Below are 70,938 nucleotides of genomic sequence, written 5' to 3'. Positions count from 1 at the left end.
ATGATAAGCCTATGTCCACTCTCACATGCTGACAATCTATTAGTTGGATTTCACAAGTGAATCAATTAAAGGTTACAACAACCGAGTATTCTCAACTTGATTAAGTGTGATCAAATCTTTTGATCTCACACTCCAACAACAACCTCTAAGAGATTACAAGTTAAGCTCACAAAGACGAGAAGGTGAAGCTCGCTTGACCTTTGGAATTTTAAGACTTTGATTCTTATTCCCTTAGCATCACGATCTCCTTTGATACTCTTTATTGTCCAAACTGACTGTTGGATATAAACTTTGAGGATCATTCATCCAATCCACCTATTGAACTTTGAATGATTTAGGACAATCCGATTGCTTTTAGGATGCTAAGAATAAAGTCGCCCTTGATTTTATTGTCTATACAAAAGAGATAAGGTTTCCATAAATTGATCACTCTGTTTGGAAAGTGTGTCTCGTCTCCAATGATTGTTGCATGGATTATGAATCTCCAAGAAGGAAAGATTATGTGGATGTTTTTTTTTTTTTTGGTAAATGTAAGATATATTGAGCTTTAAATCAACTATACAAAAGATCCGACTCCAAAACTTCACTCATAGTGACAACACGTTAGAACGAGTGGAAGGGAGCCGAAGTAAAAGAAAGCTAGCCGCAACATTGTAGCAAACCTAACAAGGCAACAGCCAAAAGGACAGGCTGAACAAACAACAAAAGATCCATCCCTAGGCAAGAAGAACGAAGCAAGGAACGGCAATATATATACAAAGAAATTTAGGCCAATTCCTAGCCTTTGCGCTTTATATATTCTAGGTTATTTCAAAGATTAGAGATCCTCTCATATTGGTTGATGATGTGTATAATCTAGACAATCCATGCATAATATATATCATTGTCCGACGTAACACAATCAAGGTCATAAAGAACTAGAATCTCTAATAAGTCTTTGAATGTGACTTGAATATATTTGCTCAAAGAATAACTCCTGGAAAGCTTTTCATCAGAATCAATAATCATATAAGGCAGGTTTTTTCAATCTTCAAAATCAATTAGGAAGTCATAGAGAACTAGAATCTCTAATAAGTCTTTGAATGTGACTTGAATATATTTGCTCAAAGAATAACTCAAGGAAAGCTTTTCATTAGAATCAATAATCATATAAGGAAGGTTTTTCAATCTTCAAAATCAATTAGGAAATTTCCTTAACATCCCGTCTAACCTAGCTGACCTATTCATGCCTGAAATTCTAAACTAGGCAAACCACGACTAATTACAGTGTCTAAAATTCTAAAGGAGCAAATTAAGAGGAACAACAAAGAAAATCAAGCACAGACTGATATATCCATAAGAGTTTGATGTATCTTCTTGAGACAAATGAGGATTGCGAAGAGTTATGTTAGCATTACCTGTCGCAGAAAGAGTGGCGCCGAAGCTACGGTATCGTATCACCACCGTGCTTAAACATGATGCTATTTTCCGCCGATTTTGTTAATTTTACATTGCTCGCGGCCAGTGCAAAGAGATGGGCCTGGGCTTGGTCCAACTTCAGAGATGGGCCTTCTTACCAGAGCGTTTCTTTATGATGATCCAAGCCATTTTTCCCTTTTGAGGTGCACTACTTTAGCTCAGCTAGGTGAATGGACCGCGTGATACGCGGATGAGAACTTCCAAGACTTTTACTTTGGTCATCTTGGCCTTTTCCAATTTCCACATGAATAAGTAGCACATATGCGAAATGGAAACCAAGGTAACTTAGTTTCATACACGAGAATGGGACGTATGATTCCACATAGGGTGCGCGTTAGTCTGTGTCTTGGTTTTACCTGATCTTCGTTAATTATTAGCTTAACTTACCATTGGCTTTCCCTTGCAATGTTTGCTAGGAGTTTTCGCCTTGGGTCTATTTTGTAATTAGTTTATTGTTAATATGATCATTATTTCCCTAGGCCAAAGGAAAAAATTGCGTTACTGATAAACTAAAAAAGAAGGGAAAACCGCAATCTTGTCTTTCCAAATGAGAAAGCATCTTTTGCATCTCACATTTCAATACTGTAAAAAATGATAATACTAGGACTACAAAAGAACTTCCAAATAAAATAGATAAGTTGATCGATAAAATGGTAGTACATCAGATGATCTATCGTAGGGACTCTTGCCTTTGGGACTATGACAATCGGACAGACAAATCTGTTTCTAGGAATGAAATGCTTTTAGGTTCCACGAAAGCGCTGACACAGCATCCGAGCAAATGGGGGAAAGAAATGGTTGGTCATGATTTAATCCTAGTAAAATGGGATACGTAACTGTTGAGAACACTCCACCATACAACAGCAAAAAGCCAATATGGCCACTTCAAGTCCTCGCTCGAGCCATTGGTGAATGAGGAGGCACTGATAATTGAGGGGACATTCTATGATGAGAAGACATCAAGCTCTCATCACATATCTCGGACGTAAGACCCAGCATAAGACTCGTGTTTTGCCGATGTTTCTTCTTCGACAATGTCTCGTCATCACCTATGTCATTGCCCTTAGTCACAAACTCTCTAATAATTATAAGCGCCTCTTACACTGTGATCATCCATATCAGCAAAGCAAACCCCGAAAATCCCGGGCTTCTGGCAATGGAAAGAGGACCCATGTGATGCATTGACCTTCGCATCCGGTATAATCACCCTCCACAGCTTCATTTCGGCGTGGAGCCCTCAATTCTTTCATGAAGCGATGCAAATCCATCCACACGAAAAGACCAGCCTTGTCTTCCACGTCTTGCTCGAATCCTTTGACAAAGAGACTCTGCCTCTTGGCCAGTCTCCTCCTCTCTTCTTGGAAATTCTCTACAAAGCTCTCATCAGAGAGCATGGAAGTAAGTAAATGCTGTGTCTGCAAAGAGACCAATCCGAAACTAGACATTTCCCTCGTGCAATTGGCTGCTTGATCATAGTAGGGACAGATCATGCAGACGCGAAAGCCAGGAAACCTTATGTGCTTGGACAAACTGTAGAGAATGTGGACGAGATCAAGATTGCACTCTCTTGAATTATTTCCAAGGTGGCGGGGAAGTCGAAAACCCTGGCCAAGTATATTTTGTCGTGGAGGTTCTTCTCGGAAGTGAAGCTCAATAGACTGGTGAGTGTTTCTCTGCTGAAAGTGATTCCCAGCAGGTTTGATGGGTTCGTTAAGATCACTCCTTTACGTTGATGTTGGCTTCTATGGCCTTGGTGTAATGCTGATTTTTATTTGTGGCAGGGTTACTTGGAAGTTGTTGGAGCTGTCACAGTTAATCGGAATTATCTGTATGCCGGTAAGCCATCTTATGTCCCTGTCAAGTCATTTGAACTAAGAGTAATCAATATCCTGAATCTGGAAATATCGGTCATTTTGACTTATGAACTTTAGGTCAAAGTGATTCTAGATGCCAACAATACTTAGTAGTAACATAAGGCAGAGAAATATAATTGAGATACCGCATCTTTATGAGCTTATTATAGCAGCATTGAGGGAACCAGACCAAAAATAAAGCTCATGTACACGTCTCTCCTTTTGTAAGCATGTTTATGCATATACTTGTCCTATGATTTTATTCTCATGTAAGCGTATCTCGTTCTCAAATTCTTTTCTCTCAGATTTATAAGGACATAAGATGGCTCACCGGCGCACAGATAACTCCGGTTAAATATGACAGCTCCAACAACTTCCAAGTAACCCTACCACAAATAAAAATCAGCATTACGTCAAGGTCATAGAAGCCAACATCAACGTAAAAGGAGTGATCTTAACGGACCCATCAAAACTGCTGGGAATCAGTTTGAGCACAGAAACACTCGTCCACTTCCAAAAAGAACCTCCACAACAAAATATACTTGGCCAGGGTTTTCGACTTCCCCGCCATCTGGAAAATGTAAAAGACCGGATGCAGTCCCGATCTCGTCCACATTATCTACAGTTTGTCCAAGGACGTGGGGTTTCAGTTTATTCATTGAGGCTATATATGATAAAAATAATTCATAAAATAATACAGAAAGCACATGAAGAGACGGGAGCATGTATCCCTACGCTGGATAATACAAGCAAGGAACAAGGAAAGCGTCTCCAGGAAAATATCATTGGAAATTGGCGTTGGCAACGTCCTTGAACTTGCCAGCCCCATCTGAAGTGCAAATGGACGCCTTAGGATTGTTCTTCATACACTCTTCCAGATCGAAGGAAAGCTGCAAACGATAAAAAGCAAACACAAGGCGAAGATGGGTATCATTCGCAAAGTTGGGAAGCCATGTGCGTGCACGCTTGCAAATGGGCAGCGCATGCTTGTGTCTGACTACATATTCCTATATATCGTCACTACAAGCGGATTATTGAACGAAGAGCTTTCGCAACTACCAGACCTAATTCTCGGCAAGACCCATCTGGATGGTCCCATCAGGATTCTGAGTTGGGTGAAAGGGGTTCTTCTCATATGCTTTCCATCCGTCAAAGCACGGAGAATCCCATCGATATGTGTATGGGAAGATTGTTGTTTTTCTTCTTCCAGGATAAGAGGTGAACTCGCTCTTTAGTCAGTCCTCAGACGATACTGAGATTTTGGCCCCTATTTATAGGCAGCAAATGATTTACGCTGGCGGGCCAATGTGAGTGAAAGCAGAATGGAAAGTCCGCTATTCAATTCAAAGGAGTTGTTGGGAGATCAAGCGTAATTGCTGGGAGATCAAGCGTAATTGCTTGCGTGTCTCCGCTAAGTCATTGACTTCTAGGGCCGCACGCAAGTGATCTATATAATATAATATAATATAGGGCAGATAGGGAGAAAAAAGAGGCTGGTCTTAGTGCGCCAAGCTTCCACGTTGATTTTATGCCCATGCCTACTCCGGGCGTTCTTTGGTCGGCGTCGCACACTTTACACATTTGGGGGTTGGGAGGGCCCCCGGGGGGGCGTGGGAGGGTGTTATCTTATCATTACACATCACTTGACTATTTCACGCCTCTCTTCCAGGCAATTCTAGATATACTTTCTAGATATACTTATACGTGAGGATGGATGTTAAAAAAAGAAAATTTATGTCATATCATTTGACTTATATCATGTTTAATTAGGCCTTTTAAAATACATATGATTTCATTCTACCTAATGACTTGAGTTTTGAGTCCAACATTTCCAATAATTATATATAACTTCCACGTATGTATCATGAAAGCTTCGCCACAAAGAAAAGGAGATGCAGACTTTCAAAGTGATAGAAGTTAGCCGGTGGCCGTTGGAGAAAATATTGAGTGGGCAGCGTCTCCGCTCGGGCTGATGGGTTTATGGGTGTTGGAACCAAAAATTATGGCTACTTTTTGAAGTTTGGAAGGAGGCACAAATGAAGACCGGAGAGAGAAATAATAGAAATGCAAATACTCTTGGCTTCGGTGTTACTTCAAATGTACAGTCCACAACCTTTTAAAGAAGTGTACATAGCTTAACTAACATTAAATTAAAAAAAGAAAGTACACAAAGCCGAAGAAAAAACGCACAACAATAATTGAGAAAAAGACATGGTTTTTGTCCCTTCTGACAAAGAAGAAACCTTACGTTCTAGATATACTTAACGTGATGATGGATGTTAAAAAAAAAGAAAAATTATGTCATATCATTTGACTTATATCATGTTTAATTAGGCCTTTTAATATACATATGATTTCATTCTACCTAATGACTTGAGTTTTGAGTCCAACATTTCCAATAATTATATATAACTTCCACGTATGTATCATGAAAGCTTCGCCGCAAAGGAAAGGAGATGCATACTTTCAAAGTGATAGAAGTTAGCCGGTGGCCGTTGGAGAAAATATTGAGTGGGCAGCGTCTCCGCTCGGGCTGATGGGTTTATGGGTGTTGGAACCAAAAAAATTATGGCTACTTTTTGAAGTTTGGAAGGAGGCACAAATGAAGACCGGAGAGAGAAATAATAGAAATGCAAATACTCTTGGCTTCGGTGTTACTTCAAATGTACAGTCCACAACCTTTTAAAGAAGTGTACATAGCTTAACTAACATTAAATGAAAAAAAATAAGAAAGTACACAAAGCCGAAGAAAAAACGCACAACAATAATTGAGAAAAAGACATGGTTTTTGTCCCTTCTGACAAAGAAGAAACCTTACGTTCTAGATATACTTAACGTGATGATGGATGTTAAAAAAAGAAAAATTATGTCATATCATTTGACTTATATCATGTTTAATTAGGCCTTTTAATATACATATGATTTCATTCTACCTAATGACTTGAGTTTTGAGTCCAACATTTCCAATAATTATATATAACTTCCACGTATGTATCATGAAAGCTTCGCCGCAAAGGAAAGGAGATGCATACTTTCAAAGTGATAGAAGTTAGCCGGTGGCCGTTGGAGAAAATATTGAGTGGGCAGCGTCTCCGCTCGGGCTGATGGGTTTATGGGTGTTGGAACCAAAAAATTATGGCTACTTTTTGAAGTTTGGAAGGAGGCACAAATGAAGACCGGAGAGAGAAATAATAGAAATGCAAATACTCTTGGCTTCGGTGTTACTTCAAATGTACAGTCCACAACCTTTTAAAGAAGTGTACATAGCTTAACTAACATTAAATGAAAAAAAATAAGAAAGTCCACAAAGCCGAAGAAAAAACGCACAACAATAATTGAGACAAGGACATGGTCTTTGTCCCTTCTGACAAAGAAGAAACCTTACGTTCTAGATATACTTATACGTGAGGATGGATGTTAAAAAAAGAAAAATTATGTCATATCATTTGACTTATATCATGTTTAATTAGGCCTTTTAATATACATATGATTTCATTCTACCTAATGACTTGAGTTTTGAGTCCAACATTTCCAATAATTATATATAACTTCCACGTATGTATCATGAAAGCTTTGCCGCAAAGAAAAGGAGATGCAGACTTTCAAAGTGATAGAAGTTAGCCGGTGGCCTTTGGAGAAAATATTGAGTGGGCAGCGTCTCCACTGGCTGATGGGTTTATGGGTGTTGGAACCAAAAATTATGGCTACTTTTTGAAGTTTGGAAGGAGGCACAAATGAAGACCGGAGAGAGAAATAATAGAAATGCAAATGCTCTAGGATTCAGTGTTACTTCAAATGTAAAGTCCACAACCTTTTAAAGAGGTTGGAAGTGTACATAGCTTAACTAACATTAAATGAAAAAAAACAACAAAGTCCACAAAGTCGAAGAAAAAACGCACAACAATAATTGAGACAAAGACATGGTCTTTGTCCCTTCTAACAAAGGCACCGTTTGGAATCAGCTTTGGAAGGGCCTTTGGCCATCAAAAGCCCCTTGGGCCAAAATAAAGCGTTTGGGAAAAAACCTTGCAAGTCTCTTAATGGCAAAGCTGGCATTTTGTAAGTTGAAAGCCCAAGGCGGGTCTTAGGCTGCATTGGGCTTTCGGCATTTTTGGAAGGCTCGATGCCCTGTTCATCGTCTTCTTCGTCAAGTTCTCAGATGGTCGCCGGCGAGGTTGTGATGGGTCGGCGATGGGCTGGAGAGAGGCTGGCGTGGTCATGGCACCCTGACGACCATCGGCCGACCATTCGCGCGACCCAAATCTGGGTCGCGTCGCCACCTAGGTCGCGGCGAGGTCGGTTCTTCGTGACCTCACCGGGACCCCGATTTGGGTCGCGGAGGTTGCCGGAGGTCGCCCGGGTCGCGACGAGGTCTATCGCCGTGACCTCCGGCGACCCACAACCTCACCATGACCCAGACTTAGGTTGCGGAGGTTGCCGGAGGTCGCGGTGACCCAGGCGACCCATGACCTTGCCGTGACCCAGATTTGGGTCGCGGAGGTTGCTTAGGTTGCGGCGCACATCCTCTGCGACCTCACCGTGACCCAAATTTGGGTTGCGAGAGGTTGCTTGGGTCGCCGGCGACCTTCACATCGCGGTGGGTCTCGCGACGGCGTGGCTAGGGTTGTGACCCTAGCCGAACGCTGCCCTTCGCCGTGCCGCCTCCCCTCGTCGGACCATCTACCTTCGCCGGCAACTATTAGCTCTTCGCCGGCGGTAATCGGCGAAGCCCTTGGCCGGGCGGTAACCGGCGAAGCCTTTGGCCGGCCAACTCTTTTTTTTTTTTTTTTTTTTCTTTGGAGTCTTTTGCAAATTTAATTTACCCAAACACTATTTTGTACAAAGATACTTCACAATAGACTTTCACAAAAAGATTTACCAAACACAATTTGCATTTTGGAAAACACCTTTCACATCTTTGCATTTTCCCAAAGATTTTTTCCAAAAGTCTTTCCAAACGCACCAAAAGAAAAAAACCTTACGTTCTTTGACTGAAGAAAGACAAATAAGACCTCCTTTTCAATATGAAAGCAATTACTCATTGACTTATGGTGGAGGGGCTACTCAAACATAGCCCACCATAAATCGTGCAGGATTCATTCGTCTTCGCCTTCTTCGACACCCACCATAGATCAAGCATCTTGAAGAATACTAACAACAAATCCAACGTGCTCAAATCTTCAACAATCAATTTAATATTATTCTAACAATGGGTGGCTCTTGGCTGTCTTTGCAAATAAGCATCTTTTTGGTCTCATAAAGAGTCATTGCGCGGGCCAAAACTGGAGGCCTAGGGATGGGCGACGAAAAGGAAGAATCTTCAGAATTTGGGTTTTCTTGTCAAATTAAACACACAAAATCTTTCATGGAAATCAATTGGATGACTCATTGAACTTTCTTTAGCCAATCTTTTAGCTAGTTAGGGCGCGCATAACAAAATTTTTATTTCTCGATTTCTCTATTTTTCTGTTCCCCTAATGATTTGGAACATAAGTCCGTTTGGTAACGCAATTTGATTTCTCTATTTTTGAAACAGATTTCTATTCCAGAAATAGAGAAATCGAAGAAATCAGAAGCTGAAATTTTTAACTTCTTAATTTCTGAAATAGAAATCACAAGCTGAAATCAAATAATATAAAGGAATCTTGCGCTTTCTTGCTAACTTAATTCATTCGTAAATCACAACTTCACAAATTATTGCTAATTTTCTTTTTCTTATTTTGCTAGTGTTTTTTTTTTTTTTTTTTTTTGATAACTTCCTCTTTAGTATGAAAGGCAATCAAATGGGTCCCTAATTTTAAAAACGACCAAAGTTTTAAATGCTTACTTAAAAACAATGGGGCTCTTTCCTCCTAGAAAGGGCACGCGCATGGCAGTTGAAGAAAAAGTTCTTAAGCAATAGATGAATAAAAAACGTGCCTAGAAATTTAACCTTGTTTCTTTACGGATTCAAAATTCTTGCAAAATCAAATTAATTAGATTGTTACAAAATCTTAAATTTTAATTCAAAAGCAAGAGATTAAAGAGAATCTCTCTCTTTGCTATGCAAGGGCCATTAAAGGTTCATTGAGCAATGATAAAGAAATTAGGGATGAGCAAGCTGGACTAATTCAATTCGAGAATCAAAATAAACCGACCTTCCCCCGATTTGTTTCTAATCATAAACGTTATTTCAAGGTAGAATTCTCATATATTCCTCTACACCATCAATTTTATTTTGTTGATAATCTTGTATAATACTAGTCTTTGATAAAATGACAGGACTATATATGCGCCATTGATGGCATCCATATTTCTGAAACCAACTTCCTCTCATGAACCCTTATTCTGCTTTCGCAAAACCAACCTCGTCATTTTCACCTATCCGTTCCATCCGCCAACTTATCCACCAAACCCCAAAGCAAGTAAAGGAGTACGTTCAGGTCCTCCAAATTCGACCAAAGCATCCTATTCACCTGCCATGAAAATGAGTATTTTGTTACTCTCCGATCCCTCCAAATTTCCCATACAATGGGCTCAACAGGATACACCTATGTCCATTATGGAGCTGTTCGTCTTGCTCTAACCTTCCACGGTCGAAAAGGTTTGCCAGTTGTGGCAAGAATAGCTTTGCTAGACACCAGGTTTCTACAATACCAGCATGCTTGCATTGGTACTGTTCAAACTACTTTGAATGCAGGAACCGTCTTTGTCACACTTTATCCCAACTTCAACATTGCTCTTTCGGATCCTCGCTTGCTTTCTTTTATGAAAGTTCAAGTCCAACTACCGGAGCCCTCAAACCGCCGACTCGTAGCTGCAACACTACATTACTAGATGGTTTATCGAGTGCAGAACCATGCACTTGACCTTAATTTCAACAATGGTAATGAAGACGCCTTGTTCATTTCTATGCAGAATGACCAAGCATCCTGTATCCATGTTCCTAGACAGATTCCAAAGGATACGTTGGCCAAACTCCTTCCGAAACTTGGATTACCAACTATGAAAAGCTACACCAAGACAACAAGCCTTTCCAATCTACGGACTCGGAGTTCGTAAGGAAAAAAGATGGAACTGTTTCCATCAAATTTGGCAAGGAAAAGGAAGAAAGCCCTTCTATCTTCCAAACCCTCTTTATGATTGAACCATGTGTTCCTCAATCTATTGCTGAGCCAGATCCAAAAAAGCATGTCAGGCACTTTGATGGTAATGGACATCCTGTTCATTACTACAAAGACAAATATGGTCATTGCTTTTGGGACCCTTTTTGTCAATGTTCCTATTGTACAAATTCCCCCGATGAGGTAGATCCTTTTACAAGACCCCTACCTCGACGAAAAAGGCCGAAAGACTTGATTTTCCAAAGGTACTTGGACGGAGATTCATCCGTTGACACTCTTGGTGAATGTGACAAATACCAATTCATGGTTTCCTATGCACCACCTCCGCCACCAGAGTCTAGTACTACATCTCAAGCCTCACCACAACTACCAAAAACACCACCATCTCCCCCCCAGAAAAAGCAAGTTCTCTCTCCATTTTATAAGCCAATCCTTAAGTGGGCCAAGAAACATTCCTACCCGCTTGAAGTTCCAGCAAAAGTACCACCCACTTCTTCAATAGCTATGTTCCAAGAAACCGACTTTCCTCCTCTTGTCAAGGAAGAATAAAAACTTTCGTTCCTCGCTACGGAAGAGTTTATTGATCCTCATGGCGGGCTACCGCCATGTTCCTAAAGTTCCTAATCCCTACCGATGTGGATGAACATGGGAGACAGAAAAAAACCTCTCGCCGCCGAAGAAGCGTTCTAAATCGGCAATCGAGACTCTCGTTAGCACAAAACAATGCCTTCAAGGCTATTGATTCCAAGATCGGAAATGTGCAACAAGATCTCCAAAAATATGATGAGAGTACCAAGAAGATACTTTTACGAATTCCCGGAAAAGGCTTCATGCCTTGGAATTAGGACAACATCTTAGGTACCACTACCTTGAAAGCCCAAAACCAGAAATAGAGAAGCTCAAGAAGCAAATTCAACTTCTTGAGGAAGGAAGGTTCGACCTTTGATCCACCGACACCTCCCCGTTCGAACCGGTACATACCTCCCGCGCCACAAGTATCTGTTTTGCCAATATTCCGAAGATACCTCCTAAGAGAACCAGATATGGCGGAATTACAAAATCGTCTCAAAGCCCCGCGGAAGGAAAAGGGAAACAAAAGACGCCACCAACAAGAATCAAGATCAATTGTTATAAGGGAAAAGCCGGGCCGATGATGCTATCCAATCCATTAGAATCCTTTTTAAAGGATTTGGGTAAGCAAGAAACTGAGCCTAATACCCAACAGCATGAGCCTGATACTGTTATCCCAGAAAAACAGATTATGCTAGCTGAGCAAATTTCTTCTACTACATCAGACTCATCATCCCTTTCCTCTTTCCCATCCTTCTCAGATCATACCACTGATTCTCCCCCTATTGTTCCACCAACCTCACATATATTTATGGCGACACTCCTCCAGGACTATGACTATGAAATGGAATCAAATTATGCTTTGATCCAGAATTTGACGACAAGTAATTCCACCGAAATGATTCCACCGGACATGTGTCTATGGCATCAAAACAATTCTTCTCCATTGATGATATTCCTTATCCAAAATGGCCGGAAAGACTTGAAGAATTTCATACTTGGCTGAGTACACAATCCATTACCAACCATGATATGAATGATGTCATTTACAACTTCGTTACAAGATTCACGGAGCCTTAAATTCGGTGGCAATCACTTTCGAACAAGACCAAATTACGTTCCTAATGTCACCCAATTTCAGCCATGCCCTGACTTATTTATATCATGTCTTTGTGGGGACCCCTGGAGATCTCAAGGAGCTGAAAAGAAGAGAATTTTTCGAAAGAAGATGCTGCTCCCTTCGAAAAGCATATTGATAAGCATTATCGACTAATGCTTCACTCTTTTACCAAATTGGAGCAGATCCAAATTTAAAGCATGTCTTCCTTACTTCTATCCCCAAGGAGCTATCACAAATGGTTGAAAGATCTTTCTTCGGAAAGCAAAGAAGAATACAAGATATTCCTCCGGGAGAAATTCAGCAAGAAGTCCATCTATGTCTTGAAGAATTATGCTTAAAACGTCGAATGGTCCGAACATACATCACAGATGACAAGCGTCTTGAAAGAGCTTGTTCCTCTCGAAGCTAAAGATCAAATGCTCCAAACAAGATTGTGATGGTACTTGTACGTATTCCCGAAAGAAAAGCACTACAAGAAATATTCGATCAAGAAATCCAAACATGGCTCCAAGCATTTTCGGAAAAAGAAGAAATGGAGATATCTACGCAAAAGGAAGGATCGCACAGCCATACGAAGTCAAGTCGTTGCTACATCGCAACAAAAAGGACATTTTGCCAAAAATTGTCCTCGGGCGAAAAAAGGTCGATTCATCTAATAGAGAATGAAACAGGTTTATCACTTGAAAACGATGATATTGAATCCTTATTCTCTGATGATGAACCAACCGAACAAACTCTTTGTGCCATCCCTTTTACCAAACTTGCTAGTGACTCGAGCTCGACTCGGAATCAAGATATTTTTCACATATCTCCCACATCTTCGTAACCAAATCCCGACATATTTTCAAGTCATACTCACTGTCCCCATTTCCCTGTTAAAATCCTCACCTCGAAGTTTGCCAAACCTATCAACGTCATTGCTCTTATCGACACAGAGCAAGTTGTTCCATTCTAGACACAAAAGTTCTGCCCGAAGAATTCGGACTCCTTACATCGATACTTCACTGTCAGAGATACTTTCTCCACAAATGTCGAACCACACCGATCCACTGTCCGCTTTTTTCCTCGGTGTTCCATAACCACAAGAATTTTTGGATCAAGCCTTCCCAATAAAGATTTGATAATTGGGTGGGATATCATGACTCAAATCTCTCGGCTTCGAATTATTCCCGGAAAAGGTCTCGATTTAAAGACCAATTCTCTCGAGTTTGTCAATATTCAAAGACTCTTTTCCATTGAGATGAGTTTGCTAGATCCAATCATGCAAAAGTTGCTTGAATCTTGTTCGTAATCTCATTCGAATTTGCCCGAAATGTTCTCATCCCTTATGGCAAAACCCCGAAGTTCTTTTGTTCGTCTTCCTTTCAAAAAAAATGAAGACATAAATCCAACCAAGGCTAGCCACATGGGAATGAAACCGAGAACATTTGGTTTTGGCTCAAAGAGAATGCTCGGAACTTTTGCAGCAAGGTCTTATTGAAGCTTCGATTCACAATGGGCTTGTGAAGCCTTTTATGTCAATAAGCGAGCCGAGCAAAACAGAGGAAAAATGAGATTAGTGATTAACTATCAACCTCTCAACATTTTTCTCCAAGATGACAAATTCCCTTTACCATCCAGAGATTCTCTCTTTCTTGGTTTGACCAAAGCCCACATTTATTCCAAGTTCGATCTCAAAGCAGGATTTTGGCAATTGGGCATTCACCCAAGACAAATCCAAAACGGATTCTCAGTATCCCAAACCAGCACTTCCAAGTGGAAAGTTCTTCCTTTTGGTTTAAAGGTAGCACCATCCCTTTTCCAAAAGGCTATGTATTTTCCAACCAATACTATCAAGTGCAGCTGTGTATATCGACGATATTCTCGCTCTACGGCCGGATGAATGGTCACCTTTGTCAACTCCTTGAACAAGCGAAATCGTGAGAAAGCATGGCATTATGCTCTCTCAAAGAAAGATGAACATTGCCCAAACAAAAATTGAATTTCTTGGTATACACTTCAACAAAGGTACATACTACCCGTGGCCACATATTGCTCAAGAATTATTGAAGTTTCCTCAAGACAACTTCACGACGAAACAAGTCCAAAGAATTTCTTGGGATAATTAATTATCTCGAGATTTCGTCCCAATATTGCAAAGCTTCGATCCCTTTGCAAATCATGCTAAAAAAGCACTCCCCACCTTGGGGAAAGACTTAGACCAAAGCAGTCGCTGAGCTTAAGGAGATTATGCAGAATCTCCCGCCACTACAAATACCATCAACAGGTAAAAGAATTCTTCAAACTGACGCCAGTGATGAATACTGGGCAGCCGTTCTATTCGAAGAAATTGATGGTAAGAGACTCCTCTGTGCCCATAAAAGTGGAAAATTTTCCCAAGCTGAAATGCATTACCATTCCACTTTCAAAGAAATTTTAGCAAGAAAAAAATGGAATCAAAAAATTTGAGTTTCATCTCATCGGCCACCACTTCCCGGTGGAATTAGACATGGCATCTTTCCCTCGGATGACCAAGTTTAAACAAAAGCGATTCCAAACTCTCAACCGCTTAGATGGGCGTAATGGTTTTCAAAATACTCCTTTGAGACAAAGCATATTCCCGGAAAGAAAATGTACTTGCTGACTTCCTATCAAGGCCAAAAGCACCAGCCGAGATCAACATGTATATCAAAAGGCCTCTTTTCATATGCTCAACCATGGAGTAAAATACAAAATCGAGAACATCGAGATCTACAAAGCTGGAAATATCCCCGAGATTATTCAGCGAGATTCAAAATGATAGCCTTGCTGAAAACATGGAGAACCTTATGTGGCAAAGCCACACGGACCTATTCGATTCAATGGAGGTTCGATTCTTTATCCTTTCGGGTTAAATATGAATTATCCATTCATTCATCCTCTTATCTGGAAGGAAGATGATTTCCCTGAACAACTCAAAACGTTATTATGGTACTTAACTAATAAGTATCTGATAGCTTTTGAAATCCCAACCAGAAAATTCATTGCTAACCTCACAAGGATATTCTTGCTCGGGAGAAACATTCAAAGGAATGTGATAGAAATCTTTTAGAATTTCTAAATTGGTTCTATCCTCCTACATGCTGGAAACAAGACTTAGAAAGAGAACTGAGATCGATAACGCCAAACCCCGAAGTCCACACCATCCTGTTTTTTCGACGTCCTTGGAATTTTTGTAGAAATAATGGTACTATTCTCGATGCACCACTAGAATTAGGAACCACATCCTATAAACCTAACCTGAACAATCGAGAAGCTAGGATTTATAGATCTTATCCTACATCTGTTCGACTACGTGAAAATGAATATCGAGAACTCCAGAGAATCTTGTGCCAGAAAACAAGACCATTCCCGAAGAAATTTGGAATAATGCACCCACTACGTGGGATCATTATGACCTAGCACCGTAAGCTAAGGAAGCACTCGACAATACGGACAAGCCACATCGTCCCAAGAGCTCGAGATGACAAGCGAAGATGACATTGTCCAGCCCACCTGGACCCCTATGCACGCTTTGGAGGACCTCTCCGTCCCGGGATCCCTATGAACAATTCCAAAGCATGGACACATCTTTCTATGCAGAGCCATCCAATTGGCCCCACCAAGAATTCCCGACTGGGAAGATGAAAATACAAACCGGGTCAAGAAGAAGCATCACACAGGGCTCATGAACAAGCATCCTCATCTCGTAGATTGGACCAAATCCTCTCACTAGAGGACCTTGAAGCTCTTGAATGTAAGTACGAGGCACATCTCCTCGAAGACAAAGACGGATGATTCAGTGTGCAGCTACAATGCTCGTGACGGACGAGACCGTTGAGTCCGTACATTTTCACTGTAGCAAACCACTGTTCACTTTTACTGTAGCACTAGGCTAGGGAATGTACTGTTCACAGTACAGTCACTGTTCATAGTGTGCGAATAATTCCCTTTCGGTGCCCTTGTTTGTTCCCGGACCCGTGAGCTAGGTCCCTATGTGTCCTTGTGACCTCTTAATTGCCTATATAAGGCAAGGAGGGTGTAATGTTTTGGGCGAGTCCCCCGAAGTTGTGGTACTTGTTTGAATTTACGCAGGATAAGCTTGCAAACGATACATTGACCGAGGAGGGAAACCAAATAAATACGCTTAGGAAAACCATTGCCAATAAAATGACAAGGGATAATAATATGTCAGAAATTCCATGAAATTGTATTTTCAACTTTTATAATGTATTAGTATTATTTCGATTATTATTTTGTATCTGAGGATTTCCTATATTGTTTTAGTATTATTTCGACTATTATTTTGTATTTGAGGATTTCCTATGTTGTTATTTAATCAATTTTTATTCCTAGAAATAAAAAATTTATTCTGTTATCAAACAGATTTCTATTTCAGAAATAGAAATTTTGAGTCATTATCAAATGAGTTTCTTTGCTCAGAAACTTGTCCAGATAATAGAAATTGAGAAATCAATTTCTGGCCAGAAATTAATTTCTAAAATAGAAATTTTGTCATGTGCATCCTTAGCCTCCCTTCGAGACATATTTCTATGTCCCGGCACCAACATGGTTTCATTTTCCTCTTTGTTTTTCAGAGTTTGAGGATTAACTCTTGTTTAAGGTCGAACGTTTGCTATGTTTGGACATGCCAAAGAAAGGATAGATTCAGAACATAAAGACAGTAAGTATAGAAATTTGCCCTAAAAATGTAAGATACTGTCGACACCGGCCAAAGTTTCAGCTTATACTTGAAAAAGCAAATCGGCCAAATCGGGTCATAATAAGATACTTAAAAACACATTAAGCTCACTCGATGAAATGCCCACATCAATATTGAAGGACATTATCTCCCGTTTGTTCCGAAGTTCGCACCATTTCCCATCCTATATTATCATATCTCCCAATTATCTAGCTAGTAGGCATACAACCAAATGATTTACGGAAATGCAGATGCGAAACTAACTTTAATTGTGAGGATAGAAATAGTGGGAAAAGTGTTAAAAAAGTTATAGACCTATTGCATTTGTGTTAATTTGGTCATAAACATTTTATTAATGTCAATTTAAATTTTAAACCTTTTGACTTGGTGCCAATTCAATCTTATTGACATCTAAATTTTGGCGACCGAATCATTGATTTTTTGCATAAAAATTAGGAATTAATTTTAACCCCTAAAAAAATACATCAAAACAAATAAAATGAAAAAATGAAAAAAAAAAAAGGAGAAAAATGATTTGATTGATTATGCATGAAAGTTTGAAATTTTGACGAGCATTTAAATTTTGATAAATGCAGAAATAGTTGAAAAATCAGGTGAATAAAGGGTAAGGATTTCGAAAAAATTGAAGGAATCAAGCAAAATCGAGCTGAATTACGAAATCACGCTCCGATTTGCAAGTTTGATTTAATGCAATAGAAGATGAAAATTCGAAAGTTGCTATAAAAATGGCCGTTTGTAAATCACTATAAAAAGAGTCACAATCTTCGTGAGCAGGGATTTCGAAAAAAATGAGAGCAAAAGAACGTGAGATGTGCTTTTTCCTTCGTTTTTTTTTTTAGTACAAAAGTAAAAAAAAAAAAAAAATAGAGAAGGAAAAGTGAAGAGATGTCCGTGCACCGCCTTCGTCAGCCACCTCCGCACCTCCGCCGCTATCACTCCGCCACCGCTGCTCTGCCGGCATCCTGCCAGTCGCCGGAGATCCCCCTCGCCTGTGAGCCCGCACCGGCCGCCCGACACCACTGCTGCTCGCGTCCTCAGGAGCACTGAAGCCGCCGACCCACTCTATTCGCGATTTGCCCAGACCAGCGCCGCGCCTCTATGCCGATTGTCCACCGCACAATTGCTGATTTTCCCTCTGCCCAAGCTTCACCCTCCGCTAGACGCTTGATGCCTGCTGCTGCCAACGTCCGCACCCGAGCATCCCCGTCCGCCTGCCCGCAGCGACGCTCACGCCCGCGACCTGCCTCGACACCTGCAGGACCTCCACCGCAATAACCTGCAACCTGCAACACCCACGAGCCCCCTCTCTGCTCGACCCGAACGCCCGCCGTCACTGCTGCCAGTCACCGCTGCTAGATCCCCCTCGCCTGAACGACCACCAACAGATCGCTCGAGCACCGCCACTGCTGCTGCGCCTCCCTCCGCCAGCAGCTCGAGCTGATCGCTGCGCCTCCGCGCCCCTGCAGCAGCCCGCAACGCCACTGTTCGTTGCCATCGCTGCTCCTGCCGCCTCACTTGCGCCTGCGCCAGCGACGTCCGCAGCTCTGTCGCCGCGCCTCAGCTCGCGCCGCCACCGCCTGCGACCTGCTCACCCATCGCCTCTGCTGGTCCGCCCGCGCCTACTCCCCTCGCGTTGCCGTCCTCCTGAGTCCCCTTTGGTGGTTTAGGCCATGTTTGTTAACGTTCTTTATTTCTGTTTATAAACAAAAATCCTATTTTTTTGTTTCAGGAAATAAAAAAAGAATAAAAATGCGTTTGTTTGCGTTTTTTTTTTCAAATTTATTTTTTTGTTCCTAGGAACACATTTGGAACAGAAACGATAAACAAGAAAAACATGTTTCTTGTTTATGGAACAATTTTTAAGAATAAATTTCTCTCTCCTCTCTTTTTCTTTTTCTTTTTTTCTTTTTTCTTTGGTCGGTTGTCGGCTCTCGGTGAGGCCAAGCGTCGGCTGCCCCCGGGCGAGGCTCGGCCTCGCCTTGGCCGGGCGAGCTCGGGGTCGCCCGATTCGACGAGCCCGAGCCTCGTCGGTGGCTGGACGAGGCCGCCGGCCCTCATCGGCCGGTCGCCGGCCATGGTCGAGGCCGATAACCGGCCAAAAGAACAAAAAAAAGAAAAAAGAAAAAAAGAAAGAAAAATATTAAAAAATTAAAAGAAACAAAAAAAGAACACAAATTTACCAAACGTATTTCGTTTATTTTTTATTTCTAGAACAAGTTTACCAAACACCTTCTTCTCTTAAAAATTGTTTCTGGAGCAAATAGTTTTTTCTATTTCTCGTTCCCTAGAATAATTTTTGAACATAGATATTACCAAACGTGCCCTTAGTTTTATCTTTATTTTTCATTTATTTTACTTTATTTTATTTATTTTTAGCTTAGTTATTTAAATCGGAACAATGGATGTCAATTTTCATTTCATGAATTTTGTAGGCATTATTTGCAGGATTTTGTTCAGAATTTTTATAATTATTAATTTGATTCGTAAAACGTCGGATATTTTTTTAATTATATTAATTTTCAGGCTTTTTGGTGGTATTTTGGTTGTTAAATCATTGTAATTATTAATTTGATACATAAAATTTCGGATTAGATTTTTAATTATTTTGAAATTTTTGTCGTGATAATTAAGGTTAGAATAATCGTTAATTTGACCTCGTGAGACATCATGTTATCTTTCGGTTATTTTAATCCTTTATTTGTTGACTATATTGATTGTTTAGATTTAATGTTTATTTTATAATTACTCATCATAAAAAAAACTAAAAAAAAAAAAATCTTGCATGAGCATATAGATTTAGTAAATCGGTAGGTTTAGTAAATAATTTTTTTTAGGATTATATTTTTAGGATTGCATTTTTAGATAATTATTTTTAAATAAGTTAGGGTTGGACCTAAATAATTCTTTTTAAATAGGGTTTTAGATAATATTCGCACATCTTAATTATCTCATTTTTCCAGAAAATAGTTTTCTAAGATAGGATGGAGTTTAAGTCAAATTAATTCCTAAAATAAATTAGAAAATTATTTTCTTTAGATATTTTAATTAGGGTTTTTATTAATTTTGAATTTCAATAAAGAAAATACAAAAAATATGAGATGCATATTAAGTAGTTTGCATAATTGGATCAATTGATTATAATTTATTTACTAGTAAAATTAGGCCATGAGGTGCATATTAACTAGTTTGCATAATATGATCATTTAATTAGAATTTGTTTGTTAGTAAAATTAGGTCATGTAGTTAGAAAAACATTTTATAAAAAAAATCTAAGAAAACCCAAAAAAATTGTTAGCTTCATGTGATGCAATTTATTTAATTTGTTGAATTTTTAATAATTGTTGAGCACTCGTGTGATCACATTTTTGCATGATAGAGATTTAGGTTAAAATGAATCCAAACTGCCCGCAAAAACATTTAAAAAAAAAAAATGGTTCTGAAAGGCATTAGAGAAATCTAGTATAACCAAGTCCCCGTATCCATAGTCTCTGGTTCGTAGGAGTAAAATAATATTCCCATTATTTTACTTAGGTGTCTAATCAACCTACCATAAACCGATTAGTGGCAACTCCTAGTTAATAATATTTTGTATGTTAAATATTTGAACTTTAAGTCGCGAATTAATATGGGCTTGGAAGAGCCCGAGCTAAGTTTAAAGACTTAGTAGTCCATTAACCTAGTTTTAGGTGGTGCACCCGAAAATTAGGTCGCAACAAATCATTTCAGCTAATTTTAACTGGATATTACTAACGTGAATGCTAATTAGCTTACATGGCACCGTTGGCACTAATGTAAAATTTGTTTTTTTAATAATATTTTAATTTTTAATTTTTTTTTCTATTTTTCTATTTTTTCCTCTCATTTCTTCTTCCTTTTGCCAGTTACGTGGCCCCATGAGGCCACGCGGCCCTCTCACTAGATCTGGCTTGTCGAGGCCGGGCCTTGCCTTGCCAAGCCTGGTCACATGGAGAAGGAAGAAATTCTGAGACTTTACTTTGGCCATCTTTACCTTTTCAATTTTCATATAAGTAGCAGATATGCAAAATGGAAATTAAAATAATTGCTATCACATGTAAAAAAAATTAACAAAAAAAATTCCTAAACTTATTATACATATGCCAATTCAACCACAAACCTTTTAATTGACCAATTTTGTTCCAAACTCTTTTAACAATCTATCAATATCATCATTTCAGCTAATTTTTGGTTAGCAATCACTAATGCGAACGCTAATCGTCTAGGTGGCACACTCATCGTTGATTAGACTAGTCAAACAGATAGGCTCGGGTCAAAAATAGTTTTACTTAAATTGATCCATTTAACCTGTTTTAACCCATTTTCACGGAATAAAAATCTAGTGACTTTATATTTAATTTGATCTGTATTACTAAAACACTTCCATGTTTAACTCGATCTAAAAAAACTTATATCCAAACTAATGCGGGAGCATGGGATGAGTGAGCATAAGATTGAGTGAGGATGAGAGAGAATCATAAAGATGAATTGAATGTAAATAAGTTGTAAACCCATTTAACACTTATATTATATTTAGTTTTACCGTTCTAAACCCATGTATAACCTATTTACTGTATATAATAAAATGACAACTTAGCTCATCAAATGGGTTAAGAAATGGGCCTATGACCCATTTTGACTATGTAGAAATTTTTTTGGTTTTGTTTTTTACTTTTTTTATTTTTTTTTCTTTCCCTTCTTCCTTTGTTGATCATTGTGCCTTGGGGACGGCTTGCAACTGGCCACAAGTTAGGGTTGGCTAGGTTGATAATTGATGGGTGAAAAAGGAAAAAATAAAAAGAATGAAAAAATTCAAAAGTTTCAAAATATATAGAAAAGAAAGTGCAAACAATTGTTCACACTAATATTGGTTGTGTCATGTAAGATAATCATGTCCACATTAGTAATGCCAGTTAAAATTGGTCGAAATGACTATATTGTTAGATTGTCAAAAAGTTTAAGACTAAATCGACTTAATTTAAATGCTTTTATCTAAATTAACATTGGTATAATATGTTTAAATGCTTTCTTTTGTAAAGTACGTATGATTCTACACGCTAGAAGAAGAGAGAGAGACGGAAGCATGCATGATGATTGAGACGTTCGTGTATTGTGTATAATGGCCAATTGTGTTATGGAGGCCTACTCTGTCGTGGAGATAAATTAGGAGCATCAATTTATTTTATATATTTTTAATCAATTTTAACTCTTCATCCATTTTGTTCCTTTAAACTTAAACTCAATGAACGATAAAGTTTATGGGGACCAAAAAGCGAATAACAAAATATATATTAATCGAGAGTGAGCTACCTTGGTAGAATTACGCATTGTGCCTGGCCGTATGGCAATAATAGAGGGGAAAGCGAAGTTTCGGATTGCGAGAATATGAGGGGAACGCTCTCAATGCTTCGGCTTATATTATATATAATAAAAAAAAATGGAAGATCACTCTTGTAACTTCCTGTTCTAAGGATCAAAATTCCTTTGTTGGGCGGACCATAAACAAAAGACAACTGAATACCTACGAACGGAGTTAAAACAAAAAGTGGCCGGTCTCTACCAAATCTCATAAAATAACCAGTAAGCAAAAGCAAAATAACAATAATAATAATAAACTAATTAATTAATTAAAGGAAAAATGTGACAAAAATCTCAGCTGGTAATTAGAATTAATGAATTTCATAAATGACCTCGGTATATTGGCTCCCTCATAAAGAATATATATATATAAAATAATCGATTGATTACTCATTGTAGTTTTCGCTGGAAAAGATTAGTATCTCTCTCTCTCTCTCTCTCTCTCTCGCTCCCGATCTGCTCCTGCCGGAGGACCGGGGAAGGTGGAATCTCCATCTGCAGCAATTCTTCGCCCGTCTCTCTCTCTCTCTCTCTGGTTCATCTAGCGCGACGAGGTACCCTTTCTCCTCGATCTTCCCGTTGCTCTCTTTATCCGGTGCCGAGATCGCTCCTCAGTTTCCGTTTCGTCGTTCAATTTTTCGCGTTTCCGTACCAATTCGCGGCAAGAACCCAGCGTTACGCAGTGGTTCCAGCTTGCCTGGATCGCGCGGCTGCCGAATGTACCGTTTTCTTAATCTGGGTTCGGCTAATCTGCTCTGTTGCGATGTGGGAATTGCGTGCTTTCTTGTTTCGGAGCAGTTGAGCCCAGTTTGAACCCAATGCTTCCTTCGTCGATATTCCCGAGCCGTTAGCGGAGGGAGTTGAGCTGAATTTGATGCTAGAGCTGGAAGTTTGTGTTGGTGATGAGAGCTTGAAATTGTGTGACTGGACTTAGAGCTAGGAAACTGTGTTCATGCTGATGGTTTCTTTTGGTTCTTGAATTAGATGAAGGAGAGTAGAGATGGACCCAGGAATGACAGAAGTGCGAAATCTTCGTCGGTCAGTTCGCTTCCGCTTATTTTGGACATAGACGACTTTAAGGTAAATACGGTGTGGAGTCATGCTTTGGTGGTGTGGATTTTGTGTTCTGCGATGATCCGAGATTGGTGAACCATAAATCTATGCTTTTTTTTTTCCTTGAAGGGGGATTTCTCCTTTGATGCGTTATTCGGTAACTTGGTCAATGATCACCTCCCATCGTTCCAAGAGGAGGAAACCGATTCATCAGAAGGACATGGCAATATCAGTGCAAATGATGTTTTGCCGAATGGGACTCTTAGAGCTTCAGCTGATGCTGCTAAATCAGCGCAAGGGCTTTCTACTCCTTTGTTTCCAGAAGTTGATGCTCTACTGACCTTATTCAAGGATTCCTGCAGGGAGTTGGTTGATCTTCGAAAACAAGTATGGCTTAAGGAATATTATGTAATTTCACAGTTTGGTGCAAATTATTGCGTTAGGTTTACTTTTGATCTTCTCCCATCAACCTAAAAACAAGTGTTGCATTCCAGGTTGATGGCCGACTCTATAATCTAAAGAAGGAGGTCTCAGTTCAAGATTCTAAGCACAGAAAGACACTTTCTGAGGTTAGTTGACATGAGGTCATGTACAGCACCCTTTAATAATTTTGAAGGCCAATTTAAATCCTAAAAAGCACACAATAATGTGGACTTATGTTGCTCTCTGAATTCAGTTTTCCAGAGACATGAGTTTAAATATTTGTTGACTTTTGGATTTCTTGGTCTGTTGTGTGATGGCCTTGGCCCTTTTGTTGTGCCAGTGCTGAAATGAAGCAATTTATCATTGATTTTCCTATTGCATCAGAGATTTAGTCTTGGTTTGTCAAAGCTTAGCTGTGAGCTTCTACCATGTCTATTTCACATGGCTTTTATCAACTTTATTATGACCATAAACCTCAGTTGCACGTACTGTGCTTTGCTTTTCAGCTTGAAAAAGGTGTAGATGGCTTGTTTGATAGCTTTGCGAGATTGGATTCCCGAATTTCTAGTGTTGGGCAGACTGCTGCAAAAATCGGAGATCATCTTCAGGTGAGACTTGGATAATAATGTAGCTGTTTAAATGGTCATTGTATCTGCAGTCACAATATAAGTTCATGTTCATGGTCAATTCTTCCCCTTACCCATTGAAAAGTGAAAGGGGGTCTTTTTTTCTTATCTCAACTAACTTAGCATTCTTTATTAGAGTGCAGATGCTCAACGTGAAACTGCAAGTCAGACAATAGATCTTATAAAGGTATTTCCACATGCATTTTATTTGATCTCCTATTGCACATAAAGTTTGGTGACATTTATTACTGTTGCATAGTGCAGTACCTGATGGAGTTTAATAGCAGCCCAGGTGATCTAATGGAGCTTTCGCCTCTTTTCTCTGATGACAGTCGCGTTGCCGAGGCTGCTTCAATAGCTCAGAAATTGCGTAAGTGGAATCTCAGTCGTGTAGCATTATAGTGCTTGCGTCTACTCTTTCTTTTAATTAGATCTGCCATCACCCCCTTCACCCTGTTAAGCAAGTTCTGTCAGCTCTGTTCATTTTTGTTCTTCTTCTTTAAGCATGATGCACAAGTTGAAACTTAAATCAAAATAAAGAAAGAAATAGAAGAAATGTGTTTGCTACTTTTTTGCTTAAGTGGGTTTATCAATTGAAATGCGGTTAGTTAATGGAGAAATGAATGCCCTATCATTGAAAGGAATGAGTATCTTTGAGGCTAGCAGAAAATCATGCACTTGCTTTTTACTGGAAAGAGGAGGGAGTGGAGGATTACCGTGCAATCTATGATGAGTACTGTCGCCTGATGATGACAATGCTGACTCAAATTCAATGGCACAAATATTTGCTGAATCATTGAAAAATCACCATTGCTTCTGTATGTGAAATTCCTGAGCATGAAAAATTAGCAAAAAAATAGGTTTAACAAGTTGAATAAGGTTAGAGTGGGAATGGTTCAACCTTCAGAATAGGGACATCCGACAAAGTTAATGATTATGTCGTCTATCTTTTGCTCAATTGATATGAAACTGTTAAGTAAGTCTCGCCTTGGATGTGCAGTTATTCAACTTAGTGCATTTGCTCAAGTACATGAAGTATCTTAGTGTTCTCTTGGATTTGGGAAATGATATTTTAGAGAAACGAAGTTAGACGATCTAAAAATCAATATCATGGCATGAACCTTCTGATCATATCGCTATACATCACTATCGCTAATCATGTCTTGCAAGATTTTTGTGCCAACATCATCCCATCTAGATGGAAACTCAAGCTCAATTGTCCATTTTGGCCATCGAATGTCCTTGACGATTGAAAAAAAATACCCACCCTGTATTTTTTATTCGTTACCCTCAATCTTGAACGAGTAGAACTTATGATATTATTTTCTGGTAAAGGGTCATTTGCTGAAGAAGATATTGGAAGACAAGGAATAGCTGTGTCCTCAGTAGTGGGAAATGCTACTGCTAGCAGGGGGCTGGAAGTTGCTGTTGCTAACCTCCAGGATTACTGCAACGGTATTGTTAATTTTGTAAATTGCTTTGATTATTTAAAATACTTCATGGTTAGACAAATATCTTAAAGTGAAATAAATCAAATTATAACTTGCCTGTTTTCTGTTAAATCTCCAGAGTTGGAGAACAGATTGCTTGCACGATTTGATGCTGCATCTCAGAGAAGAGAATTGTCGACAATGGCTGAATGTGCCAAAATTTTATCTCAGGCAAACCTCTTTCTACTATTTTCCATTGGCATTGTTTTTGAGCATCAACTCATGAACACATTCTTGTGCTTCCATTGACTGACGCATGACCGACCCACTACTCCTCGTGGGTTTGTCATGTAGCCATCCCTCACCTCATCATCTCATAATTGTGGAAGATGTTTATCCTTTCCCTCTCTTTATTGCTTTTCTTGTTGTTGCTATTTCTTGGGAATTGCTTGAAGCTAAATGAAACATACCTTGATGCTTAATAAATTGGATTAATATCACGGAAAATCTCAAATTAATTTTTTGACCACCAAAATCCCCAAACCAGTGTACTTGTGACAAATTTACCTTCAATTAGTTTCCGTTAAATTTTACTATCAAATTGTTGAGTTAAAAGACACGTGATAGTTGGCGGGTGTACCAATTTAGGGTTTTACCCCTCATTTATCACAAGTTTACCAGTTTGTGGTTTTTCATGATATTTTTAATTTAACAAAAACTACCGGAGGGTACATTTATCACAAATGGACCAGTTTGGGATTTTTGGTAGTTAAAAAATTAGTTCAAGGTAAATTTGTCACTGATGTATTGATTTTGAATTTTTTTGTGGTTAAAAAGTTAGTTTGGAGTCAAATTTGTAACAGTGTACCGGTTTGGGTTTTTGTGATATTAACTCTAATAAATTTATTATTCCTTAATAACTTGGTCAATATTAAAACGGTTGATTGTCAATCACATAAAAAAAGCTGTCATTGTTTGAAAATGCTATTACTTTACAAAACCATCTTGCTTCATGTCTCAAAGGCTGTAACAAACAATGTGAAGATTTATGACCTGCACATATTTGCATGTTGAAAGTATTCATTCCGCGACGTCTGGCAATGGATATTCCAGCTTTAAGTATCTTCAGTTTAAGTAAAAACTTTGCCAGTTGCCACCATCTGAATCATACATATCATTTTGGACAATAACCAGAAACACATATTTAGATGCTCCTACATGATGGATAAGATTTTTTTTTTTTTTTCGGAGATGGATAAGATTGGTTTAGCAACAATTTTACCACTCCTCCTGAATTAAGTGAGTGGTCATTAACGAAAGAAGAAAATCCATGCTCAGAAATGTCACTGAGATATAATCTACCCACCCTTTTGACATTTTGTTTTTGTTGAACCTTGTAGATTGAAATAGTTACTTGCATTTTTGTTCATTTTTATTAGCTCCTTGTCATCTACTGCTTCTCGATTTACTCAGATGAACATGAGACTAATTATACGAAATTCCAGTCTGTCAAGAACACTTTTTAAAAAAAAAAATCTTACCTAGTTACTTCTGTATCACAGTTCAACAGGGGAACCAGTGCCATGCAGCATTATGTGGCAACGCGACCTATGTTTATTGATGTGGAAGTCATGAATGCTGATACAAGGTTGGTTCTTGGTGAGCATAATTCACAGGTTAGCCCAAGCAATGTGGCTCGCGGCCTATCATCCCTGTACAAAGAAATTACAGGTTTGAAGCAGTGGCATGAATCCTAAATCAAAGGTCATAACTATAGTGCATATTGACGTAATTGTTCTTGTTCTTTCTTTCTTATTATTGAGCAGATACCGTACGTAAAGAAGCGGCCACAATAATGGCTGTGTTTCCTTCACCCAATGATGTAATGTCAATATTGGTTCAGGTGCTGCAAAATTCTATCTCCTTTCTGACTATGTACTTCAGTTGTCTCTGACATATTGGATTCTTTTTTTACATACAATCTGTTCTCGAAGTGCTACAATATTTTCTGTTTGTGCAGAGAGTGTTGGAGCAGCGAGTTACAGCCCTTCTAGACAAAATACTAGTGAAGCCATCTCTTGTAAATTTACCTCCAATGGAAGAAGGCGGGCTATTATTGGTGAGTAGTCACCAGGATGAATGTTATTCTTAATCTTTGTGCGTTTCAAGCAGGAACTGAGTTTGTTTCTCATCTGCCTTGAGGCTTCAGTACCTAAGAATGTTAGCAGTGGCATATGAGAAGACTCAAGAACTTGCCAGAGACTTGAGATCTGTTGGCTGCGGTGACTTGGATGTTGAGGGTAATGATTTGATATTAGTATGTTCATTTCTCTGCAGCACTTTTAGAGCTTTCTGCCCAGAGGAAATTATGTATCACTTGGAGAAATAATATATGTAAAAACGAAAGCATGTTGGTTTTTGTTTGGACTTAGTCGAGAGATGACAGCTTAGTTTCAAGATGCTTCTAATCTCCAACAGTTGTCACATATACGTTCAGTTCATTCCAGAGATATTCTAATGGCCACTCTATTTTGAAGGCCTCACGGAGTCTCTGTTTTCTTCACACAAAGATGAGTATCCTGAACATGAGCAGGCCTCTCTTGGACAACTTTATCGAGCAAAGGTATTCATCAATTTCATTTTTATTATCCTAATTTTGAATTTCTATTTTTTTTTTTTTTGCATTAGCGTATTTCATGCCTTTTGCTTCACAGATGGAGGAAGTACGTGCAGAAAGCCAGCAGCTTTCCGAGTCAACTGGAACAATTGGCCGTTCAAAAGGAGCTTCAGTTGCATCTTCCCACCAGCAGATATCAGTTACTGTTGTAACAGAGTTTGCGCGTTGGAATGAAGAATCTATATCAAGATGCACCCTGTTTTCTTCTCAAGTAAGGCCTCTTCTTGCTGACATCACATGCAAAACCAAGCAGTGTTTTTTATGGTAGCCATACTTGTGGAAGTGGAAAGATTGTAGGCATCCTGGATATTGATCTTCCAGGACCACTTTGGGAAGAAAACTAGTTTCTCATGGCCAGAAGATCAGAGCACCTAATGAGCACTAAGACCTTAGTTTAAAGAGATATTTTGGAAGGTCCATTCAATAAAACATATGTAAGGTGTTCCAGAGACCCCAGTGGCAGTCGTCTGATTATTGTCTTCTACATCTCCTTTTGTGTGTGGTTTGTGCTGAAGATCTATATTGTACATACCGTGGTGCTCAAAGTAAGATAAACAGATGAGAAAAATGCATTGGGAGCAGATCTTAAGAATAACAAATGAATTAACTCGGATGAAGTGCCATAAGATATCAAGATCAGAGTGTTTTTGGAATCTTTGACATTTTATTTTGCATTTTGGTGGTAATTCTCACTGGGATTGTGGAAAGAAATGGTGGAATATCATCAACGGCACAACAGTGTTTATTGCTTGATTTATGTGTTGGGAAATGCATTGCTTAATCATAGACAGTTTATTAATTCCTCATGCAATGATGGGATAACCTAATTATGAACATCTGTTCCTGGTTGATTTATATTCTTATTTACGTGCAGCCTGCTACACTTGCAGCTAATGTGAAAACAGTTTTTACTTGCCTACTAGACCAGGTAAGGTCTTTGTCCCCTAATATCTTGCAAATTTTCTGTATTTTTTTCGTAGTGCTTATATTGTTCTTATGATCCAGGTAAGTCAGTACCTAGCAGAAGGGCTTGATCGGGCTAGAGATGGCCTCACTGAAGCTGCAGCTTTGAGGGAAAGGTTTGTGCTGGGCACCAACCTTAGTCGAAGGGTAGCTGCTGCCGCTGCTTCTGCTGTAAGCATCTGATCACAGGCCTTGTGTTGGATTTTGTGTCCATTCTTTCTGACTATGCACTGTTTTGCATCTCCTTGTGAATTTACTACTTTCTTAAAAGAGAAAATCTAGTAACAAGGTGGACCGTATCTTGTGCAGGCTGAAGCCGCTGCTGCCGCTGGTGAGAGCAGTTTCAGATCTTTCATGGTTGCCGTACAACGCAGTGGTAGTAGTGTGGCTATAGTCCAGCAAGTATGTGTAGATGCTCTTCTCTTTTGTTGTTAAAATCATCTGCATGAGAAAATAGCTGCTCATCAATATCTTGAACTGGTTTGAATTCTTTGTCAGTACTTCGCAAATTCAATATCTCGGCTCTTACTCCCAGTGGACGGTGCCCATGCTGCTGCTTGTGAAGAAATGGCAACTGCTATGTCTGGTGCGGAATCTGCTGCTTATAAGGGTCTTCAACAATGCATTGAGACAGTAATGGCTGAGGTGTGTCATTGACCGTTCTATCTGATGCTTAGACTATGCATAAAAATGAATATTTGATATTTCTTGTGTATAACTCCTTTGTTAATGAATATTTGTGAAGTGGGTTATCCTAGCTTTGCAGGTGGTTCTTGATATTGGTAGATTTTTGTTCATATAATTTTTCGCTTGTAATAAACCCTTTAGATATTCTTTTTCTTGCTATCTCTTTTCCACATGTTCATCAAGCCTTTCCCCACCAAATTTTTTTGGCAAATTCAACACGATCATGCAGGTTGAAAGGCTGCTATCAGCTGAACAAAAGACAACAGATTATAGGTCGCCGGATGATGGCATAGCTCCAGATCATCGGCCAACAAATGCTTGCACACGGTAGGTTCATTTTGTGGACACAAACTGTAGGAGCAAATAAAGCGTGCAAGCATGCACATGTCTCATCCTTATTTATCCAAATGACATTTTCTCCTTATTACTAGGAGAATCTGAAATCTCATGTGTTACAAGTTTTTACAGGCTCATACTAACATTTCTCTTTTGTACTGACTAGGGTTGTGGCCTATCTTTCTCGTGTGCTTGAAGCTGCATTTACTGCATTAGAAGGTCAAAACAAGCAAGCGTTTCTCACTGAACTGGTATCTACTTTTGTTGATTCCGAACTAAGCTAGTAGTGTGCCATTTTTGTCTTTACATACTTTCATACCTTTGAAAAGGACTTACTTTTTTTTTTTTCTCTGAATTTTCCTACATCGCTTAATGGATGCCACTAGCTTTGCTTTTGAACAGTTCAGCACTTTATTGTGAGCCATGCACATAGGCTCTTCATTCTTGTGTGTGTGTGTGTGTGTGTGTGAACGAAGCTGCATTTACTGCATTAGAAGGTCAAAACAAGCAAGCGTTTCTCAGTGAACTGGTATCTACTTTTGTTGATTCCGAACTAAGCTAGTAGTGTGCCATTTTTGTCTTTACATACTTTCATACCTTTGAAAAGGACTTACTTTTTTTTTTTCTCTGAATTTTCCTACATCGCTTAATGGATGCCACTAGCTTTGCTTTTGAACAGTTCAGCACTTTATTGTGAGCCATGCACATAGGCTCTTCATTCTTGTGTGTGTGTGTGTGTGTGTGTGTGTGTGTGAACAGTTCAGCACTTTATTGTGAGCCATGCACATAGGCGCGTGTGCATGCGTGCGTGTGCGTGTGCGTGTGCGAACAGTTCAGCACTTTATTGCAAGCCATCCACACAGGCACGCGTGCGTGTGCCTGTGTGTGTGAACAGTTCAGCACTTGCCATGCACATAGGCTCTTCATTCTTGTGTGTGTGTGTGTGTGTGTGTGTTGTCCATTTAGGTGTTTATTCATAGATGTGGAATTGCACAGCCCCAAATTTTGTGAATTTGTCACAAAATGAGCGTCTGGATAAAGTTCCTTCACCTGATTTACTTTCAGTTGCATGCTTAATGGTTGACATCATGCAGTGGCTCTGAGTTTTGAATTTGTCAATGTCTTTGGATCTAACTTTCTGGTTATATGAACTCAGGGAAATCGCTTGTACAAAGGGCTGCTTAATCACTGGCAAAAGTTCACCTTTAATCCCAGGTAAGTAGCACTCTGGATCACTTCTTTTCAAAATTAAATATTTGTCCTAATTCATGCTTTGATGTTTGGCAACATGATGATAGTTGTATACACTTATGCTTTATTGTTGGGTGTGTTGGCCAGCACTTGTGAATGCTATATTCTACCGTGGGGGAACCTCTTAATTCTGTGTAGACATCTTTCTTCTTCCAAATATAACTGTTGTCCTGTCCTCTCTTCTACAGTGGAGGTCTGCGGCTGAAGCGTGACATAACCGAATATGGAGAATTTGTGCGTAGTTTTAATGCTCCTTCGATTGACGAAAAATTTGAGACGTTGGGCATGTAAGTCAAAGGCCATTTATTCTCCTTGATTTGCTTTGACACCATCGTATTCTTAATAACACTTTATTATTCTGCTTCCAGCATGGCAAATGTCTTTATTGTTGCTCCCGAGAGTCTCTCCACATTGTTCGAGGGCACTCCTAGCATCCGGAAAGATGCACAAAGGTATATAGGAGCTCTGGTACCATATATATTCCCCCATTCCAACACAAAGATGCATCCCGAAAAAGTAACAATTTAAGTGGATGTCATGGTATTCCTGAAAAATTCAAAGTTATGCAGTTGCTTTCTTGATGGATAAATCACGTTTGGACCAGTGGTCTAGATTCTAGGGTACTGTCTACTGATGAGGTGTGCTCAATAGTTGAAAGAGTGTTATAATGGCGAACCCTCGAATCTGTTTTCTACAGCATGGTGTGGCTGAGAAGTAGCTTTAACTCAAGTAGTACATCAAGCAACTTGGGTATGGAATGGTTAAGGAATGAACTAGGTCCTGAGACTGTTTAGATTTTACCTCTCTCTCTCTCTCTCTCTCTCTCTGATTTGTTGAAATGCAAATTACTTTTGCATGAGAGAAAACTTAAGTTTGTTTGTGAAACAGGTTTATCCAGCTTAGAGAAGACTATAAGAGCGCAAAGCTAGCAACCCGACTTAGCTCCGTATGGTCAAGCTCTAGTTGACACTTGATCCCCTGTCAATTCAGAGTTTACCTCCCTTATATTGTCCGGCAGTTCATCTCTGGTGCTCAATCAGCCGTGTCATACTGCCTTGGCTGGATTCTTCTGATAGAACCCATGAGCAAACTAATTTGGGTTAAAGCTGGTGCCCGACTCTTTGGACTACTAATGTCAGGATTATGTCAGTTCTCCTTTTTCCTCCAACTTGGTTGTAAATTTTGAATTGTGGATACAGAGATGAGTCTTGCTCACTTTTTTATAGCTTCTACTTTATGAATTATGAGGGTATTATTTATTTATTCTTCTGGTGCCAGTCGAGGTAGGTGTCAGTCTGGTCTGTATTGCTGTTGTATATGAAACTCTAGGATGAATGACAAGATACCCTTTGAGTTGTCCTTTCTTTTCTCTGGACGCAGAATTATTGACAGCCAATTCTGATCTAAGACAAGTCTTTTTTCCCCATTTGAGTTTAGTGTGCTTCAGGATTCCAGAGTTTCGGTTTAGTGTATCTCCATTTCCTCAAATGTAAAGCAAGGAGAATCCTCTTCTACGTCCTTGTAAGGTATAAGCTGGGGTTGAAATCATAATGCTCTTTCGGCTTGTAGAGGGATGAGGATCGCAAATCCATCAACTTGCACTGGTCACAGATTCGCAATTCACAAGTGGAGGACCATTCCCTTGGTGTCTTTAAAATGTGTGTCATAATGTTTGGCTGGCGTAGGTGGATTTACTAGAAACTTGATATTTCTTGTTGGAACCCAGTTCTTTTCGGACGATGGCATTTTATCCCATGAAGAATCGACCCCACCCCTGATCAATTGAACACAGTGTCAAGTACCCATTGAACTTCTTGCGAGTTGCATGACAGACCCAACGGAAAAAGGGACGAGAAAGGTATGCCGTAGGGCATGCCTGTTGCCTAATGCTTTTGTGGAAATGAACACGGGTTTTTGGGCCATGCACTGAGTTTCTGAAGGTTAGGAGGTAACTCGATACTGGATGGGAGCGGACGCGGGGGACATTGACTTGTCTATGTTTCTTTGGGTATGTGGCTAGAAGTGAGACGACATTGATGAACTGTACAAGTTGAGGCTGCAGCCTTTGTAGGATTCGCTGTCTCCTCTGCTCTTGTGTCGATGTGCTTGCCTTGCGTTTAGACATCCAATCCCTTGGAACGGCGCAGGCCAACTTTTGAAGGTGCTGCAACTTCTAACCTGCAAACGGGTGCCTTTTGTTAGAAGAGCCCCGGAAAGCCTGGCTATCAAAACTCCATGACTATATCCAAAATCTCTCTCGCTCCCCCACAAAAAAATAAAAATAAAAATAAAAATGTGCATGCGCATTTCATTTTGGACAGACAGCGATTGATCCAAGGAAAGTGCAATGTGGGGGGGTAGGTATTTGTGCAGTGCAATGGCGACCTTTCGAGAGCGAAGGTTGATCCTGATCACTTATTTTGCCAAACCCACGTTCTCTCCTGCTCCGCTTTGCAGTAGGATCCAACTCACCCATCTCTCTCTCTCTCTCTCTGTGTGATCACGCAATGTTCACACGCCTATGATAAGAAAGTGCCTACCAGAAGTTGAAGAACGGAAGACCCACCTCTCGCAACATCATCGTCCACGCTCAACCGGTCAATTTCTTGTCGTTCCTATCCATCTCTTTTAGAGGAAAAGTTCACATCCCCAATCCATTCTTGGTTTTCTTGTAACTAAAAGCGGCAACTGTCTCTCTTTCTCGCTTGCACTGCCCAATAACCAGATTGCCAGTCCTTGGTACAGTGTCCGAAATTTGGTCTGTCTGTTTCACCATGGACCACCCCAAGTCTAGTGCTTCTCCTCCTAACCATATCTATCCATATCCAACGAGATGCGCCAGCAGAGTTGCTGATTGTGATGCCATCTATCCCTCCATATATTTTGTTTGAGAAGCCATAATGGCGCAAGAAAAAGGGAATGCAAGGTATTTTGGTGGTCCATTTGATCAAGACGCCTCTTATCTCATGAATCCTCGCATCATCGAAGAGGCTAATCATTTCAACCAAGACTAGATGCGCTTCGCTAGCAACAGTGCCGCGACTAGTTGCTCGGTGGTTAGCCGCCCGAAGCGGATCATGACTGGGCAGGCTCTTACCGAGCGTCGGAACGCTAGTATCTCCAGGCTTTCCTTCTTGATAATATGACGAAGAGCATATGTACAACTGTCTTTCCCTGTTCCAACCCAGCTCTCCCATCTCCGCCTCGCCAAAGTCAACCACTGAAGAGTCAACCCAGGCCGGCCGGGCCGGGCCGGGCCGTAAGTCAACGCAGAAGAGTCGGTCCTGTGGTGTCATTTGCAGCCTGGACCTTTCCCACCGGGGACCGTCCCACGCTTGCGAGAATAAAGGCAATTTACGTCTGTATGAGGCATCGGATTCGACATTCATCGAGCCGACCGAAGGGGACGTTCACGGTGAGATGATAATTGAATCAGCCCTTCATCTTCTCGTTCATCATGTGATGTTGCGGTCACTAGTCGCCGGGACTCGAGTGACTGAGGACACGGAGCAAATAAAAATCTGTCTCATTTGTGCCGCATTTTGAGGTGATCACATCACAAAGGCCTATAACTTTAATGCATTTTTCAATTAAGCTGATGTGACGTTTTTATTGATATAGCCCTTTAGATGCCAACTTGACTGTTTAGCGATTATCCAATAGTATTGGTATCATATCAATAATTTCATTCTAGATTTATAGAAAATCTCACGTCGAATCAAATACAAGAATTTAGAGATGCTTTATCTAGAAAATGATTTAGATAATTGATTATAAATTTGATAAAAGTTCAGATTTTTTTGGCACTATTATTTCCAAAACTTTTTGTTGATTCGCAATGGACGATCCCGGTCGCCTTGGAACGAACCGAGGAGGCTTTTTTTTTTTTTTTTTTTTTGCTTTTGGCTTCTTCCTTTTGTTCTTCCCCTCTTTCCCTTTTCTTTTCTGCCCACGAAGCAAAGGTAGGAAAAAGAAAGGAAAAGAAGAAGAAGGAGAGGCTGGTGGGCCCCAGAAGATCTTAGCAGACTGAAAGCTGTCGATCGATCGAACCTCATCTTGTGGACCTCTCTCTTCTGGATTTTAAACAAAGCAACATCTGTCTTCTTTTGAACCACGGGCAATTTGTGGACCATCCGGTACCGGGGAACTTGAATGTAAGGTGCGCATGGATTCATGATAGAACCTTAAATTGGACCGAATCAGTAACGGAAATCAGTCCGATTTTAAGTTTCCGTGATTACCTATCCGATTTCCGACTCCCAAAGAAGTGAAACTGATATTATGAAGTTCGTTTTCTAGTTACTAAGTAAAAATTAAACCGGACATCGATGAACTACACTTGTGTGTTTTGAGTTTTTTGTTGTTTATTTTATTTTATGCATTTATCTTTTACGAATTTTTGTAAATTTGTGTCGATGATTTCTAAGAAGAACCATATTGAAATTTCACGTTAGGATGTAGGAGTGCATTGATAAAGTTTTAAACTTTATGATTTAATTGACATCCGTACAATAAGTTTAAAACGAATTTGGCAATTTTCCCAAAGTTGTCGACTATATAATTAATTTTTTCCCAAAATAATATGGTATGGAATCCACTTAGACCAATCAAAATGCCGATTCCATTTAATTCCATAACTCATAACTTGAATCAATTTCATTCACGACTTTTTCTGAAAGGATAATGACATAAATGGTTTATGAATTTTGACTCAATATGTAATATGATTAATGAATTTTTAATTTATTTAATGTAATTTTTGAACTTTTAGTTTATTTAATGTATTTCATAAACTTTTGGTAAATATGCAAACTAGTCCTTAGACTATATCCAATGTTATCTATTCATTAATTTTAATTTCGGGAATAACGTCGTACTTTTCATATAGTCTAAGGAACTAATTTGAACATATACAAAAAGTTATAAAAAAAAAATCACATCAAATAAATTGAAAATTTCAAGATCGCATTGCACGTTAAATCAAAATGCAGGAATTATTTGGGCCAATATTCCCATTCTCGAGACCAACAAATGCTGGCCTATGGAGCTCCAATGGGAATACAGCTTGGTGGCGCGTTCCACAAAGAAAGGAGAGAAGAAAAAAGCGAACTTTGTACTATACACACGTCATGAATTTGGGGAAAAGATTGGATCCACATTCCACAATGAGCGGTTCATAGCCGAAAGGCCCCGAATTATAAAATTACAAAAACAGGAGCCTCCACTTTTGAAGCTTTTTGCTCTTTGTCGGTAAATCCCAAGTGAGGGCAATCCTTGGGGTGTGGACTTTTCTCGCCTCAAACAGCATCTCCCAAGCCCCATATTCTTATTCTCCAATCTCTCTCTCTCTCTCTCTCTCTCTCTGCAGGTGTTGAAAATGAAAACCGCCCTTTGACATTCGCCAAAAGTCAACCCCAAAACCACCATCTGATTTTTCCCAGTGCCCCACTAGCCCCCAAAAAGAAAGAGGACAAGCACAAATGATAAGGCGTTTTAGATGCCATCTCTCTCTCTCTCTCTCTCTCTCTCTGTAGCCCATCTGTCTCTTCCCTTCTTCTACTCTCGAAAAGTCAGCGCCTTGTTCATTTCCCCCCTTTCTCCTTCTCCCTCCCTCTCTCTCTCTCTCTCTTCTCTAGCGGTGGTTGCGGAATCCACGAAGCTTGTTGTAATGGAGGAAGACTGGGATCTACATGCGGTGGTCAGGAGCTTCACCGCCTCCTCCTCCTCCTCCTCCTCCTCCTCCGCTGCCGCTTCCGCCACCGCCACCGCCACCGCCACCGCCGGCACGACGTGGACGGATCTTGCACTCCATGCTCCTGTGCCTTGCTCCTCTTTCGGAGCGGTCAAGATAGACGAGGGCTTTGTCTCTCCACCAGATCCTTACGAAGCGAGACACAGCTCGCTTGCCGAGTTGCATGAACTCTACCAGCATGAACTCGGCAAGCCCTTCTTCCCCAAGAGCGAGCCTCTCGTGTTTCAAAGCGCTGCTGTTTCTGCTCTTCCTTCTTTCGGAGGAGTGAACGGTCAACCCGCGTTTAGACAACAACCTAATCCTGCTAATAATAATGGTTCTGCACCGGCCTCCTCTTCTAGCTCCTGCATGACAAGCTCCCAGTCTCAAGCTTCTCGCAAAAGAAGGTAACTTTGATGGAATATCACCATTATGGTGATAACCCTTTCTTCACAGCTCAAACTTGCACTGTTGAATTGGTCTCTCACGCTTACCGTTTCTATAATAGCAGGAAGAACCAGCTCAAGAAGGTTTGCCATGTTCCAGCAGAGAGTCTGTCTTCTGATATCTGGGCGTGGCGTAAATATGGCCAAAAACCGATTAAGGGCTCTCCATATCCAAGGTAAATTCCCCAAGTTAGATCCCCAAAATCTGCTTTAACTTCTGAGGTTCCTTCTTTTTATATGGATGTTAATATGGTGGAGTCACTTATGCTTAGTCTTGGTTTATGCTGTGTGACCCAGGGGATACTACAGATGCAGTAGCTCGAAGGGGTGTTTGGCCCGGAAACAAGTGGAGCGGAACAGATCCGACCCTGGAATGTTCGTCGTCACGTACACGGCGGAGCACAACCACCCCGCGCCTACCCACCGCAACTCGCTCGCAGGTTCCACGCGTCAAAAGCCCGTGATGCCGCAGACGGACACTGTCGAGGACCCCAGCGCTGCTGCCTCGACAAAACCTCCTTGTTCTTCTCCAACTACCTCCTTAGAGGAGGAGGTGGCAAAAACTCAGAGTACAAACACCGAAAGCAGAGAAGATAAAGAGGGTAGCATGGCTGATGATGAAGAGGATGGGGATGCTGGGCTATCTGATATGGCTATGAGTGATGATTTCTTTGTGGGTTTGGAGGGATTGAAAGGAGGTGGTGATGATGACGATTGCTTCTTGGATCCTTTTCCGGCGAACTTTGGCCATTCTTGGGCGGCTAACAATACGGCAACCGCCACCGGTGATAGCTGACCCAACTAGTCAAGCATATTGTTTTGCGATCGAGTTGTAACTTTCTGGAATACGTACAATTTTCGTCTTTTTTTCACAAATGAATCGAGGTTGTAACAGTTAGCATCCCCGTCTAGCTAAGCTTTATATATGTGTAATTTTTCTTCAATTTGTATAAAGATTTCACAAGGCAGGCGTTGAGAAGGAAATGTTGCTCATCTCTGTATTAAGAGTTCGACAATCTGTTGTCATTTGCACTTCAGTTGTATCGCAATCGGAGTCAGAGATCAGTTGTAAGAATGACAAATACGATACTTTAGCTCCTTTTCTGGTTCTTTTATTTCTAATTGATTTCCAAGAATTTATCAATTAATTTACTGGATATACTTGCAAACTCAAATCTCCTCAAAGACATGTCTGATGGCGGTTAACCTTCTGTCCCATATGCTAGATGAAATTCCTCTCGCCTCCCACCAGTTATCTACACTACTGACAATACTTCTCCCACCCGTAATCTATAGTACTGAATATTCAGTTTAGATTAAAAGTATTGAGCAAACACAGCACATTGTTAACCCAACTAAAGACATACTAATTCCAAACAGATCAACTTCAAATGTTTACAAAGTAAAGCGAATTCATACTTTGGCCCCAAAATAGAGAGCATTCGTACATATTGAAAACCAAATGATATAGTGACTTGGCATCTTATGGACTATATTACAAGTAAGAAGAGAAGCAAAAGCTTCACCTGTCCACTACGTTCCACAAGATCAACAACGGAATTTCTCTTATGACCGATACAATTTATCATGCAAATTGTAGCACTTGAAGAGCAAAATTGGACAAAGCTTAGCAATAAAGATTCCAGTATGATAACAGCGCATCTGACTTCTTCAAGTATCTTAAAATGAGGACAGTGGAAACTAATGGAAGATGAAGAAAATGTTTCACAAGTATGAGGCCTTTGAGGGATTTCCCGGGTAAGATAGCAGACAGTTTTTAAGTCCAAAAGTAACATACACTCCTTGGACTCTGAATGAGCACCCGCTTTCTCCTGAATACAGCCTACTGATCAGTAGAAGAAAAATGCACAAGAATCCTATCCTTCCCTTGCTAAATCTGCTTTAGGCAGTGCAAGCTGAAACTTCATAGCCTTGGACAAAATTCTTAAGTTTCCCTACTTCACCCACAGCTGAAAGCCATTCTGTTAGAATCTCCATCGTTACATAATCAGGTTTACAGGCATGTTCATTCATCCTATCCATCATTTCAAATGCTTTCTTCAACCAATTCATCTGACGAAGGCCTTTGAACAATGCGTTAAATGTAGTGGTATTCGGCCTTACCCCTTTTTCCATCATATCGTCCATTAAGGAACAGGCACCATCCACTTTGTCATTCCTGCATAGACATTCTATGAGAATGTTGTATATTACTGTGTTGGGTGGGATCTTCGACACGGAATTCATGTCCCTGAAAACTTTCATGGCTTCCTCAACATTGTTTTTGAGGCAGTATCCATGAATCAGTGCACCGTATGATACAACAGTGGGAACGAGACCCTTTTCAATCATCTGTCTCATCAGCTTATTTGCAGTTGTAAGATTTCCAGTTTTCCCAAAATAGGATAACAAACAATTATAAGTGACAGTATCAGGTTTTACTCCAGAGCTCTCCATTTCTTTGAGCATCTCGTAAGCCTCCTCTAATTTATTTTTCCTGCAGAAACCACCAATCAGATTATTGTAGCACACAACATCAAGTGAGAACCCAGCTGCCTTCAACTCTGTTGCAACAGAACTGGCATCATCCATTCTTCCAGCGTTGCACAATCCAGAGATCAATGTGTAGTAAGCAACTGAATCTGGGGAACATCCAGATCTAGACATTTCCCGAACAATTCCATGGCTTTCTCGAAATTGTTGACATTGCAAAAAGCCTTGATCAGTGATGTATACGTTCTAACATTAGGACTCAAACCTCTTACTTTCATTTCTTTAAGAAACTCAACCGCATGACCGACTCTCCCAAACTTGCACATACCATCAACCAAAATATTAACAGTGACTACATTTGGTTGCACCCCTTCTTCACTCATCTGATCAAATAGCTGACGAGCCTTATCGATCTCACAACATTTACAGTAACCATCGATCAAGCAGTTGTAAGTAATGACATTAGGCTTGCAACCATCCTGCAATGTCAACTTTCTTAGTAGTTCTGCCCCTTCATCTAGCCTTCCTACTTTACAAAGTCCATCAATAAGACAATTATAAATGACTGTATCGGGTTTACAAGACAACCCCTCTTCCTGTTTAGTGCAGATCCTCTCGAAAACCTCCAATGCATCATCAACTCTGCGAGACTTACACAAATGGTTAATCAGTATTCCCAAGGTCACAATGTCAGGTGGAATATTAATTTCTTTCATCTTAATCATAAGCTCATTCATCCTCTTGAAGTCGAGACGCTTCCCCAACTCAACCAAAATAACATTGAAGGGCGCCGCTTCGACGGGTCCACCTGATTGAATCACTCGCAGCACAAGATCCCATGCTCTTCCAATCTCCCCATTCCGACAGAGATTCTTAATTATCTTCGAAAGTGTTACCGAGTCAGGAAAAACACCGAGTTCGATAAGCTTCAGGAAAAACCCAACAATCTCATCTGCATCGCTGCCCCCCTCTCCTTGCAGTCTCCTCAACAAGGCCGAGAAAAAAATCTTACCCGGAATGTTCGAGGCGGCAAATCTCGAACCTGGGTCGAGCATTTCGTCGAGCACCTTCAACGCACCCTCGAACCTCCCGTGTCTGAAGAGCATACCAACATACAATTCGTAAAGCTCCCCGTCTCTAGCATTCCTGTCAACATCCTCAAACGCAGAAACCGCCTCATCAACCATTCCAGCCCTCCCAAAGAAGCTGACCAGAAGGGTCGACGCATTGACAGTCAAACGAATGTCCCTCTGTCTCGACATCTTATACAGCTCGAGCAGGGCCTTCTCCCAACTGGGTTCCCGGCTCGCGAGCTTGACGACGGACTGGAACGTATGAGAGACGAAAACCGGCGCATCGTCCCGGGGAGAATTCGATTGGACGAACTCGAGGAACTTGAGGGCTTTGTCGGAGGCGCCCAAGCCGAGGGCGATCTTGGAGAAGTGGGCAGGGGTTGGGGGAGGACTGGGGAAGAGGAGGCGACTGAGCTCGGCGGCGTTCCATGAATTCTCGGGGGCTTGCAGGAGGCCGAGCGCCTGGGCGACTATCGGGTCGTCGTTGGGCTGGCGCGACAGTTCGGGTCCGGGTCCAGGGTCCGCGGAGAAGGGGCGGAGGAAAGGAGAGAGATGGAGGGCGGGGTGCAAGCGGGGTTTAAGGGAATGGAGCACGGGTTTCGACTGTTCGGAAGCCGATCGCAGCAGCCTCATTCCGGTGTCGGAAAGAGAGAGAAAGAGGAGATGATGGAGGGAAAGGTGTTTGACGAAATGCGGTCGAAGCAGTTTGCTCTCCTCTGGTTGGCTCACCCTCTTCAGGTTCTTGAGAGCTAACGGGCCTCGGCCCAATACGCAGTTGAGCTCCATTTGGATCCCCCGAGTGTCGGATTCGGATCCATTCTAGGGGCCCAAGATCGACCTGAATAAAAACCAAAATTGAGTGCCTTTTGTTTTGTTGGTTTTAAAGAAAAATGCTGAAGCATTTACAGAGCAAAACAATTTTAAGGGGAAAAAGTCGGCAATTTGCATGTATTGTGTTAAAAAAATTTGGATATTCATAATAGTGTCGATAAGTTTTTAGTAAGTTATTGAAAGATCAAGTGATTAGTAACTTCTTTAACTATTATGTTTCAAGACTTATCGATTCATTCACAAATTTACTAGTATGAGAAAGAAATATGTTTCTCTCTTCTTTTTTTGTTGAAAAAATACAGATAAAATCGTGGGCCTTGATGTCTATAGCGGGAATTAAAGTAGCTAATCATCTTACACATCAACTTAGAACAGACGATTATAAAACCGGAATTTCATTTTATGATTCGAATTTGATCGGTTATCATTGACTAGAGCGCAAATGACGTGGGAGTTAATCGCACTGATCAGTGAAGCCCACGAACTCTTAATTTAAAGTTGGCCCATGTTAGTAGAAATACGAACAGCGTAGGAGATTGAGCTGCCAAAACTCAAAGAAAAAAAAATGGTAACTTAGCAATTGGGAGCTACTTTGTTCGGAAGCTAATGAAATGTATTCGCACACTTTATCCTAGTGCATGAAAATGTTTATTCAGACAACAAAGAAAGAAGTGTCTCAGTCGGGTTATAGAGAGGATGTTCCATTAATAACAAAAATATCTGTGTGTAATTTCCCTTTTCCAATTTATTAAAAAAAAAAAAAAAAAACTAGTTAGCATCGAGGAAGCAAGCGGTGATTAACCGATGCCCCTCTATCGGTTGGTAAACAAATTGCACGTGTTCATTTCCGAGTCTCGAAGGCGTGTGAAACTCTCTTGAAACGTCCTACGTTCACCTAAAGGGCACCATATGCATATGTTCTCGTTGTTCTTTATCTTCTTCTTTTCTAGCCCAAGTTCAAGGACCGACCAAAATCTACCCCCAAAGATACATATTGAATACATCATGCATTGACGATATCGACTCAATAGGGGCTCTTGAGTACGTCTCTCTTCCATGCACGTAAAAGGGTCGGTTTGTTGAACAGAAGTTAGGTTGTTAGTTGGGCTCTTTCACCTCTTCTGGCAATACGCTGCATCTCAAGAGATTGTTCTCTCTCTCTCTCTCTCAATGAAGTTTATGTATAAGTGGGGTCGGTCCAACCTCTTTTCACCTTCCTCTGACCTTTCCAACCTTTAAAAGTATCTCCCCTCACAAGCATTCGAACCTTCAAACATTCTCATCGTGGAGCCCTCCAATGGACAGCCTAGACCGCCCTCCACCGCTGCCGCCCGTACTGCCACCACTTCCGAACAGTCCATACCTCTTTGCATCGCCACCGTCGCTCCTGTCATCCTCGCTGTTGCCCCCGCTAATAGACACCTCAGCCCCAGCTCAAGCGTTGGCCCTTCCTTCATCTTCGTCTTCTTTGGATATTGATTGGATTAGCCTCTTGTCTGGCCAGCCCGGTGGGCTTCCCGAGAATGTGCCGATGGCGTTGATGGAGAACGCGCCGATGACCACGATATATCCTGGAAATGGAGGAGTAGCAGACAGGAGTGATGGGGATATTAAGAAGAAAGTGACGAATAGGACGAGAAAGCCGACGCGACCTAGGATTGCGTTTCAAACAAGGAGTGTGGATGATATTCTGGATGACGGGTTTCGCTGGAGGAAGTATGGACAGAAAGCCGTCAAGAACAGTGTTCATCCCAGGTATATTTTTGCATGTTTAAGGTTCATATGCATGGAATTCGCAAATGATTCACCAAAAGTATACGTCTTTAGTTTTAGCAACATATAAGAATCCTATAATTAAACTGGATTATTTTGGTAATTGACGCTCTTGACTAAATGAGAAGTTCTCTCTTTGATCAATTCCCTCTGTTCTCCCATTATCAATGCTCTCCGCCGTGCGATAGAACGGTATAATTTAGTTTATTGTTAGTGTTGGAAACAGGAAAACGATTGATCCATTAAAATGACTGAAGTTAGAACATTGCGTGCGCACACATATTTATACGTATGTATGTATCTTTGGGTATGTGCGTGATTTGATGGAATGAAGTCGAAGAAACAAGTTTCAATGACTTTTAGAATACGATAAAGTAAACAATCGAGAAGGAAGTCGCTTAGGGATTTAGTTCATTCTTAGGAAGAGGAGACTAGAATTCATTATCTCCTCATTTCATGCAAAATGATTGATCATGGACATGCATGGCCACAATTTTTGGGTGGTAGATACTTAAGAAGATGAAATATTATATGATCAGGATTTGGTTGATGCCCAAGATGGTGAGCATCCATGAGTTGGAAGAAAAGAGAGGTCGGGCACTGCTTCAAGAGATCACCATTGGAAAATCTTTCGAACAATCTAGAGGGGATGAAGATTCTCTTTCCTTAGTGCCTCGACAAATCTTAATAGAGGATGCAGGGCGAGTCTGAAGTTTCTTAATTAACGTTCTTAATAGGAATCAACGCATGATTTGGTAGATTAAGGCATCAACTAGGAGTATACAATGGGAGAGAGGACCTCCATCTTTAAATGAGGAAACTAAGATAAGCAAAGTCATGACGGCGAGAAGAAAGAGATTTAAAATGAATCTAATTCTGTGGATTAAACTCTTTGACAAAATCGATGGCAAAACAAGAATTCATGTTTCCAAACCCCTAGATATTAAATTATTTTTTTAAAAATAAATTAACAACATTTTAAACTTTAAAATGGCAACATTAAGGTTAATTAATTGAGGATGAAAGATAATTCATGTCAGAAAAAATTAGGGCAAAGTAATAGTCGACAATTTACACATGGATCCAAGTATATGTATTAAATATTTAGCCCTGATATTTTCAACTGCAAATGTGATAAAGTTCATGCTTGCCTTTATGAATAAACCGCATATTTTGTTCACTTTGATCCTTCCATCTTTCAATGTATACTCATTTCTACTATATGTAAATTAAACGAGCTACTGACAAAAAAAAAACTAAACCTAGCTAGAGAAGGATTTCGGACTCAAACTTTTACCTAAAATTTCATGAATTTCATGTCAATTGTGAAGGCACGTTTTTATCATTCATTTTCCACATATTGAATAAAATCGTAAGTTAAAAATAGTGGAGATAACTAGAAAGTGATTCCTCATATTTCTTACACTGTGTAGTGATTAATGTCAAATTATCCCAACTTCAGAAAAGTTTAATTTTTTTTCTAAAATAAAAAAAAAATCGTCCAATATTATTTGTTTCTTTACTTATTTAAACTTTTTTTCATTATTTTATCTTCCCATGGAATGTCTATGTGCTCTTTTGCTAGTAAATGAGTGAATATACCTATATTGTTTCTTCAGCATAACAACCATGTGAATAAAACTACAAATATAATAGGAAAACAAAGCTTATTGTGAAATAAAGGAAAAACGGTGGCTATGAGGATCATGTTGTGGCATTTTTCAGGAAATTTATAGAACATAGCATAATTTGTATCATTTAATGGACGTAAATATAAACATATAGGCAGCTGTTACAAACAAAAAAACCTAGTTTCAAAAACTATTCTCTTCACTGCTCTAGCACGCGCAACTCTAGAGCGCTTGCGCCTAGGTACATTTCATATAATCCTATCTTACTTGTCTTAATTAGGTCCAAAAATTGATTGAACATTGTCACAATCAATCTCGAGAAGTTTTCATGTAAGTATGACTTATATCTAAAATGAGTATACACATGTTGAACGATCGAGTCTTACCTAAACGCTTAAGCAATGCACAATGTATGCACAGCCATTATCCATGATAAAGAAGATATAGATCATTGGTATGCTAATCTAGCTCTTTATATCTCTGTAAAGAAAGGGATTGCATGCATGCATTGATATACACTCTTGGCAATGTGATCTTAACTGACCAAACTCTTGCATCCTAAACACATTGGATCGGACGAGAAGGAGCTACTATCGGTGCACACATCACACATGCAACGTGAAGAAGCAGGTCCAAAGGCTAGCCAAGGACACGAGCATCGTGGTCACGACATATGAAGGCATCCATAATCATCCCTGTGAAAAGCTAATGGAAACCCTAACTCCTCTCCTCAAGCAGATGCAGTTCTTGTCCAGGTTCTAGCTTAGCCATCAAACTTGAAGATCACCTAACTGCCTCAAAAAATTTAAAGCACTTTTGTATCATCCGATAGATTATTCTTCCTGGGGTTCTATAGTGTTTAGAACTAACCAAATCCCTATACTTCTACCGTCGTATACGAATGGCAGGATTCCTGTACATGGATACCTAAACGATAGCATCGCTATACACACATTGCATTCTTTACTGGAAGAGTTTGCATTTGTTTCAATGGATGTGTTACGCACGTATATTTTTTCTGGTGTAGGCGCATGTGTTAGGCGCATGTGTTTTTTTAAAGTCACACTGAGTGTGTCTATCGACTTACTATTGCTTGATATGGGACATCACAAATCTTCTTGAAATTTGTTATATGTACATCATTTCGAAAAATCTTTTTTCTCAATATCGGAGTTGAATATTCGGCGTAGATTAGTTACGCAACTCAGAGCGTAATCTAAATTTCTATATTCATTTTCTCGTATTTTATAAAGTCGTACACGTGAGAGTTAGGTCATTGGTTTCCCATGGAGGAGGTCAATTCAGATTATGGGGAAGCCCACAAGCCAAATCAATCTCGTTTCGCTACCGTTGATTATGAACGCCATCCTCTTATTGACTTTCGAAGGTGGAGGTAGGTGGCGGTTGGGGACAGGTATCCCTGAAGTCATTATACTGATCATTCAAGAAACCCACCAGCTATACATTACGCAATTATGATCTAATATCTGAATTTATCGACCTACACATGAAATACCTTTTCCTAGAACACATCAAGCCGTCCAAATTAATGTATCAAGAGTCAGCTCCATAAACTCATATTCAATTATATGGTGAGAAGCTCTTTGAGCATATCAAACTTCTTTGTTGCATCAGATAGGCTTAGAGATACGACAAACAACATGACTTTTAAATTTGACAAATGGGGTTAATTTTGCTACCACTGTTGACAGATAATCTTCCACAGGCTGTGCTAGCATATCATTATAACTAAAGAGAGTTGATTTATCGAAACAGCTTTGAGAAAAAATGAGTTCATAATGATCATAAATGAAAGAAAAACTTGATAAAAATTAATAATTGTATTAGAATAATAAAATATTAAACCACAATTTTATTCAATAATTTAAACTTTTAAAATAGTCATAAATGGTCCCATAAAAACTTTCACATCGTATTGGTGACAGTACTTTCACAAAAATTTCACAATGTGTTAGGTAGTTAGTACGTTAAATTATTTTTTGAGATGTAGGTCTAGCTACAAGAGGTAATTCTTAATCATGTTAGACACTACTCTTAAAACATGGTAACTAACGGGCCCCTCGTTGCTTGGACATGTGGGACCACTTAGAGCACTAGAAGAAAATAACGATAAAGGAATTTGACCAACTGAGATTTGTCCGACCTTTTGTTTTGTTGTACCACGCTTTTCTTGTGGCTCGAACCCTTGTTCGAGCGAGTGGTTGAGACATGATTGTTATCCCAAAAATTTGCTGAGATCAAAATCCATAAGGACCTGGCATTAATGGCAGATTAGGTGTGATCATATTAGATCGTGTCTCAAATCTCCTGAGGCACTATTCTTGTTCTTGTGTGGAAATTTTCTCCCCCATCGATCTTGCTTTGGCCCTTCTCCAGATGTGGACAGATCTTTGTGCCTCTTTTTGGCTATATAAATATTTATTATGCTCTATTTGTTTTGTAAAAATTGTACAATTTTGAAAATATTTTCCTACAAGCAATCGCTTGTCTACTTACAAAAAATGAATGAATAAAAAATATCTTCATCATTCATGAAAATATTTAGACATAAATTGTTATTTATAATGATAACATCATTCATTGGCCGATCATTTTAGGTGATGTGAACGATCATTTTTAAGAAAATACTTTTCAAATCATTAACTTTTCACGAAATAAATGGTACTTATCCTGCTACTAAGAAATGAGTACATTGAAAACTACCCATCGTTTAGGAAGGTCAAGGGAGAACTTCATTTGCACAATTGATAATATGGATCAACACGTCGATATTTTAGATTGTGTTGTTGGTAGATATTTAAATAAATTGAAAATATTCAATGATCAATTAGTGTATGGCATAGCACTCGATCATCGGTTATGTAAACTCGCCTTAGTTTGTCTAGAATTATTAATATGCCAATGAGGATGCTTACTAGGAGAGTAAAGTCAAGAATCAGAGTATCGGTGGACATAGTCACATAGCTACTGCTTTATACAAAGCGACAGAGCTCGTATGTTTTGATCACGGATCTCCATGTCGTTCCTTCAGTTCAGTTCCGTGCAAAGCGACGTGAGGTCGACCCAATGGCCAAAACTGCGTGGACGCTCGGGCGTGTACCTTTAGTCTGACCTTCAACCAAAAGCATCGCGCGAAGGGCAAAAGAGAGAGAGAACTATAAAAATGAAAGCCAGAATTGACCCAACCTTAACTTGTCCAACCATCTGATCATGACTCCCCCCCCTCTCTCCAATGAAACGCACTGTAATTGCGAAGACGGTAGCGTTCGGCTCTGATGCAATATGAAGAAGACTAGGTGTGGAAAATATTATACTACATAAAATCACTAAAATATAGAGAGTTGAGGCCAAAAAGTCAAGATTCAACAGCTTGAAAATCTGGGCTATAGCTAGTCCTAAATTATAATGATGCCAACATCTTTCCGGAAAATCACTCGCAACCCACTCCTGACTTCCCCACTTATAAATGTGAATCAAGCACCCACTGAAGACTCCATCGCGGGGTTCACAATACCATTTCATCTATTATAACCTCTGGAGTTTGCTGTGTATCTCCTTCAAATTCTGAGCCATGGTCGAGAGAGATCAAGTTTCGCCACTTGCCCCGTCGGGTAGCCTCCGGAGCGACCAGGATGAAGCGTCTGTGTTCGCCAAGAACTTCCGGAAGCGGAGATTCATCAGGTGTTGCGGTTGCATCGCCGCTTTCATGCTCATCCAAGCGGTAGTCATCATCATCCTGGCGTTTACGGTGTTCCGGGTCAAGGACCCCGTGATCAAGATGAACGGAGTCACCATCACTAAGCTTGAGCTCATCAACGGAACGATCCCCAAGCCTGGGTCCAACATGTCGCTGCTGGCGGATATCTCCGTGAAGAACCCGAATGTGGCGTCCTTCAAGTACAAAAACACCACGACCACCCTTTACTACCACGGCACGGTGGTGGGCGAGGCGCGGGGACCGCCGGGCAAGTCAAGGGCCCGGCGGACAATGCGTATGAACATCTCGGTGGACATCATCACGGACATGCTCCTGTCGAACCCGAACCTGATCGAGGACATGAAGCAGCAGCTGTTGCCGATGAGCAGCTACTCGCGAATCCCAGGACGAGTGAACATGCTCAACATCATCAAGAAGCATGTCACCGTGAAGATGAATTGCACCATGACTATCAATATCACTAGCAGGGCAATTCAGGAGCAGAAGTGCAAAAGGCACGTCAATATCTAGAAGACATAATCAATCACTTTCTAATCTAGTTTGCCTATTTATAATGTATAGCGATAGCATACCATACTCGGCCGTGTAGTTGGATATTTTCCACTCCTACCTTGCTAAAGGTATTCCATTTTATTTACATTCCTATAACTGAGCTTTAGCATCTCTCTCTCTCTCTCTCTCTTAAAATTTTGTGGTATACAAATTCAGTGTTTTGTTTTCGGGTTTTTTTTTTTTTTTGCTGAGTTTCGGTGAGGTGGGCATGTAGGTGTAATGAAAACGCTCATCTCATAAGTGGGTTGACTTAATAAGTCGATGGAAGAAAATATGCGGTGCAGTTGCATATAATAAATTCGAATTGGAGCGAAAGTCCGGAAAGGCGGTTCAAGGTACCCCGCGGGTCCAGATTGTCAGGAAGAAAAAAATGTGGACTTTCTAGAAGGGAATTGAGTTTGTGCACCGTGAAAAGAGTCTCTTTCCATTTTATAATTAAAAGGGACGTGACGATGAATTTACCTTATAGATAGTACATCGAACGAATAACATTTCCTCCAAAAAGTTTAGTAGGAGCTAAATTTTTTTACCCAATGAGAGAAGTCACGGATTTGTAATCAATCACCGAAAATCACTGAATATGAGATTCATATTATCTCATAAATTGATTTTCTAATATTCTGGCATGATAAAATAACTTCGTAATTACATCTATAAATAATAAACTCACTTCTAATGCCGATTGCAAATGAGTAGTGCCTTATCAACTTTTCTATATTCCAACCTGATGGCTTCGGGAGTTTGCTCTCAAAATCCAACCTGTGGTTCCGGGTTTGAAATTAGAGGTGAGTATAATCCGGGTTAGGTCAATCCAATACCTAACTTAAGAACCCAACCACATTTTTGAGATTGAGGACCGACCTTACTAAGGTTGGAACCGAGAACCGAATTGATTCTATGAATCCAATTGAATAATTTCGAGGTCAACCTAAGATCAATCGATTGTTATTTTATTTCATTTTTTGTTTTCCTTAAAAAGACAAATATACTTTTTCAAATTACATTTCCATCAACAATGCAATATTGAACAACTAAATTATCAATACCGGTACCTATTAAACCTAAATCTAAGATAAGGTGATGATAGAAATCTCCATTTATGATTGTTGAGCTGCGTTCGTGAGGTGGGCTAAGAGAGAAGTGATCTCACTAGCTAAATTGTGCTTGTGAGGCCAATGAGAAGAGACCAAAGATGAGCGAGGCAAGCACAGATGATTTCTAAATTTTTTTGGTCGAATCAAGACTGGATTTTAACTTTCTAATTTATATGGTGACACTGCATTAAGAAAAAATAGATGCAGAAGAGCTAGGGTTTAGAATAAATAAAAACATATAAATATATATACATGATATCTATATATTATAAAAAATAAAATATATATGGAATTGCTAGACTAACATTAAAGTCTCTGGATCAAGAACTAACTTGCATAATGCAGAGTCTAGGAGTTTTAGGATCAAGAATTCTCCCTAGAAATTGGACTAAAATCAATTAGGTTGGCCCAATCCAAGGTCGGTTAAGGGTTGACCCCGAGTCGACGCTAACCCCTATTCGACGCACGGGGGTCCATGGTAGAGAGAAGAGCGAGTGATGATCTGTGCTGGGCCGGATAGGCCCATATCTATAAAAAAGCCCGAATCCAGATCCATACCCTATCGAACCCCTGGTGCGGCTAAACAACGTTCGATCAAACTACATGGTAAGCCCATCCAACGGCTGAAACGAGTCGGACGCAACCCTCTCGCTGTAAGCTGCGCTCCTATATAACGAGCTAAGCGGCGTTGCAAATCGCTAGGTTTTGCGTTCGTCGTCGGCGCGATCGTCTTCCTCCTCATTCGCCGCTGCGCCGCTCGATCCAGGTAGTTCGATTCTTGATCTTCTTCTCGCAGTCTCTGTTCCAATTTCGCGGATGCAATGAAGAGAGATCGCTGAATAGAGATGAGTGATCGAGGAAATGGTTCCGCGAATCAGATCCTCGAAATGATCCTCAGCTTCTGGTTCGTATTCGCTGAGCATCGCCATGTTTCTCTGATTCTCTGCACTTTTTTTTTTTTTTTCTGGCGATTCTGCAAAAATGCTTTCGACTGATGTCGCCGATTCTTGTCGGTCTGTGTGGTCTCACCGAAGGACCTATGGAGGGAGCGATATCGCAAGACGTGCGCTCTTCTCCAAGTTTGCCTTCGAACAGCGAACCGGAAGAACAGACGGTCGAGCCGCTGAACTCTTTCTGTTCATGGCGGTTTCGGCTTATTCTTTCTCGAGTCTGATCTTTCCTACATTTTGGTCTTTGGTTTTGAGCGATATTTGAGTGTGTAGAGCGAAGGTCCCAGCGGAGAGGCGGGAGCTCTGTGAACGAGGCCTCTCTAACGATTGAACAGAGATCTCCTTCGCGAAATTGGTCCGCCGAATTGTAGGATGCCTGGAATTCTCCCCATTTCCGGGCATCTGGAATCCTCGGCCACATCCATACCTTCCATTGAATCCGAATTGGCTCTTGCGCTTTTCGCTGCTCGATGACTTCCTCTTCCAGAATAGAGAAGGTGGGGATTGTGATCTTGTTTTGATTCCACTTTTAATTTTTTAGCACGAAAACAATGAATAAAGTTTTATTAATTAAACTATCCCTAGGCAATCCGATTTTTATGCTCTTTTGTCTGATATTTACCGTTAGATGCATGCTAAAGCTAAACGATGAAAATGAGATTCGTGGTAGCATGAAGTGCAACCAAACATGAATTAGCACAATTCTAAGGATATGTTCTTTCAACCAAAATTCTTTTTTTCTTTTCTTTTTGGGGTCAAATTTAAATGCCTGGTTCGTTCTTTTCTTTCTTTTACTTTTTATCATTTTTTGGTTCATTTTTATTCAAATAACATGAATAAGCACCTATATTGCACTAAAACATGCCAAATAATCATAAAGCGAGTTATAATAACATGCAAATAGACGTGAATTTAAACATTCTTAAGACATGTATCACAAAAATGCCAATCTCTCGTGCGTTTTCATCGTCATTCTCGTCCTTTTCATCTGTTCTGCAAATAACCATGATTAAACACTTCAACTGCACTGGACTCTTTAATTGACTATGAATAAAGACGTTAAATCATAATGACTAAACATGCAATTTTTTAAAGGGATGGTCCGAAACACATACCTGTTGTTTAAAGCGTTATATGAGCTGGACGATAGGCTTCAAGAGCCTATTTCTTTTTGGTCCAAACGGGCTCGGATGGTCATGAAAATACCCGATGCGGGCACCTAGGCCTAAAATGATGCAAAATGATGTGAATAACGCTAATGAGAACAAAATCAAGTCATTAACACATAGTAAGCATCATTGAAACAGAGTAAACATCATAAAGGTTTTTAAGAAAGGATAATGATATCCTAAAACAACACGAAGCCCCAACACACGTGCAAATGAACACAAAATGGACTCAACAAGTTTCTTGAGGCTTCGGCTAAGCCTAAGATGACCTTGGTCGAGAGTCTTGAGCTCATCGTTTAATGATACATAAGAATTCTAACATGAATACATATTTAACACAAACTAAGACGGAATCACATTATACTAAGCGCCATCTTTGGTCCATTGAACCATAATAAGAGGTGATGGACTGGCGGAGCCCATGAGGATAATTCAAGTCACGATACTTGGACTTTCAACTTCTGATTTGGGCTCGGAATTCTCAACAAACAACAAAATAACAAGAAATGAAAAGCATTCTACTTTATATGGGCGAAACAAGTTAAGGCTTGGAGTGTGGGAGGGGGAGTATGAGCGTGAGAGTCGTGAGAGGGATTGAGCGACTTGGGAGTGTGAGTCAGAATAGAGAGGGAGCCGAGAAGTTGAAGGAATGGGAAAATGTGTGAGGTTGAGATTGGAGAGAGAGAGAGAGAGAGAGAGAGAGAGAGAGAGTTAGGGGGAGTTAAAAGGGGTGTGTTTGTGTGTGAATCTCCCAAGAAGCGAGGGGGGCGAGTTACAGTCAAGCCTTCTTTTCTTTTTAAACTTTCATTCATTTGTGGGGGTTTCAGCTTACAGGGGTTGAGAATATGCATATTTGGCTAGTCCGGAGAACTTTAAAAGACGCTGCTTATGATGGAGAAGTCTTGGCAACCACTATTTGACGGCGTTCTTAGAGAAAGCAGAGATAGCACAATAGATGGCAGTCGATTGGAGTGAATACTTCAGTAACAAATCCACAGGTTCCCAATACAAGACTATAAAGAAACCATCTCAGTTACAAGACTATAAAGAACCCATCTCAGTACATTGTGATAGCCCCCTCGACCATAACTCCTAAGGAGCAAATCATTGCCCACCGAGCGTCCGCACAGTTCAAGTTTTAGCAATGTGAACATCGTGTATACATCAGTTGAAAAAAGAATTACGTGGGATTCTGGATGACTGATCTTTGATGTAAGATATGTCAGCTAACATTATTCCCCTTGTCCACCTGTATAATTGCACCTAAATTTGATACTAGCTATTTCTTGCCTTTAAATAATCAAAAGCACTCATTAAGTGACAACAAAATTTCTTGGTTTGATGTTGATCGGAGAATGTCTGCAAATTCGATTCATACGGCCTGCATATTTGTTTAGCGAGCTAACATTCCAACAACCTCATATTGTTGGGACCCTAATGATCGAAACATGAACATATGGAACCTCCATAATGCACCTTCTTTATTAGCTAATCAAGTCTTTCCCGATATTCCTTTTTTGTAGGGTTATACATATTTTGGTTGTACTTGTACCTATTCAATCCTTTTTGTTATACGTGGTCTCTAGCCTTCTTTTGCAATTCCTGGCTGGTCCAACTTTTGGTTTGCTCCAGGAGTTTCCATATCAATTACTATCATAAACAATTTACTTCAACGAATAGGAAGTAGGGTTTTACAGGAGAAACCACTTGATTCGCGAGGTTCCAAAACCAAGTCACATTCAAGCAAGATTGTTCCTTGTGATTTGATAATGACGTGAATTCCTACAGTAAATTTTCTCTGTATTTCACTATGTTGAACTTCCTTTCTCTCACAGCAACATTCACCAAACTGAACCTTTGTTAAACCTTTTCCGAGCTCCAAAATGTGAACTGCAGATTGCCGTCTAGAGTTTGCGATATGACAATGGAATGGGGGAAACAGATTGGGTCCGGCCACGGGTCATACAAGTGGCAGTTGGTCTAATTTGATTCACAAACGGAGCCCATCGAATACGGTAAATATTTCTATATTTTCTTTTGGATGACAACTGTTGTTGCCAATTGCTATTTCAATTTGTTAATGTCCATATGCGTGTCCTTGCCAGCTTGTTAATATTGCCGCCCATCCAACAGCAACGAAAATGACAGAAAACTCTCTGTAATTCATTGGTCCCGCCGATTCGCATTGTCAACCCATCATTTTCTCTCGTTTTGTTTCTTTGTACAACGGCCTTCAGGTTCGTGATAACTAAAGGACTTATGTACATTTTTCGGCCAAATGTACCATCCAATACAACTTGCGGAATCAAGATATCTTATCGTGCATGGTGCGATACCTAATGTCGGTTCATTCTAATGAATGAATGTACAATGAATTTGAGTAAATCATCTCTAAGAGATTTTCCAGAGAAGTTTTTTTTTTTTTTTTTTTTTTTTTTTTGCAGTTGACGCTTTATGATCTCAATTAAGATGAATTGTCGGCACGCGAGTTCAGAGAACGTGCTTGATTTGTTTGCTTTGATACGTGTTGCCATGCACAACAAGGAAAAGAAAAGGATGTTTCCAAAGGTACGAGAGATGATCAAACGAGTGCATGTCCATGCAAGAAGTTCCCCACAGAGAGAGAGAGAGAGAGAGAGAGAGAGTTTGTGTACTGCTTTATCACATGAGAGCACTGCAGGTTTTGAGAAACCCATTCTTAATCCCCTCATCTTTCTGTTTCCTCGTGATTCTCTCTCTCTCTCTCTCTCAGCAAGTTAATTAAACACTGAAAACTTGTTAGCTCATTAGTTGCCAAGCTTAATGAGATCGCCATATTATTCATTAGACAATCGTGGGATTGACTATACATTTTATAGCTGTAATAGGCAAGAAAATTTACAATTGCAGACTAGAAAAAGAAGCGTTCAAAATCAGCATACTTCAATTACATGACAACCTGCGAATTTCGGATAGAATGTTAACCCAGAACACATTATGTGAAGATTTACAATATAACCCGTTAAGTTCTTTAACAATTTAAGAAACTTTTATAAATAATAGGTTGTATATCAAGGTCGAGGCAGCACATTAGCTAACCATTTATTGCAAACATATCGTCTTATGAACTTCGTTAACAAAGATAAGGGTAGTCTGTCAGTGAATCGATCATTAAAAAAAGGGAAAGACAAGCTAGATAAGATTATCATGCAAAAAAAGAAACAATACATGTAACTTTCAGCTGCTTACATTTTATTGGTAGTACTTCACACTCCGTCTAGGAAGCTTCTCCTTTGATTAAATAAGAATTCCTTGCAAAAAACCAAAGCAGGAAGAAAATTCCAAAACCGGGACAAAGACAAGGCGTTGCTGCTCGACCCCTTTGCTTTCTGAAATTTCTGCACTCTCTTTCCAGTTTCCATCACATAATTCAACTTCCATTCTCTAATCTTTAGAAGCGTGAAAAGCAACCCCGAATGAAGTATGAAAATTTGATTAAAAAAAAGTTGAATTTTGACTTACTAAACTTTTTATGCAACTGTGCACCTTTTGCAGTGAAGGATTGCCTCATAAATTGAGCTCTCAGTATCACTCCAGTCACCTGTTACACAGGCTGAGGCTGAACTTTGAGGTTGAGATGGTTGCGGTGAACAAATCCAGCTCCCATGTTCCTGAAACCTCCGATCAGCATCAGCTTTAGTACTTTTTCTTCCACATCCAGACTTGAAGCATGACGGTCTAAGATAAGCGATACACCTCCTTAGAGTTTGCACTGATGATTTTCTCAATCTTGCAGGAGCAAGCCAATGAATCCGAATGGCCGGGAAAATAGTCTTTCCAGCAAATGAATAGAGAGACCGGGTTGGACAGGTTTTCAAGGAATTGGACGTCTGAAAGTTCTGATTGGCTGATTTACCAGCAAAAAAAGGTTTTACGATGCCATCAGCAAAGAGCTCATCAGCATGTAGAAGGGTAGGGGATAACTGAGAGAGGGAGACATTGAAATTGAAACTCTGGGATTTTTCTGTATAACTCTCAGAGTCGACAGAAGAAGGTCGAAGAGACTCATCAAGACCATCAAAGGAGGTCCTTACATTGGACAACCAGCTATACGAAAAACTATCGATTGCTAGAGGTTTTGTGCTTTCCATGGAACTTAGCAGCTAGTGTCATACAGGGTGATGAGGAGAGGAAGGGTTTATATATGTCGGTAGGGATTAGACTTAATACATGTGGCATCTCTATGCAACTCGAGTTGTATTAGGATTGAAGGTCAGAGACAGCGGGAACATGAATAGAATAAAGGAAAGCAAATAGGTAATTATTTTGTCTGAATGGCTTTTGTCATGCTTGATATTCCAATGAATTTATTTGTCCATGTTGGTCGCATGCTTCGTACATTTTTTCTCCCATCATGCATAATACCAAAAGCATGGACCAATATATTTTGGAAGTTTTCATATGAGTTAATGCGATTCCTTGCAAATTAACAAGTCTCTCAATTTGCCGAAAAGACTCCACTTTCATCACAAAACAAGCAAATACAAATACTCTTTTCATCTAATTGAAGGTACAACATCGTGGATTGAGCTGATCGTCGGATAAGCATACAATAATGACAGTACTTTTTAATACATCAGTAACAGTTTAGCATCATCTTCAATATTTAATAAAGCTGGATCTTACAGTTGCATTCTAGAAGTGCTATATAGAATATTAGATGCAGGTTCCAGATGTCAGCATAACATTCAGAAAAGACAATGCGAGATCTAAATATACAAGTGTAGACAGCTATTTCCAAGATTTTGTCTTCTCTCGAAAGGCCAAAATGAGTAGATTCACGTAAATGGCTGAAGTGACCATAGATGTGAACCTAGATACTGATGTTAAGAAAAGGGCTTATGCAGCCCAAACTGCGCACATTCGGCTAAAGAGTGCTAGAGTCTGAACACTTGGGTACATCTTTGACAGGGTACATCTGTTGGAGATTTGTTTGTTAAAACAAACAGAGTGTTTTCTTTGTCTCACATAGGAAAAGTGAGAGGGAGTGGGCTAATTTAAAAGTGCGGGTTTTTCTTTATATACTTAAGAATGATTGGGTGGGGTTAAACCCCACCATACTCTCATGCGGGTGCACGAATTTTGGCGCACTTAGCACGTTTGCACGCTCGCTGTTTAATTAACACTAATCTCTTTGTTATTTATTTTAATTTTTATTTCTTTGTTATTAATTTTTTAGTAAACTCAAAGGTTGTCTTTTATTTTGAGAATTTCGGAAATAAAATATATAAAATGAAAATTCGAAATTAAAAAAAAATTAATTAATTATTCCGAATTTTGTTTGTGTCTTTTCAAGACAATCTTTGGAAAATTACTTATTCGGTTTTAACTTTCCCGAAGGGTTACAATTGTTCGTTTTTCGACTTCTTCCGAAAAGTCGCATTTGTTTATCCGAACAATTTTCTAATGTGTTTGTTCGCAATTTTCACGAAGAGTTGTAAAACTGTTTCTTATATATACTTGTCATTTTCGGAAAGAAAAATGTGGTTATTCCAGTCTTCTTTTTGAAAAACAGCAGCCAATTTTTCGATTGTTTTTAGAGAGCATTGGAGAAATACTTGAATTGCTATTTAGTATTCTCATCCGAGACTTTGTTGTATTCAGGAGGATTTTTGCCGGTGACCATTAGCAACATTGTGGGGCAAATAAATCCTTAAAGAAAGTGATATCATGCCTCAAAGTCCGAGTTGTTTTACTCAATCTGATTTCATTGTACTACCCAATTTCGAAGCTATATTTTTCCAACAACATCATCAAGCAAAAAAGATAACGATGAGTTGCAGAGTCCGTGGACCTCTTGCAGACAGTGCAATCTACCATTTTTCTATGCTAACCAAAATATACATTAATATAGGCGATAAGATAAAAAAAAAAAAAAAACCTTTTTCAAAGCAAAACTTGATAAGATAAAAACAATTCACCAGACATAATATAGTAATAAAAAACAACCTTTTTCAATTCACCCAAACTGGGCTACGTCTACAAAACTTATCAATAAAAAACTCACTTTTTTCTTCTCTCTTTTTCTTGCTTCATTTTCTTTTTTAGCGTCTTGACGCGGCTAGTAATATATTAACCTAAAAGGAAATCTAATAGAAAAGACAAAAAAGCCCCTGAATCTATAACAAAACTTTTCTCATGTATGCTGAACTTCTAGACATACACAAATTATTATGGACGTTGTCTGCACTTACGAAGGCCAGACTTAATCTGCTCAGGCCAAAAACTTATCCAGTTATGCAGCAATATATACTTCCAACCACACGAAATTGTAATTTCACCTAGGTATTTGCTTCAATAATTCCGCTCAAGCAATCTAAACAGCTATTTAAACTGCCGTGAGCATGGAGTGTGCTAATATTGGAGCTCTTTCTGCATAGGGCATTGAGGTGGGTTTAAGGCTGTTGAGAAGAGACCAAACATAAAAAATTGAATAATTACGTGTATCGTGAAATCTTTTTAGATGCAAAACCGAATATAGCCAGGACACACTCACGTCAGAAATTGAGAAACATGTACTAAAAAGAATACAAGTTTCAATAAGCAAAACTCAGGTTACAGATGAAGAACGTGAAGGATAATCACATGCCGGGTGCCATTTGTCAAAATGTCATGCTACATTTAACCAATGGTCTCGGTTCAGAGGAGAGATGGTACAGATTACAGAGGACAAAAGGAAAATCCCAGGTCATCACAAGCAGTGCTTTCGCATTTATGTAGGAAATGGTGTTGCATCGGTATTTATGATAGTTATCAAAGCCAAAGATACTTCTAAATTTGCTTCAGAAGTACTGTCAAATTTCTGTGGTTTCACAAATGACGTGTGAAGATGAGAGGCAACTCACCCATCAGCAGTTGAAAAGAGAGACCGTTATGACAAATTCATCATCCAAAGAGCTTTAGCATGCTAATCATTATGTATGATTAATTTTCAATTTCAGCCAAAGATCAAAACTGATGAAGCAAAACCAAGTTAGTATTTGTTTGGCCATACTGCAGGGAGTCAAACCTGTCACATCTGCATATTGCGAAGCCTTAAAAGCTCTGGGAATCTGAATTCTGTCCTAATTCATTCTTATATTCCTCAGCTTTAACTCCGTGATCATTCTTATGAGCGGTTGCTGCTGCCTGCTCACAATCGTCAATTCAGATCAGCTATCAAGCTCCAACCTAAGAAAACAGATGTTCACATGGGTACAACCTAATTAAGTTTCTATGAGTCAAGACTCAGAACAAGCTCAAAGTTTTTGAAGAGGATTATTAACTAGAATTTCAATCAAGTAAAATTACGGGAAGATTAACACTCGCACCTACAGAACTAAGCCGTCACTAACACACTTTTTCACTAGACAAGCAAAAGTATGACAGGAATATGCATTGATCCCATTCCAAGTTTTCTCTGTAAGTTCATGCTTATGTCATATTTGATGCAGACTTCAATCACCACCACCACAAGCGATGAAGAACCAAGTCTGAAGATGAATATGCTTGCAGTTTCTTATGCAGAGGTAAGATGTACTCTTTTGCTCTTTCTTTCCTTCTTGCGAAACTTCACTATAATTTTTGAAATGATCTGTCTCTACACCTCAAATTTTCTACAAAACCAATGAGAACCTTACGATGACAGAAATTGTGGGGCTTGTGATAAAACTCACTAAGATCTAACGTAGCTGGTGAACACATTAGCAGACACAACTTACATACAACAGTACAGGCAAAATATTTTCTCATGTAGGCTTTATTTATGCGAGCTTGGAATACGCAGCAGGCGTTTACACATTAGCAGACACAAAGTTCGCATGAGATATACTTTTTATGTAGCCTACAATTTATTTGACAAATTTATGATAATAAATTTGTTTTTTGACGGAGCTACACGAGACAATGACAATCAAAAGAGAAGGGAAAAAGAAGCACGAGAGACAAAAGTTACTGCCGAAAGCCCGCACGCCCTCAACGAAATTGTGACTGCTTAATGATCGTCATTCCTTTTGGCTTTAAGGATGAAAAAACAATAATGAATTGATAGATAGTTTTGTTCTGATCTTAACCTTTATACATGTTGTAACATTAATGCTGAAGCTAATCAGGATCTTGCAATTAAATCAATGTAAAAATCAGAGAGAAAAATGATGAACCATAAGTGATACTAAAAATGTACATGTTTGGTTTGAGTGCCGCTACTTACATTCATGAAAAGAGACAACAAATAATTCACAGCAAATAATTCATTATAATCGCAGAATCGTAATTATAATCACTCAAGTTGGAATGTTTCTCATGTTTAGATTACATCGAAACCCAAACAACTCATCTAAACGTAAAACTCATGACATAAAATAACCAATTTCTTCTTATTTCTTTTCATGCGTCCCAAAGTGCTCCCTGTTCAGCTTTTCGGACGTCACTGTGGTCTATTTCTCTATGGGGCTTTATTTAAGGAAACCCTCTGCGGCTTCTTCATGGAAAGAACTGTTCGGCCATGTGTCAGAAAACAAAAACCTAGACTTTTAGGGTTTGTTTGATAATATATTTTTTTTTAGAAATAATTTTTTAATTTTATTCTCTAAAATAATTTCTAAATAGAAAAACACATTTGGTAATTATAAAAAATTTCTATTCTCAAAATAGAAAAATAATATAAATGTGTTTAGTACAACCACAAATTTTTAGTAACGTAGAATTTATTTTAATTTTTTAATAATTCTTTTAGATTTTTCTTTTTCCCTCTCTTTTTCTTCTTGCTCCTCCTCTAGCTGGCAATGGTGGCGGCTGCGTCCAATGGCAATGGTCAGTGAATGTCAGCTAACGGTTGGGGTGGTGAATAGTAGGTGGCGAGAAAGAAGAAAAAAAGAAAACAATGATTTATTTCTAAAGATTGTTCTTAGAAATACGAAATTATTTTTCAACTTTTTATTTATGTTTCAAATCTATTCCCCGGCTACTTTTCTATTCCGAGGAATAGAAAAATTAGTTGATATTAATAAACAAATTTCCATTTTTTTTTAGATAATAAGGGCACGTTTGGTAACAATTTTGTTCCCGAAAATAGATTTTGATCGAAATGATTATTTTTAATTATGTTCCCAGAATTAATTCTAAGTAAAAGAACACGTTTGGTAACGAATAAAATTTCTGATTCTGGAATAGAAAAAGAACAGAAATGCGTTTGGTAACTGTATAAAATTTCTATTCCAATTCTTTTTTAATTACCTTTTTAGATGAATGTAAATTTGATATTGAATTTCCATAAACCATTCATTGATTAATTATATTTTTATATTAAGTAATAAAAATATTAACTAATCAATTTTTATTAAATAGTAAATAATAAACTATAGTATAAACTATACTAATATCCCTAAAATATGTAATAAATATAAATACTAAATTATAATATAAAATTAAATATGTATTCTATATACAACAAATATCTATTTCAGAATAGGAAGAAATTAAAATAAAATATAAAAATAAAAAATAGATAAAAATAAAATAAAACAAAAAATTGTTGTTATTTTAAATTTGATTTTATTATTAGAATTTCAATATTATTTATATTTAAATAAGAATTTTTTTTATCATGGTGATTTCTCATTTTCAATTAATATTTACTTTTATATGATTAAATATCTAATCCATTTTGAATTTACTATGGATGGATGTTAATTTAATTTAGCCAAGATACTTCTCTCTCTCTCTCTCTCTCTCTCTCTCTCTCTCTCTCTCTCTCTATTCTCTTCCCCAAAACCGAACACCCAATGTTTAAGAAGATAAAAGTCTTCAAACTAACATGACTCTTTGAAACAAAGAAAATGCTTTAACGAGAAACTCATCCGTACAACTTATCCATAAATGAATAATGAAGTAACGTAGTCCATTGTTCAAGTTTGAATATTGGCTTTGATAAGTCAATAATTAAAAATAATATTACAAATGTTGTAAACATAAAGTTATTGAATCTCCGGTATATTGTAATCCCTTGCCATTTGATTTGCAATACTTCTCCGAAGCATGTTTATCTACAACCTACATACATCATGGACATTTCATATGTCCAAGTGAGATGAGTAAGGGAGTGACCCAGCCAGATATTGTTGTCTCTAGATCAGCCCAAAAGGAGAAGTTCAAAAAAGAGGATATGGAATTCACAATTGGTTGATTGTATTGGAAAAAAAGAGGATTCACCCAAGCTCATGATGCTTGCGTGTGTTTTTATTTGTTGCATATATGAAAGCCAAGAAGTCCATCCTACCCTTCATACTGGCCCCGAACATATCATTTTGGCAACCAAATATGGCTGGTAATAATACAGTGACCAATTTATCCATTCACCATTTGTGACATCTAACAAATATGTAACAAGCACATTTGAGATCGATTCATGACTTTGTAGTCCAAACAAAAGCAAATAAAATGAAAGAGATGAAACTACTAAAAAGATTACTGGTAACAAAAAATCAGTTGTGAATTCTGCTGAGACAAGAGAGTCCGTTTCAACAATAAAATGTCAAGACAAGACGGATTAACATGAATATTCAATCTCTTAAAACATTGTATACCGGATATTTCTCATTTATTGCTATAAGAACTGGAATTTTAATACGAAATAATAAAGTGAGTTATGCTATTGTAGCCTCGCCCGTTACCAAACATGAACAAGAAAATTTCAACTCTAATTAAGTTCGGAGTTGTATAAAAACTCAAGATGATTTCTGTAACCATAGGTTTCTTGTACAAGACATGAGGCACTGAAGCAAAAAAAAAAAAAAAAACACAGATTGTCCCAAACAATGCCAAGATGAGCATCAAAGCGACAAGACGAGCTCTTCACAGGCAAACAATAGCTCATTCTCATACCTCTTCAATACAAACCTCTTGAACCGATAGAACAAAGAAAGAAAGACACACACACACACAACACGTAAACAATCCAGTCGATGACCAATACATAAACATCAAAAGAAGTTCAATTAGTATGAAGTTTGCCTTCGGATGGGTGCTCGAAACCGGAGTCCACAATAGCATGAAGCAACTCTGGCTTCAAAAGGAAGTCTTTGAAACCGGAGCCATGAATCTCGATGTAACCCATGCATGACATCGGAACAAGAATAAGCTCTTCGCGCAAAGAATCGGCAATAGCCTGACTCGGTAGGCGCCCTCATCGAGCTGGCCCAGGGGTCGCTCGCCCTCGACCAGCTCGGCGAGGGTGCCCGTTGAGTCGAGCTCAGGGGTCACTCACCGAGCAACCCCTTGGCCAGATCGGCGAGGGCGCTTGCCGATTTGAGCCCAGGGGTCACTCGTCGAGCGACCCCTTGGCCAGATCGGCGCAAGCGCCCGCCAACTCAAGCTTGGTGGCGCTCCCTATAGAAGGGAACTCACCTTGAACGACACCCTTCAACGATGAAGAAGCAGCAATCGCCGTCGTCGTTCTTGAGGAGGGAGGAGCAGCAGTTGCCATCGCCGTTCTTGAGGAGGGAGAGAATGAGACTGAGCAGAGGAGATGAGAGGACAAGAGAACATCTAGAGTAGAGAGGAGATAAGATTTCACTGTTTTGATTCTTTTTTTGATTCTCAGACCAAGAGTCACATTTTTTTTTTCTCAATTCTTGTCCAAAACTGATTCCGGGAACAAAAAATTTACCAAACGCGATTATGTTCCCAAACTGATTCTGGGAACAAAATATTAGAATCGGGCATTGTTTGGATACCAAACAGTGCCTAAAAGAACAGAAATTGTGAAAAATACGAATATTGCAAATCGGAGCCTTATTCTCTTTCCTTCAATTTCTCTTACTTGGCCCCACACTGGCCTCACATGCTTGCTTTTGAACAGTCAAACTTGGATAGTACCCCCAAAAACAACAAAAAAAACAAACACACAGAAGTCCTCTTACCAAAGAAATTATAATCCAAATAGGAAAGTGGATTTTTGGATTTGATAAATGGAGAACTCAAACTCAAATAGGAAAGGCATTTTTTGGGATTCTCAATGAATGTCAAGTGTGTTCAAACAAAGCTTGAACTTTGCCAAAATAATAAACTCAGTTATCACGTCTGTTGAGTTCTCTATTAACGCTATCTTCTTCACAATAATCTTATCCTTCACTAAAACATTTTGGATAAAATAGTACCTGGTGTCAATATATTTGAATTAAATACTAGATATATCACAATTTGATTATCACAATATATATCAACACTTTTCTTGTCTAACTCAAAGTCAGAGACCAAACACCTTAGCCATATCGCGCCTTTCACTATAAAGGTCAGTGCTTCCCCAATCAATTAAAGATAAGGCAACGTGATCCTATAAGGACCCTTTCAACTCTACACCGCCTACTAGCATCAATACGCACCTTGCTAAAGGTCTGCACTTATGCAAATCATTGGCATGATCCGACTCCACATAACTTGTGATCTCACTACCATTATCGTCCTTTTGGAACACCATATTAATGTCTAATGTCCCCTTTCAATATATGAAGATCCATTTCACAACTTCCCAATAAGTTTTACCATACCATGATGTTTCATATAATGGCTAACTATGTGCATAACTTATTAAATATTAGACCTAGTGCATAACATATCATGTATAATACTATCCATTGTACTAGAATAAAAATACGAGATAAATGCTTCTCCTTCTCCTTAGTTTGTGGTGATAACTTATAAGAAGTTTAAAGTGCTTCACTAAAAGTGTAGTCATAGATTTCATTAATTACATATTAAAACATGCCACAATCTTTTCAATATATTTCTTTTGATATAGACGTAAAACTCCAGTAGTCCTATCATGCAAAATTTATGTATTTAATATTTTCTTTGTAGTACCTAAATCTTTCATCCGAAATCAACACTCAACTATCTTTTCAACACATCAATATCAGACATATTTTTTGCCACCATCAACATGTCATTAACATATAATAATGAATAAATGAAAAGCCCATCCTTCAATCTCCTAAAGTAAATATAGTTATCTATATGATTTTTCGAATAGTCCTCACTAGCTATGAAAGCATCAAAACACTTATATCACTATCTAAGAGATTGTTTCAATCCATCTAATTGCCTTATGTAAATTAGCTCATCCAATTCACCATGAAGAAACATTGTTTCACATCTAGTTGCTCCAACTTAAGATCTTATGTAGCAACTAAGGCAAGTAATATACAAATAGAAGTATATTTTACCACAAAAGAGAATACCTTATTGTAGTCAATACCTCCCTTTGTGTATACCCATTTGCGACGAGTTTCGCCTTATACCTCAATACATTGAAATTGAGAATGCTCTTTTTCCATTTGTAAACTATTTTATTTTCAACAATCTTCTAGCTTTTGGTTACCTTGACTTGCTCCATGGCTGAATTCAATAGAGTGATTTTATTTCTTTACTCATAACACCTAGCCGCTATGATGACTCACTACTAGTTATTGCCTCAATGTAAGATGAAGCCTCGTTTATCTCCACCTCATCACCTATAATCAATGCACAAACAATATCAATATAACCATAACATGCTAATAGTTTAACTTGCCTTCTTTGTCTTCCCTCGGCTATTGTGCACTACGACTACGCTGGTTGTTCAATATTGTCAACTTCGGGAACTACAACTTCATTTATAGTCCCCACATATGTTACTTCTAAGGTCTCTAGAGTATTAATGCCATGATTTGTCAGCTCTGCTAATTGTGTCTCAAGACTTCTACGTTGAAGCATTGCAATCTCATTGAAGATCATGTCTTTGCTAATTAGAATATTAGGTGATCAATGTACTACAGCTTATAGCCTTTCATCTTATGCACATAACCCATAAATATGCACATTTTTGCTCTCAGCTCAAGTTCATTATCACTCGCATGAGCATACGCAAGATATCCAAATACTCATAATATGGAGTAATCAACAAATTTCATCGACCATACTTTCTTAGGAGTCTTCCATTTAAAAGTAGATGATGGAAATCGATTAACTAGGTAATAGATCATGTTCACTACTTTGGCCCAAAAATCCTTACCTAGTCCTACATGTGAAAGCATGTTGCGAGCTTGCTCAAGTAAGTTATGTTTTCCATCCTACTACACTAGTCTATTGCGGTCTCCCGTATATTGTATGATATCTCACAATCTCTTTTTTCTCGTAGAATGCAAAAAAAATCTTTACAGTAGAACCCCATGTCATTGTCAAATTTCAAGCACTTGATTTGTTTATTGGACTACTTCCAAATCAATGCCTTAAAATTCTTAAACCGATCAAACACATTAGATTTGTGCTATAAAAAATATACTCATACCTTTCTCAAATAATCATCAATAAATGTTAACTTATATCAAGCACTTCATTTTGAGGGAATCGAAGATGGGCCTAAGACGTTCATCTAATTAATTAATTGAATGAAGGGATGTAATAACTTTAATTCGATGCTTTTCCCCAAAGATGCAATGTTCATACAAGTTTAGCTTCCTTGTCTTCTGACCATTGAAGAACGCCCTCTCACTCAAGAGTCATGCATGCTTCACTCATATGCCCTAACCGCATATGTCATAATTGAGTCGAGTCAAATCCGACTCACCTAATGAAACTACAATAGCTCTAGTCACACAATATATCCTAGTTGATGATAGAGAGTATTCATTCTCTCTTTTCATCACTGTCATAGCACCTTGAGAAATCTTCATTACTATTTACACTTGATATCATTGAATTTCCCTAGAGAACTAAGGTTCTTCTTGAACTCCAGTACATGCCTCGTGTATGTTAGTGAGTGCACCACTCAATCGTGCATTCGAATCCGAATTGCCCCTATCCCCATGATCTTGCAAGCTATATTATTCCCCATCAAAATTTTATCACCATATGCAGTATGGTAAGTATTAAACTAGTTCCTATAAGGTGTCATATGATAAGAACATGCTGATTTTAGCATTCATTCGTCTCTTGATGAAATAGTAGTTATGCACAAGACAACCTCTGCATCACTAGTGCTCTCCTCAACAATGTTTTTCACATTGTTTGTGGCATTCTGCTTATCACCCCTATTCTGACCTTCAGAAAATCTCTCCTAATGTACTCCTACTCATGACACTTAAAGCACTTCATGTGTCCCTTAGACATTCTATGACATTACTTTGATATGCTTTTACCTTTGTTGTTATTGGACCCTCGATTTTCATCTCAATGTCAAATAACTAGTCTTTATGCTACATCCCACACTAGACTGTCATCTCGCACTTTCTCTAACATTCCTTAAAGAACAATGTGAACTTTACTTCTTTCAAGGTAATTGTAGTATGCCCCTATAACAATGAATCGGTAAAATATTGCATGACTACAATAAAAAAAAACCAACAACATGATGGCATGTTCTTCATCATCAAGTATCTTTTTGTCGTTCTTCAAATCCATCATGAGTTTATTAAACTCATCTAGGTGGGATTTGATAGAAGTACCTTCAATGTATCGAAATTGAAACATCTTGCTCCAATACCCAACCAAAGGGCTACATATAAGTGATTATTCAACCATTTCATTAAATGGAGTATCCAAAGGATTACCCACAACATTGCACCATGCCAGCATCCTTCTCCTACGCCACCTCTATTAACACTTCATTTAATAAATTCAACAATATTATACTATTTGCTTTCTCCATTAGCTTTACCTTGTTAGCATTTTTCATTATAAACGACAACTCATCTTTGCCATCCAACACCTTAGCCAAACCTTGGGGTTGTCAATCACGCATCTTGACACTTCATAACCTAAAGTCAATCATGCATCTTGACACACTTAATACACCTAGCTTCATAACCCAGAGTTGTTCATCCTAGTAAACTTTTCAATTTCTACTTCCATTCTACACATAATTGCAATATAAAAAATTTCTAGATAATAATCAAACAAGCAAAAGCCCTAAATCAAAATTTAACAAATCATACTCTCAAGCTTTGATATCAATTATTGTAATATTAATGCCAAAGCTAACTAGGATCTTGTAGTCAAATTAATGCAAAAACACTAGAGAAATAAACAATGAATAATAAATGATACTAAAGGTTTACATGATTTAGTTTTAGTGAGAGTGCTACATCCATGAGGATAGCTAGTGACAAATAATCCACTATAAATAAAGAATTAAAGTTACAATCAGTCATAGGTTCGAGTGTTTTCCAAATCTAGATTACACTCAAGCCCAAAGTATTTGCAAATAAATAACTCAATTGAATGTAAAACTCACAGCACAAAATCACCATGTATTCAAGAGGTCCCTCTTTTCGTGTGTCCCCAAAGTGCTCTTTGGTCAGCTTTTAATATTTCTATAATGGGGTCAGTGGGGAAAATTGTCCAAAAAATCCCATATATATTGCATTTTTGCCAATTTAGTCATGAACTTTTTAATTTTGTCAATTGAATTCTAAACATTTTCATATTTTGTCAATCAAATCCATTTGATCAATTTTGGCCACGTAAACGCTAGCCATCTTACGTGGCATAGCCAACCTTGACATGGATAATTTTTAGAATTATTTAATATTATTTTATTATTTTATTATTTTTTTTTTTTTCCTTCTTTATTTATTATTTATTTATTATTTTTATTTTTGCTGCGGTTAGCAAAGGTTGTTGGGCCCTCACCGGCCACTGGCAAGGACCGTGACTTCCTCCCCAACCATGGGGAAGGGTGCGCGGCCCTCATCCACTATGCCATGGCCTTCTAGGGGAGGGTCGCAGCCAGCCTTGCCTAGTTCTGGCTGTGTGATTTTTCGGCTTTGGCTTCCTCTTCAAGACATGAACAATCCTCTACTCAATGGGGAGAGCAACGACGCACAGCGGAGAGATTGTTTCAATGGTCGCTTGGACGCCCTCACTTATGGCTCTCCTTACCGGAAGGTGGCCGCTCCGATCGATCTGGTGGGCCTCGCATTCTCGCACAAACTGATTCACCAGCTCTTTCTCTTCATCATTTGTTTTCGTTGATTTGATCGAATTTTTTTTTTTTAAAAAGGATGAGCATGATTATGGGCAGATACAATGGAATAAGAGATCCTTGACGAGCGTTTTCTTGTTATCTTTCCTATTCAATCCACCTATTGTTTCCCTTCTGCTTTTTCATTGAAACTTCCCTCTTAGAAGACTCCCAAAATCTCTTTAATTTTGTCAAACCGCTTTTTCACGGTTTCCCCTCGAATCTTCACTGAATTAATTTCTTCAGCCGCGTGGGAACACTTAATTCTCTACTTTTCCTGTTGTTCCTTGGCCTAGAATCTCTAGAATGTGTCCCTTATGGGCAGATACGATGGAATAAGAGATCCTTGACGAGCGTTTTCTTTTTATCTTTCCTATTCAATCCACCTATTTTTTCCCTTCTGCTTTTTCATTGAAACTTCCCTCGTAGAAGACTCCCAAAATCTCTTTTATTTTGTCAAACCGCTTTTTCACGGTTTCCCTCGAATCTTCACTGAATTAATTTCTTCAGCCGCGTGGGAACACTTAATTCTCTACTTTTCCTGTTGTTCCTTGGCCTAGAATCTCTAGAATGTGTCCCTTATGGGCAGATACGATGGAATAAGAGATCCTTGACGAGCGTTTTCTTTTTTATCTTTCCTATTCAATCCACCTATTTTTCCCTTCTGCTTTTCATTGAAACTTCCCTCGTAGAAGACTCCCAAAATCTCTTTTATTTTGTCAAACCGCTTTTTCACGGTTTCCCCTCGAATCTTCACTGAATTAATTTCTTCAGCCGCGTGGGAACACTTAATTCTCTA

The 70,938-nt window shown here is 39.1% G+C and overlaps 5 protein-coding genes, 2 long non-coding RNA genes and 1 other non-coding gene across 10 annotated transcripts; 6 read left to right on the top strand and 2 right to left on the bottom strand.

Annotated features, from left to right (window-relative positions):
- Positions 1-1,998: 1,998 nt before the first annotated feature.
- Positions 1,999-4,539, bottom strand: LOC104445892. 2 transcript variants are annotated; one of them, XR_005550988.1, is made up of 4 exons: positions 4,376-4,539; positions 4,047-4,201; positions 3,643-3,930; positions 1,999-3,312 (listed from the first exon to the last, which is right to left on the bottom strand). It is a non-coding gene; the product is annotated as an uncharacterized LOC104445892 (long non-coding RNA). The 2 variants fall into 2 exon arrangements; XR_005550987.1 differs by having other exon boundaries at positions 1,999-3,930.
- An 18,069-nt stretch (positions 4,540-22,608) lies between these two features.
- Positions 22,609-33,050, top strand: LOC104443405 (exocyst complex component SEC10b). The gene is made up of 25 exons (XM_010056778.3): positions 22,609-22,751; positions 23,182-23,277; positions 23,380-23,637; positions 23,745-23,819; positions 24,180-24,281; positions 24,436-24,486; positions 24,564-24,669; positions 25,635-25,754; positions 25,869-25,960; positions 27,292-27,460; positions 27,556-27,632; positions 27,750-27,848; positions 27,939-28,029; positions 28,267-28,352; positions 28,444-28,617; positions 29,281-29,334; positions 29,412-29,540; positions 29,679-29,771; positions 29,868-30,014; positions 30,286-30,383; positions 30,559-30,643; positions 31,549-31,607; positions 31,832-31,930; positions 32,012-32,095; positions 32,532-33,050. Exons 2-25 carry the CDS (start codon positions 23,182-23,184, stop codon positions 32,608-32,610), a joined length of 2,523 nt encoding a protein of 840 aa, XP_010055080.1. The 5' UTR covers positions 22,609-22,751; the 3' UTR covers positions 32,611-33,050.
- A 4,114-nt stretch (positions 33,051-37,164) lies between these two features.
- Positions 37,165-38,918, top strand: LOC104443404 (WRKY transcription factor 22). Of its 2 annotated transcripts, none has more exons than XM_010056777.3 (3): positions 37,165-37,781; positions 37,886-37,996; positions 38,118-38,918. In XM_010056777.3, the coding sequence occupies exons 1-3, from the start codon at positions 37,312-37,314 to the stop codon at positions 38,614-38,616; spliced, it is 1,080 nt and encodes a 359-aa protein (XP_010055079.2). In that variant the 5' UTR covers positions 37,165-37,311; the 3' UTR covers positions 38,617-38,918. The 2 variants fall into 2 exon arrangements, with proteins under 2 accessions (XP_010055079.2, XP_010055078.2); XM_010056776.3 differs by having other exon boundaries at positions 37,883-37,996.
- Positions 38,919-39,722: 804 nt separating this feature from the next.
- Positions 39,723-42,172, bottom strand: LOC104443403 (pentatricopeptide repeat-containing protein At5g28460). The gene is made up of 2 exons (XM_039312761.1): positions 40,579-42,172; positions 39,723-40,462 (listed from the first exon to the last, which is right to left on the bottom strand). Exons 1-2 carry the CDS (start codon positions 42,170-42,172, stop codon positions 39,723-39,725), a joined length of 2,334 nt encoding a protein of 777 aa, XP_039168695.1.
- Positions 42,173-43,501: 1,329 nt separating this feature from the next.
- LOC104443402 (probable WRKY transcription factor 24) lies at positions 43,502-46,718 on the top strand. Its single transcript, XM_010056773.3, has 2 exons — positions 43,502-43,972; positions 46,206-46,718. Exons 1-2 carry the CDS (start codon positions 43,515-43,517, stop codon positions 46,381-46,383), a joined length of 636 nt encoding a protein of 211 aa, XP_010055075.1. The 5' UTR covers positions 43,502-43,514; the 3' UTR covers positions 46,384-46,718.
- A 2,343-nt stretch (positions 46,719-49,061) lies between these two features.
- Positions 49,062-50,010, top strand: LOC104443400 (hypothetical protein). The gene has a single exon (XM_010056772.3). The coding sequence runs from the start codon at positions 49,214-49,216 to the stop codon at positions 49,868-49,870; it is 657 nt and encodes a 218-aa protein (XP_010055074.2). The 5' UTR covers positions 49,062-49,213; the 3' UTR covers positions 49,871-50,010.
- Positions 50,011-51,725: 1,715 nt separating this feature from the next.
- Positions 51,726-52,686, top strand: LOC104443399. The gene is made up of 2 exons (XR_725183.3): positions 51,726-51,772; positions 52,041-52,686. It is a non-coding gene; the product is annotated as an uncharacterized LOC104443399 (long non-coding RNA).
- Positions 52,229-52,381, top strand: LOC120294168. Its single transcript, XR_005551663.1, has one exon. It is a non-coding gene; the product is annotated as a small nucleolar RNA snoR145 (small nucleolar RNA).
- Positions 52,687-70,938: the final 18,252 nt, after the last annotated feature.

Source organism: Eucalyptus grandis, chromosome 5 (genome assembly GCF_016545825.1).
Source record: "Eucalyptus grandis isolate ANBG69807.140 chromosome 5, ASM1654582v1, whole genome shotgun sequence".
Classification (NCBI taxonomy): domain Eukaryota; kingdom Viridiplantae; phylum Streptophyta; class Magnoliopsida; order Myrtales; family Myrtaceae; genus Eucalyptus; species Eucalyptus grandis.
The sequence above is the reverse complement of the archived record's forward strand: the minus strand, read 5'-3'. Positions and strand labels throughout refer to the sequence as shown.

Excerpts from the sequence above, each read along its gene's own strand:
- LOC104443405 (XM_010056778.3), top strand. The coding sequence starts at position 23,182 with ATGAAGGAGAGTAGAGATGGACCCAGGAATGACAGAAGTGCGAAATCT. Across the intron at positions 31,931-32,011 it reads AAATTTGAGACGTTGGGCAT|CATGGCAAATGTCTTTATTG; the intron begins GTAAGTCAAAGG and ends TTCTGCTTCCAG. Across the intron at positions 32,096-32,531 it reads ATCCGGAAAGATGCACAAAG|GTTTATCCAGCTTAGAGAAG; the intron begins GTATATAGGAGC and ends TTTGTGAAACAG.
- LOC104443404 (XM_010056776.3), top strand. The coding sequence starts at position 37,312 with ATGGAGGAAGACTGGGATCTACATGCGGTGGTCAGGAGCTTCACCGCC. Across the intron at positions 37,782-37,882 it reads CAAGCTTCTCGCAAAAGAAG|CAGGAAGAACCAGCTCAAGA; the intron begins GTAACTTTGATG and ends TTTCTATAATAG. Across the intron at positions 37,997-38,117 it reads AAGGGCTCTCCATATCCAAG|GGGATACTACAGATGCAGTA; the intron begins GTAAATTCCCCA and ends TGTGTGACCCAG.
- LOC104443403 (XM_039312761.1), bottom strand. The coding sequence starts at position 42,172 with ATGGAGCTCAACTGCGTATTGGGCCGAGGCCCGTTAGCTCTCAAGAAC. Across the intron at positions 40,463-40,578 it reads TAAAGAAATGAAAGTAAGAG|ATTCAGTTGCTTACTACACA; the intron begins GTTTGAGTCCTA and ends GATGTTCCCCAG.
- LOC104443402 (XM_010056773.3), top strand. The coding sequence starts at position 43,515 with ATGGACAGCCTAGACCGCCCTCCACCGCTGCCGCCCGTACTGCCACCA. Across the intron at positions 43,973-46,205 it reads AAGAACAGTGTTCATCCCAG|GAGCTACTATCGGTGCACAC; the intron begins GTATATTTTTGC and ends TCGGACGAGAAG.
- LOC104443400 (XM_010056772.3), top strand. The coding sequence starts at position 49,214 with ATGGTCGAGAGAGATCAAGTTTCGCCACTTGCCCCGTCGGGTAGCCTC.